General features: G+C 42.5%; 3 protein-coding genes and 2 long non-coding RNA genes across 11 annotated transcripts; all 5 read left to right on the top strand.

The window, feature by feature from the left end:
* Positions 1–413: 413 nt before the first annotated feature.
* gpatch3 (G patch domain containing 3) lies at positions 414–10066 on the top strand. The gene is made up of 7 exons (XM_052036353.1): positions 414–744; positions 2119–2531; positions 2866–3037; positions 3160–3237; positions 4857–4978; positions 6087–6214; positions 7258–10066. Exons 1-7 carry the CDS (start codon positions 414–416, stop codon positions 7460–7462), a joined length of 1449 nt encoding a protein of 482 aa, XP_051892313.1. The 3' UTR covers positions 7463–10066.
* Positions 10067–16671: 6605 nt separating this feature from the next.
* Positions 16672–22729, top strand: gpn2 (GPN-loop GTPase 2). The gene is made up of 6 exons (XM_052036419.1): positions 16672–16914; positions 18517–18973; positions 20727–20883; positions 21161–21321; positions 22010–22140; positions 22373–22729. Exons 2-6 carry the CDS (start codon positions 18557–18559, stop codon positions 22470–22472), a joined length of 966 nt encoding a protein of 321 aa, XP_051892379.1. The 5' UTR covers positions 16672–16914; positions 18517–18556; the 3' UTR covers positions 22473–22729.
* A 4407-nt stretch (positions 22730–27136) lies between these two features.
* dhdds (dehydrodolichyl diphosphate synthase) lies at positions 27137–41077 on the top strand. Of its 7 annotated transcripts, none has more exons than XM_052036576.1 (9): positions 27137–27388; positions 29530–29637; positions 30850–30966; positions 31466–31608; positions 32310–32426; positions 32570–32671; positions 33089–33203; positions 35573–35680; positions 36208–41077. In XM_052036576.1, exons 2-9 carry the CDS (start codon positions 29575–29577, stop codon positions 36457–36459), a joined length of 1017 nt encoding a protein of 338 aa, XP_051892536.1. In that variant the 5' UTR covers positions 27137–27388; positions 29530–29574; the 3' UTR covers positions 36460–41077. The 7 variants fall into 7 exon arrangements, with proteins under 7 accessions (XP_051892536.1, XP_051892532.1, XP_051892535.1 ...); XM_052036572.1 differs by having other exon boundaries at positions 29523–29637; XM_052036575.1 differs by having other exon boundaries at positions 27137–27396; positions 29523–29637.
* A 3484-nt stretch (positions 41078–44561) lies between these two features.
* Positions 44562–50329, top strand: LOC127581703 (uncharacterized). Its single transcript, XR_007957996.1, has 6 exons — positions 44562–44702; positions 47212–47232; positions 47318–47344; positions 47682–47726; positions 48984–49088; positions 49818–50329. It is a non-coding gene; the product is annotated as an uncharacterized LOC127581703 (long non-coding RNA).
* Positions 50330–52446: 2117 nt separating this feature from the next.
* LOC127581816 (uncharacterized) lies at positions 52447–60429 on the top strand. The gene is made up of 3 exons (XR_007958020.1): positions 52447–52498; positions 54911–55016; positions 59431–60429. It is a non-coding gene; the product is annotated as an uncharacterized LOC127581816 (long non-coding RNA).
* The last annotated feature ends 519 nt before the right edge of the window (positions 60430–60948 follow it).

Below are 60948 nucleotides of genomic sequence, written 5' to 3'. Positions count from 1 at the left end.
TTATGCATTTCCCCTTAAGCCCTTTAGCTTATTGTTCAAATCCATAACTTCTTTTTATTTGCCAAACGAATCAGCTTCTTCCCACATGCTCTATCAAAGCTCATGTTAATTCTTTAAGACCTAATTTTATTTTGGCAACTCTTGTAGCCAGTTTCATCTCCTGTTTTGCCATGTCGCCTGGCGGAAGTCATGTGAAGCTCAAGCACCCGCACAGAGCAATTGTTTATATGCTGTAAACTTAAAGTAATATGTTTAAACGGAAACTTGCACAGACGAAAACAAAGATGCTGGAGCATTGAAATGTTGCTCAATCATTTCACCCAAGTGACTCACGCTGCCAATATCAAAGATGGCGAGCTCGGCCTTTCATTCTAATGGGCGCATGCGTGCGCTCTCGATTGCCCGTCTGTAAGATGGCAGCGGCGGCCTGTGTTTACACTGTGGTGAGGAACATTCCGCCGGGGCTCCGCGCCGCTGATCTCCGGCAATATTTCTCACAGTTCACCGAGAGCGGCGGCTTCAGCTGCTTTCACTACCGGCATCGGCCCGAGCGGCAGCACCACCGAGCCTCGGGTCAAGAAGGGCAGGACGGTGGCTTGACCTGCTGTTGTGTGGTGAGGCTGCCGGCCGACCGGGCCTCCCACTTCTTGCGGATGTACGACGGCAGCCAGTGGGTGGACAGGGCCGGGGACTCGCTGCAGAGACGCTGCTGCATCCGCATCGTCAGGGTCGGGGAGGCGGCAGGTGAGGCCCGCGGTCGGGCGGGGTGGCAGGGGAGGCCCACGGTCGGGGGAGGGGGGCGGCAGGTGAGGCCTGCGGTTCGGGGGTGGGGGGTGGGCGCGGCAGGTGAGGCCCGCGGTCGACGGGTGGCAGGGGAGGCCCGCGGTCGGGGGAGGGGGGTGGCAGGGAATCAGGACCACTGGGAGAGTCAAGGCTAGCTTATTGTCATGGGCACAAGTATGGTGAAGCACAATGAAAAACTTGCTTGCAGTAGCAGCATCACAGGCACATAGGTTTTATGTGTTGTCTGAATCTAAGTTATAAAAGACAGTGAAAAGACTGAAAAGCAAGACATTAGTGCAAAACAAATACCATCATAGTAGTGCAAGAGGTGGCCCGTACTGTTCGTTGCTGAGGTAGAATTAAGGTTGTGCAGGTTAGTTCAAAAAGTCCTGATGCGGGGTTTAGACCCAAATCGTCGACAGTTGTTTTCGTCCCACAGATGTTGCTCGACCCACTGGGTTCACCCAGCAGATTGTTTGCTGCTTCAGATTCCAGCATTTGCAGTTTCTTGTGTCTCGATTCAAGAACCTGACGGTCATGGGAAAGTAGCTGTTCCTGAGCCTGGTCTGAGACTTTGTGTTTTCTGTACCTCCAACCTGACGGTAGTAGCAAAAAGGGAACATGACCCAGGTGGTGGGGAACTGTGATGATAGATGCTGCCTCAAGAAGAGGCAGCATCTCCTGTAGATGCTGTCAGACATAAAGTGCTGGAAATACTCAGTGGGTCCGGAAGCCTCTGTGAGAGAGGAACATATTGAAGTATGGGCAAAAACAAAAGGGAATGTTTGTGAAAGAAAGGTGGTGAAGAATCATCAACTTGAAAAGTTATCTCAGCTTTCCTCTTCAGTGATGCTGCCGTAACTGCTCGGATCCACAGCATTTCTTTTCACATTTGTGAAAGAATGGAAGGCAGGAGTTATTGAAGGACATCAGCAGGGTTGATGGTGAAGAACAAAAGAGGAAGGTATTGGTAGAAGTAAAGAACCAGAAGGTGACAGGAATGTTGTTGGAGACTGAGGGCAAAAGTCATTGGGACAGAGATGAGGAATTAGACTGACAGGTGATGAAGGTCAAGATGGAATGGGAGGAGTTGGAGTGTGTGGCTGGGCATGTTTGCATGTGTGGGTTTTCATGCTATTCCATTTTTTTTGTGAAGGGCCATTGGTTACTGTTATGATCCCTGATGGGTTTCGACCCAAAACATCGACAATTCCTTTCCTTGCACAGGTGCTGCTTGATCCGCTGAGTTCCCCCAGCAGATTGTTTGTTGCTCCAGATTCCAACATCTACAGTCTCTTGTGTCTTCATTGGTTATTGTTTTTTTTGTTAAAACAGATTCTGACATTTCATACAGAACAAGAAAGGAACTGCGGAGTCGGAGAGCACTGAGTGAAACTTTCACAATTGAAGATCTGTCCAGATTGCCAGAATTAAACCCTCCAGCAGTAATGCCCAATGGGAATGTGGGAACTCCACTGAGGGTCTTCCTGGAATTGATCCAAGCATGTCGTTTGCCTCCCCGTATCATCACCAAGCTCTGTCTGAAATTCCCGAAGACCAGCTCTAATAGGCGTTATGGGAATGTTCCTTTTCTGTATCAGAATTCGACCACGGTGCGTGTGAAAGGAAGGACTGAGATAGAAGCAGCAGAAGAGAACACACAGCAAGATTCAACTGCTCACTTACTGGAGTTGCAAGAGGCAGGACATGAGAAATCTCCAGAGGAAGAGGAGTCCCATTCAGAGGATGTAAGCAACATTTTCATGTCATAAGTGAGTCAAGAACCCATGGTGAAGGAGGAGCTTTGCACCCTGAAAATCCTTGGGGAAGGTGGAGTTGGTCCCTTGCTCCCACTTAAGTTGAGGAACCTGTCACCACTCATTGCAGTGCAAGAATCTGAACAAAGCCTTCCACTTGGGATTAGGTTGTAACAGAGCACTGGTAGTTCATGATTGTGGGGCCCCAGCCTTTGCGGTGGGGATATCTCAACAATAATTGGCCTTCGGTAATGGGAAGGTTATGTTATTCCAGTGTTAAATGCAAGTTCTCATCTAACGGTAATATTACTTTGTTTATTGCCAGGATGATGATGAGTGTGAGGAATGGGAGAGACATGAGGCATTGTATGAGGATGTTACAGCCCAGGATCGGACAAAGGAGCGACTGTTTGAGGAAGAGATTGAGCTGAAGTGGGAGAAAGGAGGTTCTGGCCTTGTGTTTTACACAGATGCACAGTTTTGGCAAGAGAAAAGAGGTAGGACCTGGCACAGGGTTGTTATTTTTGTTCAGAGGACTTCAGTAGTTGAGACCAGGGCAGGTGTTGGTGGACTTGGGTGAGTTGGTTTGTTTAGGGTTGACTTTTGCTCAATCTTTCAGATTTTGATGAGGAGACCGCAGATGACTGGGATGTTGATATGAGTGTGTACTACAACAAAGGACAACCAGGAAGGAGAGGTAATTTATAAATTTCTCATCTGTTTGATGTGTAATTGGAATTTAGCATTTTATACTCCTGATTCCTTTTGCAGACCTTTAGAAATACAACAGAGTGAAGAAATATCTGATTTAATTGTTAAACATCACTAAACAACTGAGTTAATGAATAAACACTGAGTATAAATGCACAACATCCAGTAAATGATGTTAGAAATACAATATGTAAGAGATAAGGAACCTGAACTAATCAAAGGGACTGAAGAGGACGATATTGTGATAGAGTCAAGGGGCAGGCAGGAAGGCCTAAAATTCTTTCCCTGTATAGCCTTATTGAGCAGTACATCCTGCCAAGCGTTTAGTGGCAGATGCAGGCTGTATTGGCTGCATGTCCTTGAGTGTGTGGTTCTTTAGGGACTGCAAATATCCTCTGCAGTATGGTGCAGAATGCAAGGGCTGAATTTCCTGCAGTGTGAGATACATCACCGACCATGGTGGCTGATGGATTTGCCATTTGCAGTTTGCTTTAGGTTGAAAATCTATAGCCACTTTATTCTCTTCAGTGCGGCGGGGCCTGTGTGAACTACCAGAGGCAGCAAGACATGCTGTCAGGGCAGTGTGAACTGTGTGTACAGCACAATACAGACTAGTGGCTGCATCTCCTGCAATGTACAGCATGGTGCATACTTTAGGGGTCTTTTTCTTCTAGAGTGCACAATGCAGGTTATAATGGTTGGGTGAAAAACTGTGTAGCATGGATAAGGTTGATTGGTGTGATGAGTAGATTGTACAGCCTTAAGTGGGCTGGAGGCATTAGTCCTGTCTGGTGTGGCACACCATGGGCTGCAGGTCCTATCATGTGCAGAATGGCATTGGCTGGAGGTCCTGCTGCAGGTAGTGTGGCACGAGCTGTAGGGCTTGCGTGCCACTGGAACAGGACATAGTGTTAGTCTGCCCTTCTCTGCATGGAATGGCACTGCAGGGTCTGTGCTTCCTTCTGTATGCAACAGGGATTAGGACCTGCTTGTACTGCCCGATGCAGCAGGGTTAAAGACATGTATTCTTTCACGTGACATGGCACAGTCTTCAGGGATAGAATTCACACTGTGTGTCATGCTATGACAAGTTCCTGCTTCCACATGATATAATGGTGATTGTTCGTAAGGATCCCTCAGAGAAACATACATCATGAAAACAGGCCCTTTGGCCCACCAAGTCCACACTGACCACTAACCACCCATCTACACTAATCCTACATTAATCCCAATTTTTATTCTCCCCACATTCTCATCAACACCCCTCAGATTATTTCACTCTCCTACACACTAGGGTCAATATATAGTGGCCAATTAACTTACCAACCTGTAGATCTTTGGGATGTGGAAGGAAACCAGAGCACCTGGAGGAAACCCACGTGATCACAGGGAGAACATGTAAACTCCACACAGACAGCACCCAAGGTCTGGGTTGAACCCAGGTCTCTGGTGCTGTGAGGCAGCACCTCTACTGGCTGTGCCACTCTGCAAAGATTTCATGCTTCGTGAGAGTTTTGACTGTTCAAAAGTTTTGGTGTTGGTGGATTTCTGATTAAGTACTGCAAAAACAACTATAAGGTAAATTTCTTTTGAGTTTTTCCCCAGATGGAGGTGATAAGGATTCTCAGGATTATGTACAGATGAGGCTGGAACAGCGGCTGAGGGAGGGGCTTGAGAGTGTATCTGTGCAGTCCCCTCGTATTGGAGGCTTTGAGCGTTACACCAAGGTAAGCTTATCTCCTTCTACATTAGATGATTCAAAACAATACTTAATAATAAACAGATTCTCCTGTTTAAATGTGAGTTTTAAAATGGAGCTTTTATTCTCAATCTGTGTTAAAGTAAAAGTTAGTCCTTCTAGAGCATGCCTCTGTTCACATGAATCAGAATCAGGTTTATTATTGCTGGCATATATCATGAAATTTGTTGTTTTGTGGCAGCAGTACAATGCAAGACATAAAGACATAAAAATTACTGCAAATTACAAAAATGAATGGTGCCAAAGAGGAATACAAGGTAGTGTTCGAGGACTGTTCAGAAATCTGATGGCGGAGGGGAAGGAGCTGTTCCTGAAATGTTGAGTGTGGGTCTTCAGGCTCCTGTACCTCCTCCCTGATGGTGGTAATGTGAAGAGGGCAAGTCCCGGGTGATGGTTTTCAATGGTTGTTTGTGTGGTCAGTTCAAATATAATACAAACCAAATAGATTTGTTCAGAATCTTTGCTACTACAGTTATACAATAAATATTTCTCTTAATATGGTGTTTCTCACATCCACCATATGGAAAGGAAGAAGAGGCTGCCATGTAATCTCATAGCATGTATTGTATCTTTTGAAGTCATTATCAATTTTACACTCGGTTCCACAGCCAGGAAAAGAGATAAACGTCCCATTAGTTTGGTTTAAGAATGAATGTTCGTCAGGATATTTTGAAAGCTCCCTGCTAACTTTCAGAGTAGTTTTGGAATCTCTTGTGTCTTGCTAAACAGAAATGGAATGGCTTTGTCAGTCTTCCCATAACTGCAGTGCTCCATTAATTCTGCTGTGGAGTATTAACCTTGCTCTTGGGCTATGGCCCTTACATGCAGAAGGGCTGTTTTCAAGCTATTGAACCAAGATCCTTCAAAGCATTGTTTTAAGCCTGTCATGAGGTGATGCTGAGAGTGGTGTTGCTGCATCAGATCATTTATCTCCCTGTCACAAATTCCTGCCTAGTTTAGTGCTGCTTGTGCTTTGCCAGGGAAAATGTGGTTATTGAATCTGAGATTCTTTTGTCTCAGTCATTTCCATTCGTCGGTTTATGTGGATCAATGTGTTCCTTCTACTTCCTACTCAGGGAATAGGCAGGAAGGTGATGGAAAAGCAGGGATGGAAGGATGGTCAAGGCCTTGGCTGTAGCAGCTCTGGATTGGCTGATGCTCTGGACAACGATGGGCAGAATCCAAAGTGTAAGCGAGGATTCGGGTAGGTGATACTTGTGGCTCTTCGTATAGGTTTGGTAGTTTCTCTGAACGATTGGTTACAAAGAGTCTTAAAATGACAATGCCTCACTGTATAGAAATCCTAGTCAATAAAGAACTATTGTTTCAGTATATTTAATAAACTGACACTGTACATGCAGTCAGTAAAGAACTAGGACTGTTTTCCTATATATGGTCAGTAAAGACCTGTTGCTTTGTATTCCAAAGCAAATTTATGCAGATGCTGGCAGTCTGAAATAAAAATGGAGAATACTGGAAATACTCAGCAGGTCAGGCAACTTCTGTGGGGAGAGAAACAAGAGTCAAGGTTTCTAGTTAATGACCTTACGATTATAATTCTGATGTAACATTAACTCTGTTTCTTTCTCCACCAATGCTGCTGAGTATTTCAAGCATTTTCTGTTTTTTTGCTATGTGTTTGTATGTGCAATGGACTTAGCTATTGTAAGTGTATTCAGTAATGGGTCCAGTCCTGAATATATGGGGGAAGCAGTACCAAGAATTTTCTTTGAATCTTCTTGCTGAATGATGCGGCTGTGAAATGTGAGCCTGGGGATCATAGCCTGAATTTTCAAACTAGTGCATTAACATCAAAGTGTTTTTTAATTCACCAGTAAATTTCTGCAGTGTTGCACTTTTTACTTTTCTTGCAAGAACCCTTCACTCAGTGAAATAGTAAGCCTAGTATCATTCCAGCCTCAAGAGGGGTTGTGGAAAAGAAATAACTTGTGTCTTTCACATGCTTAATGCAGCACTGGAGTATTGAGACTGGATTTTCTTTGCTCTAATTTCTAGAGTGGGACTGTTGTCCCTTTCAGTTTCTGACTTGGCAAGGGTGCTATCCACTGTATCTACTGACCCAGGCAGACACCCAATGTGTTGTGACAGAAATTTAATCTACAGCAGAGATGCTGCTCTGGTATCACCTGAAATTCATGTTTCTGAACAGAAACATGAGCTTTGTGATACCTGTGATTAATTTGAATTTTTTCACTGACATTCCTTTGCTGCTTTGACTCTGTGCAGGTATCATGGAGAAAGAATCCAGAATTTTCAGCCAGTGAAGAAACCATATCGACAGACCAGGCACCTGATTTCAACAGTATATGATGAGCCCGAGGAGATAGACCAAGGTGACACCTTGCTCCGGAGACAGCCAGTGACCAGCATGAAGTACAGAGAGGACATAAAGTTTGTTAAAGCAAAAGAGCCTGGACACCACACACAATAACTTGGCAGTGGCTTTCTACACCTGCTGGTGCATCCTAGGTGGAATCTAGTTTTGTGGATAATGATGCTAGATTCAATTTTTTGACAGTTTGACGATGTAGCAAGGAGCTAGTAGAGTCACTGCCTTCCTGACCTCAGATGCTGTCTGTGTGGAGTCTGCACATTGTTCCTGTTACTGTGTGGGTTTCCTCAAGGTGCTCCAGTTTCCTCCAACAACCCAAAGATGTGCAGGTTAAATGGTCATTGTAAGTTGCCCCTAGTGTAGGTAAGTGGTAGAATCTGGAGGGAGTTAAAGAGATGTGGGGAGAATAAAATATTAATGCAGGATTTGTGTAAAATGGGCAATTGATGGTCAGTGTGGACTCGAAGGGCCTATTTTCATGCAGTATCTGTCAAGATCAGGAAGCGTAGTTAGCGAAAGGAAATGAATTTCCTTGTTTCAGGGTGCCCTGTATCCCATTTGGGGGTTGAGCACAACACCAGAATAAGGACAGGCAAGAAGAGTTCTCGTACAAAAATATTTTATTGAACTGCTGGTAGTTCAGGCCAAGCCTTTAACTTCATCACTTGTGCAACTACACACCCTGTAATGCATCCCTTCGCATAATAAGAATTATCAGACGAATTTCCCCAGTTGAACTTTGGGGCCCCAACCCTGATCTGGTTTTATTATTTATCAACAGAATTTCTATGTCCTTAGTCTCCTTCCCAGATTCTCTCCAAGATCTTCTCCCCAACCTCCCTCATTTTTCTTGGAGGAACCAGCAGATCAGTTTTTACATATTTTCACTTTTGTTTTACCTCACATTGGTGAACTATATTTTACCTGAATAACTTGCCTCTCAAAGAACCTGAGTGGACCAAAGAGTAATTTGCAGAGTTTTCTCTCAAGGACTGGAGTAATTGAACTGTTATAACTTTTATTATAATCAGGCCAAAATGACATCAGCTGAATAGCTGTTGGCAATTGCCCTCAAGGATACTATGATCACACATATCCAGAGAAGCGGCATCCTCCTTCCCATTTGGTGTCTTTGACTGCAGGTGATGAAGACAAAACAGAATGTCAATTCCAATTGCGTGCCTTCCACTCAGCTATATAATCTTGCTTGCAACATTTCTTTGTGGGGTGGAAACAGCTTTCTCTGCCAAAGATTTGATGATATGATTACAGGAGGGATTCTGCTGGCTGAACTACGCCACCTGGTGTGGACTAATTTTCAGGCTGCTGATTGTGGTATGGGTCTGCACAATAGTGGTTGCTTGGGTAATGTGGCTATTGGTGCTTTTTAACATCCCATAAAAAGGGATAAAAGTTTTGGATCAAATTCCTGATGGTTCCTTTGGGCTTTCTTTGTCCCCAGTCTGAACAATTTGATTTGATTAATTTGTTACCAATTTCTTGGATAATTAGACTGCATATACCATGGGACTGGCCAACTCCACAATATTATATATACCCTTGTATAAGGGTTTGAATACTGTACTAGTGCATAATTTCATACAAGTGCCTGATCTCCAGTGTCCCACCACTGGGGCTTGTGGAGAAATAATTATTTCAATATTTCTGTTTCATCTCATGGGCCTTTATAGGGTTTCTCACAGATCTTAATAGTCAATAGTAATGGGGATGAAATACCTGGTGTCATTTTGTGATTGTTATTTTGTCTTCTTTCTTGGGCTAATTTCAGAATTCAGTTCCTCTTTTTCACCTTGCTGGAGGACTGAGGATTCAGAGTAGCATGCATGGCCTGGCCCATAAAGTGGCTCCCTTGATTCAGTCCTACCACCCTCTTGAGAATACAGGTTGTCACATCGTGTCTGCAGTTCCTAGATCACAGATGCTGTGGATGAAGCTCTCCATTTTGCAGGCAAGATTAGCACAAAATGGTCTTTGCAGGGCTTGCATCTTCCCCAAAACAAACCAGTCAATGTGGTCACTATTAGGAAAGCTCCTGGAGTCACAGAGCATGGTTTGAGCTACAATCTAGCTATACTTTTCTCCCATCCTTTCTTCCCTAACTGCCCAACCAACTCTCCTGAGTCAGTATGAAGTATCTAATATGAATCAGAATAAGGTTATTTTCAGATTTCTAACCTTAATCAGGGATTGTGCATGTGAGCTCATCCTCCAACCCTGGGTTAGGCATATTGTTAAATATCTCAGAGACACGTGAGACTACAGATGCTGGAATCTGGTGTGACAAACAATCTGCTGGAAGAACTCAGCAGGTTGTGAGGGGGTGGGGTGAAGGAATTGTCAACATTTCAGGTTGAAACCCTGCATCAGCATGGTCCTGATGCAGGGTTTCTACCCGAAATCTTGACAATTCTTTCTCCCCCACAGATGCTGCTTGACCCACTGAGTTCCTCCAGCAGATTGCTAGTGACTAAATACTTACTTCAAATGGATCCTGCATATTGTTCTACATCATGGGGAGAGATCTTAGAACCATATGCACATTCTTACTGTGAGGACAGTATTGTAATTAGAACCTTTTTAATGTAAATAAGAACTTTGTATATTGTTTAATTGTAGAAAAGAATATTTTGTACATAAATTTTTTCACATTGTTTTATTTAAATAAATATTTAATTAACCTTACTAGAAGCAATGGAATCTTTGCTGTCAAATATTCAACACAAGGTCGAAGTCTGCATTTCAAAATATCTTACATTACTGATTATTAGCATCTTAGTCCTTGCATTTCTTTATGGATATTGATTATAATGTAAGTATCATCCCCAATTACTGCATGGAAAGAGCCTTAAACATGTAAGCAAATGAAAACTGGTGTTCATCCGGAGGCCATAAGTTCACACAGCAATGAGTGGTCACTATTCTACAGCCCACATACTTGGAAAGTCTTACATACTTGCTCAAAAAATGTAAATAAACCACCACTTCAGATGTGCAATTCTATAAATGGAGTAATAACAAAGTTTTAATAGTCTGAGTTAATATATTCCCACTGGAACTGACCTCATTCTCAAAAGAACAACTTTAATCTTAAAATACATAGCTTTCAAGCAAAATAAAAGCAATGCTTGTCTAGAAATATATTTAGAAAAATAAAAACTGCATTTTATCAGTTTACTATAATTTGTCACCTAAGTTACAATAATATGCCTAATAAAAATAGAAAAGGCTGGGAATAATCAGTACATTAGAAAGCCTGTGGAGAGAAGAATAGTTAACTTTTCAGGTCAATGATATTTCATCAAACCTCTTGTCTAATTTGTGCTGTCAGAAACCAGTCTACTTGGTAACCTCTTCCCAGGACGGGGCTTGGAATAGAGTGTCTATTTCAGGAGTTTGGCATTGGGCATATTTATCTTCAAACCAATGTCTTATAGTCACTGTTGTAATAAAAGAACAAAAGCCAATTTGCACAAAGCAAGAACCCACAAACAGTAATGTAATAATGACCAAATAAACTTTTAATAATGCTGAGTGAGGGATAAATCCCTTTTAACACCCACTTCAGAGGACGGACCCCCTGCTTTCCACCCCTCGGTGTAATTGCAACATATGGTCTAGACCACATTCAGCAAGATCTTTCTGACCTGATCATGATGTGGCAATGTGGACCGGGGCAGATGGGTCCTACTGGTCAAGTTCATTTTCTTCCATGTGAAACTAAACCTCTAAATTTCAAACCTAACTGTTTTCAGTAATTTCAATCTATTTAAGAAATTTTGCTTTCATGCCATTGAGTCTATGGGGTGAACATGCCCCAGATTTTGGCATAATGAACAGGAAGCTACTCTCCTCACTTAGGTATACAGTGCAAAAAATGTCCATATTGCATTTTGCCTAGTCTTTCTGATTTACTAAACTTTGTGTAAAACATTTTCCAGGACTGAATCCCTTTTGGAAGTTGAAGAATTAGTAAATACTGCAACTGCTCTTTTTTTTGGAATATGACAATGATCTATGGTATAAACACAGAGTACATTCTTGTAAGTAACTAAACCTGCCAACAGTCTGCAAATGGTGCATTTACTCCATTCCAGACTATTCAGCTTTGCGTCTTTCAATGATCTTGACGCAAGCAGCTTGTTTCTTGTCTCTAAATAAATATGTGAAATCAGTAGCAATAGGTGAATACGTCAAGGACTCCCACAATTGTGTTGTGTGGCAGAACAATCATGCTAAATGGTATAACTCCAAAATGACCATCTGTGAGACGTAGCAGACTGTCAGCAGCAGCAAAAATGTACACGCTGGAACCAGTAACTATATGGCTCAGCATATTCTTCCCTTTACAATTGCAATCAAGCCAGGGGATCAATGAGGATGGTACAAATGCATTACAGGAAAAGCACTGTGTACCTAAAAATGAGGTAACAGCTTGGTGAAGCTGCAACACAGATTCACACCGGTACTAAACAGCAAACAAAAACACACAATGTGCAATGAAATAACCATTGCGTACTTAGATTTTCAGAAGACCATTGATGAAGTCCCACTAAAAAGGTTAGTGTGCAAAGTTAAAGCATATGGGATTGGGGAGAATATACTTCATTGAAAATCGGCTGACAGACAGGAAACAGAGAGTGGGAATAAAGGGAATTTCTTGGAGTGGTGGGCGATGACTGGTCAAGTACTGCAGGGAACAGTGCTTGGGCCCCGGGTATTCAGCATATATATCAAATATTTAGGTAAGGGAACCAAATGTAATATTTATAAGTTTGCTTACAACATGAAACTGAGTGGGACCGTGAATTGTGTAAGAAGTATCGAGGTCAGACAAGTTGAGTGCGTGGGCAAATAAATGGCAGATGCTGCATAAAATGGATAAATGTACAGTTATCCCTTCAGTAGGAAAAACCAAAAGGCAAAATATTACCTAAATGGCTCTAACATTGGGAAATGTTGTCATACAAAGAGAACCAGGTGTCCTTGTATACCAATCATGAAAACAAACATGCAGTTGCAGCAAGCGGTTAAGAAAGCAAATGATGCTGGCCTTCATTTAAGAAGTATTGAGTACAGGAGCAAGGATCTTTTGCTACAATTGTACAAGGTCTTGTTGAGACCATATCTGGAGTATTCTGCTTACTTACAAAAGAATATGAAAATCAAAAAACTGAAGATACTGGAAATCTGAAATAAAACCTGCTGGAAACACTTAGGCAGCATCTATGGGAAGAGAAACAGGGTTGGCATTCTAGGTTGAGAACCTTCATCAGCACTGAGAAAGTCAGAAAACAGATTTGTTTTTAGTTTCGGAAGGGAGGGGATGGATAGGACAAAGGGAACATCACTGATAGGATGAGGTCAGGATAACTGAGGTGATCCCAATGGTTACAGAGCCAACTGGCTGACAGGTTAATGAGGGAAGTTAGAGACAGAGAACAAAGCGTTGTATTAAAAGTGTGAAATGCAGGTCAGAGCTGTTAATGAACCTATAAGCAAAAGGAGGAAAATTGGAAATGCTTTGCATTATCAAGCGGAGTCTGCGAAGAGAGAAAAAAAATTAACATAACAGATGGATGATCTTACAGCAGAACTAGCAAAGTTCTGACACAATCAGAAAAAATTGAATTATCTGAAATTGATGAATTTGATATTGAGCCATGAAGGCTGCAATGTGTCCAGATGGAAATTGAGGTGCTGTTCCTCAAGCTTTAGATGGGTGTCATTGGAATAGTGCAGGAAGGTCAAAGTGGGAGTAGAATGGAGAATTAAAATGACTGGCACTGGAAGCCCATGGTCACCACTGCACACTGAACAGAAGTGCTAACCAAAGTGGTCAAATAATCTACATTTGGTTTCTCCATTGTGGAGGAAACCATGTCATGAGCTCCAAATGCAATATAGTAGTTTGGAAGAAGTGCAAGTGCAGTGGAAGATAAGAAGCAGGCGAACTCTATTCACACTCTGGCCAAGAGAAGAGGGGATGTGAGCAGAGGTGCTGGAAACAGATGGCTCTGTCAATTTCCTCCCATTCTCCTAGTTCCTGAGTCTGGTACATTTGTTCTAATGTAAAGTTGTTCCACACAGATACCTTTGAGATGTTTTCCTCTTTCCTTAACTATGGCGTCCCCTCTACCAGCAGCCCTAGAGTGCTCTTGACAGACTTATCAAGCAGCACTTACTCGTCAATAGTCTGCTAACCGATATCCATTTTGGGATAGAAAACATAGAAAAACATAGCAAAACCTACAGCACAATTCAGGTCCTTTGGCCCACAAAGATGTGCCAAACATGTCCCTACCTTAGAAATTACTAGGCTTACCCATAGCCTGCTATTTTTCTCAGCTCCATGTACCTATCCAAAAGTCTCTTAAAAGACCCTATCGTATCCGCCTCCACCACTGTTGCCGGCAGCCCATTCCACGCACTCACCACTCTCTGAGTAAAAAACTTACCCCTGACATCTCCCCAGCACCTTAAACCTATGTCCTCTTGTGGCTACCATTTCAGCCCTGGGGAAAAGCCTCTATCTACCCGATCAATGCCTCTCATTATCTTATATACCTCTATCAGGTCCTCCCCTCATCCTCCATCGCTCCAAGGAGAAAAGGCCAAGTTCCCTCAACCTGCTTTCATAAGGCATGCTCCGCATTCCAGGCAGCATCCTCGTAAATCTCCTCTGCATCCTTTCTATGGCTTCCACATCCTTCCTGTAGTGAGCCGACCAGAACTGAGCACAGTACTCCATGTGGGGTCTGACCAGGGTCCTATATAGCTGCAACAATACCTCCCGACTCCTAAATTCAATTCCACAATTGATGAAGGACAACACACCATATGCCTTCTTAACCACAGAGTCAACCTGTGCAGCTGCTTTGAGCGTCCTATGGACTCGGACCCCAAGATCCCTCTGATCCTCCACACTGCCAAGAGTCCTACCATAAACACTATATTCTGCCAACATATTTGACCTACCAAAATGAACCACTTCACACTTATCTGGGTTGAACTGCATCTGCCACTTCTCAGCCCAGCTTTGCATCCTATCTATGTCCCGCTGTAACCTCTGACAGCCCTCCATACTATCCACAACACCTCCAACCTTTGTGTCATCCGCAAACTTACTAACCCATCCCTCCACTTCCTCAGCCAGGTCATTTATAAAAATCACAAAGAGTAAGGGTCCCAGAACAGATCCCTGAGGTACACCACTGGTCACTGACCTCCATGCAGAATACGACCCTTCAACAACTATTCTTTGCCTTCTGTGGGCCAGCCAGTTCTGGATCCACATTGCAATGTCCCCTTGGATCCCATGCCTCCTTACTTTCTCAATAAGCCTTGCATGGGGTACCTTATCAAATGCCTTGCTGAAATCCATATACACTACATCTACTGCTCTCCCTTCATCGATGTGTTTAGTCCCTGTTACTATTGGGTGGCCTATAAAAAAACACCCAGTAAAGTTATTGACCGCTTCCTGTTCCTAACCTCCACCTACAGAAACTCTGTAGACAGTCCCTCCATGACGCCCACCTTTTCTGCAGCTGTAACACTATCTCTGATCAACAGTGCCACTCCCCCACCTCTTTTGCCTCCCTCTCTGTCCTTTCTGAAACATCTAAAACCCAGCACTTGAAGTAACCATTCCAGTCCCTGAGCCATCCAAGTCTCTGTAATGGCCACCACATCGTAGCCCCAAGTATTTATCCAAGCTCTAAGCTCATCCGCCTTGTTCACAATACTCCTTGCGTTAAAACAGACACATCTCAAACCGGTCTGAGCACATCCCTTCTCTATCACCTGCCTATCCTCCCTCTTGTACCTACTACTAGCTTTCTCTATTTGAGAGCCAAATACCTCTTCCCCAGTCTCTCCAGTTTGGATCCCACCCTCCAACAATTTAGTTTAAACTCCCCCCAGTAGCCTTAGCAAACCTCCCTGCTAGGATATTGGTCCCCCTGGAATTCAAGTGCAACCCGTTCTCTTTGTACAGGTCATACCTGCCCCAAAAGAGGCCCCAATTATCCAGAAATCTGAATCCCTGCCCCTTACTCCAATCCCTCAGCCACACATTTAACCTCCATCTCATTCTATTCCTATACTCACTGTCATGTGGCACAGGCAGTAATCCTGAAATTACTACCTTTGAGGTCCTGCTTCTCAAATTCCTTCCTAACTCCCTATAGTCTTTTTTCAGGACCTCATCCCTTTTCCTATGTCGTTGGTACCAATATGTACAATGACCTCTGGATTTGCCATGACAATTCTGCTGCAGACCCCTCCACCCCACAACATTAGGCCAAAGCATGGATCAAAGAGCTGAATTTCGTTGGTGAAATAAGAGTGACTGTCCTTGAATTCCATGCAGTATTCAAATGAATGTGCCGTTGATGAATCCTGATAAAACTAGTCAATGGGTATTAAGGGGGGAAATGTCCAATTATTAGAATCATATCTTGCAAAATGAAAGATAGCTATGGATGTTGAAGATCAATTTTAGACATTGTCCAAGGCCCAACTATCTACAGTACTTCATAAATATCTTTTCCATCATAAAGTGGGTATCCTGCAGTGAGTGACTCTCAACTGACACCCAAAACCTCTTTTTTTCACCTACAAGGCACAAGTCAGAAGTATGCACCATCTACAAAATGTACTGTAAACCTAAATGAGTAACTCTCAAACCAGTGACTCTACAACCAAGGTCTGTGAGAAGATCAAATGACAAACCAACCTGATCTGCGAATGTATCAACTTTACTTCAATGGTTCTGGATCTAAGTCCTGGGGCGCTCTATTAGAAGGCCAGCAGTGATTCAACAATGTGATTCCTACTCCATTCTCAAGAACAATTAGGGATGGGTGATAAATGGTGATCATGCATCATTCTGCCGCGTATCTGTTGGTCTGTCAGTCTAGATGTTTGTACTCAACTATTGAATCCACAATGTTCTGATACAGAGGCAAGTGAACCACATCAGTCACTTGCTGTACCATATATATACTGCTGTCTGAAAAGGTCTCGCATCCTCTTGAATTGATTTGGTGCTGACAAGGTCACTGCGAATTAAAAAACAGAAATGCTGGTATTATTTTGTACCAGAAACAGAACTAATATTCACTCTCTGCGAAGAGATGAAAAGAGTTCAGGTCGCGAACTTTTCATTAGAGCAGGAATCACCGAAAGAAAAGGTGCTCCAACAGATGCTGCAAACATAGTCCGATCTCAGATTTTTTTCTCTCTCAAACACACTGTATTTATAACCGCTTGGCCCTACCGGGTGAGCACAGCCGCGCCTCCCGCCACCCCATTGACAGCAATGCAGCGCCTGCACCGGGGGCTGGGCCGCGGGTCAAACGGCGCATGCTCGGGAGTGGGCCCAGGCCACCGCCTCGGTGCTGGCGTTGCTGTGTGTCCGCGGGTGCGGGAGAGGAGAGCCTCTCGGCAGGACAAGTGTGGTCTGCAAAGTAGAAGAGGCCGTCTGGGAGAAGCGGGCAGCCATAAACCGACTTTGACGGGACTCTGAGGTAAAGCAGCTGCCGGGCAACCGGCATCTGTTGAGTGGCTGTGAGTCGGACCCTCGGTCCCGGCCTGGGCAGCGAGGAGCTTCTGGGGGTCTGCGCGGTCTTCAGTCACTGCACTGCTCTTCTACGTTAAACCAGAAAATATCGGAAATACTCAGCACAACGAGCAGCATTAAGGGGGAGAGAAGCGGGGTGAACTTAACAGGTTCATAAGAAACAGGAGCAGGACTAATCGGCCCCTGGAGCTTGCTCTACCGCTCAAGAAGATCATAGCTCATCCAGTCAACCTCAGGATTACGTTCCGGCTCTCCTCCCCCATGTCCCTTGATTCCCCTGTACGTAGTTCAAATGTCTGTTGATCTGCCTCGGGTGTAAATTGGTAAATTGGTTTATTATTGCCACATGTACTGAGATGCACTGAAAAACTTTGTTTCCTATGCCATCCATTCGGATCATATCACATCAGTGCATTTGAGGTAGTACAGGGGAGAAACAACAGAATGCAGAATAAAGTGTTACAGTTACAGAGAAAGTGCAGTACAGGCAGACAAGGTGTAAGGCCAGATGAGGTAGATTGTGAGGTCAAGAGTTGAACTTATTGTACTAAGGGACTATTCAATAGTCTTAAAACAGTAGGATAGAAGCTGTCCTTGAGCCTGGTGGTAGGTGCTTTCAGGCTTTTGTATCTTCTGCCTGATGGGAGGGGGGAGAAGAGAGAGTGTCTGGAGTGGGTGGGGTCTTTGATTATGTTGGCTGCTTTGCCCAGGCTGCTTTACCCAGGCAGCGAGAAGTGTAGACAGTCCATGGAGAGGAGGCTGGTTTCCATGATGTGCTGAGCTGTATGCAACTCTCTACAGATTCTTGCAGTCTTGGGTAGAGCAGTTACCATACCAAGCCATGGTGCATCCATAAAAAATTGGTGAGGGTCAAAGGGGATATGCCAAATTTCTTTAGCCTCCTGAGGAAGTAGAGGCCCTGCCTCCACAGCTGTCTGGGAAAGAGAATTCCAAAGAGTCATGACCCTCCTGATAAAAGAAATTTCTTTTTACTCTGTCTTAAATGGCAATCCTTATTGATGACCTGAAAAGTTAATTGTTTCCCTGTGTCTTATTTGCTGAATACTTCTGATGTTTTCTGTTTTTATTTCAGATTTATAGTATCTGCAGTTTTTTGCTTTACAATACTATTGCTTTGCAGTTTTGTGGATAAAACTTTTGGTCTTGTTGGGGAAAAGCTGTAACACAGAGCTTTGGAATATCAGGGCACAAATTGAGGCCATTTTTCCATTGTGTCTGTGCCAGCTTTGTGCAAGACCCTCCACAGTTAGCCCCTGCTTCCCAGATTCCAGCAAAATACTTAAAGAGAAATTTATCCAATTTCTAATCCAACTATTGAATCTGCTTCCATTGTTCTCTCAGTCAGTGCATTCCAGATCACATGAACTGTGACGATATACCTTCTGGTAAAAATGATAAAATCATCAGAGTAGAATTTGAATTTGTATTCACTGCATTCTTAGTCCAGTAACAACCACATCATCGTTTACCTCACTGTTAGCAAAGTACACTGGTTGGATGTCTTCTGAATAGCCTCTCTCTGTTCCAGACCTGTGGAGCTGTAATGAGTCCTTGGAGATCCAACTAGGATGGCAGAAGAGACCAGGCATGCAAGGGTGATTTTTGGCCAGGTGGTTATCGGGCCACCTGGCTCAGGGAAGACCACGTACTGTGCAGGGATGCAAGAGTTTCTTTCTAAGCTAGGTCGCAATGTTGCAGTGGTGAACCTTGACCCTGCTAATGACCTCATTCCTTACCAATGTTGTGTGGACATTGCGGAACTGGTGAAACTTGATGATGTTATGGATGGTCTTGGGCTGGGCCCCAATGGAGGACTTATTTACTGCATGGAATACTTGGAGACAAACCTGGATTGGCTGCAGGACAAGATGGAACAGTTCAAAGACTATTATTTCCTATTTGATTGTCCTGGTCAGGTGGAACTGTATACTCACAATTGTTCCATGAGAAACATCTTTACACAATTAACCAGATGGAATGTCAGGGTGAGTTCACATTTGTACACCAGACGTAATGTTGGAGAGGCTTAGTAGGTCATCCAGCATCTGTAGAGAAAACACCAATGCTTCAGAGGTGACCTGGAAAGCTATATCTGAAGTGTTACTGTTTTCCTGTTCATATACTATTGCCACTTCCATCCCTCACCTCAAGGTTTGTTAAATTGCAGCTGGCCTCCTGCAACACTGAGGCATAAAGGCTGGGGTCCTAGGTTCTGGTTCCTGGTTCAGTCAGGTTCAGTTTATAGGACCCATAGTCTGCAGTCAATTTCCTGTGTTCTTACGGGATCATGCAGCACAGGAACAGGTCCTAGAGCCCACCATGTCTATAGTGATATCAACTACCTATCCAAACTAATCCCATTTATGAGCACTTGGTCTGTGGCCTACCATGCCTTGGCAACTCAAGTGCTTATTGAGTTGCTTATGAAAAGTTGTGAGGGTACTTGCCACCACCTTCTTGGACAGTGTGATTGCAGCTACCTCCTGGGTGAAAAAAAAATCTTCCTCATCCTCAAATCTCTTACTCCTCAGCTAACCCATGTTCTCTGGTCTTAGATGCCTCTACCATGGGGACAGGTTTCTTATTAACTATCATATCTATGTCACTCATAGTTTGTATACCCATATCAGCCCCACCCTGCCACTCCCGGCTTCCTCTGGTCCTAGGAAAACAAATTCACCCTATCCAGTCCTGATGAATCTCCTCTGCACCCTCTCCAGAGCAATCATGTCTTTTCTATAGTGTGGTGACCAGAATTGCACACAATATTCCAGATTGGCCTAACGAATGTTTCACAAAGTTGTACCAGGACTTCCCTTCAGATAAATATTCTGTACCCTGACTAATGAAGCCAACCATCCCATATGCCTCTTCACCAACAGGTTTAGAGGCTAGAGGAAAGGTTAGGGATAAATTTAACGGACTGTTTTTTTAAAAACACATTTCAAAGGAGCTATGGAGTTTAGATCATTGATAATTTATCATCGTATCTGTGTTACTGCATCGTCTGAGGTCATAGGTCATGCACTAACAGCACAATTCCAAACATCCTTTCAAATAATACAAATTCAGAATAAGTTGGCCTGCATGTGAGAGGATGTGTATTTGTGGTGAATTAGTCCAGACTGGAACGCTTTATACTAAGTCCTCATTATTCGCAAGGGATAGGTGCACAGATCTGAGGGGATAACAAAAAGTGCTGATACCATTGAATCTACTGGCAATGACACAAAGGCGGCAATGACATATCACAGACTACAACCCCTCCATGTAAGTTTCAGCTTATAAATTGAGAACAAGGTGAAACATAGAAGCTGTTGGGACTCTGAATCTGGCACAAACCTACCCACGTTCCTGACCCCTAGTGTTCCCAAACCTGACCCCAGCTGCACACTGACTATGGTCATTTCATTACTTGTCAGCACAAGACATCAAATGCAATCCATTTCATGGCAAACGGGATTCACCGGACACCAACAGGTGAGGTAGTCTTGGTAATACACAGCCAATTTCACAAACAAGTGGGTCTGCAGATAGTAAGTCAGCGGATAACAATGGCTTGGTGTATTTTTTAAACTGTAGATCAGATACACTAACCATAAGGTCCCACAAAACAGGAACACACAGCCAGCCCTGAGAAATGTACTTTGAGGCCCATAAGATAAACAATGCACACTGAGCCCAATAAGGAAACTGTGTATTGACCTTGTGTAAATCTGGTGCATGTTTGTCTTATAGTTAACAGCTGTTCACTTGGTGGATTCTCATTACTGCACTGATCCAGCAAAGTTCATCTCTGTTCTCTGCACATCCTTGTCCACAATGCTGCATGTGGAGCTGCCTCATGTTAATGTCCTCTCCAAAATGGATCTTATTGAAAAGTTTGGGAAACTAGGTAAGGCTATTTGACCTCTGGATCTGCAGGGAAGGACTGGGAGTCTGGAGTTAATATTAAACCATAAATTGCTCCTCAATTTTAACCTTAGGTCCAAAGTTCAGTCTTTAATTTCTGAAATTGATAATTGACAAATATTTTGGTTTCTGTTAATTCAATAATTATATTGATATGATTCAAGACAAATGCAATCAATGTTTGATAGACAAGATGAGTTCACAGGAGCAATAGGTTATAAGATTAGTGGGTATTCACTTTAGCTGTGTTTATTTTAAAGCATTTAATCTGGAATATTACACTGAGGTACTCGATTTGTCTTACCTGCTGGATCACTTGGCCAAAGACCCATTCTTCAAAAACTTTCGACGATTAAACAAGAAGCTTATAGAAGTCATTCAAGATTACAGTCTGGTCTCCTTTATCCCTCTTAATGTGCAGGTGAGTGCCTATTCTTTAACAGCTTTCCAGCAGCATCGAAAGGTTGATTATTATTTGAGAACTTTGCGGATCATTGAGGAAACAGTGAGCTACTGGGATTATTGAGCACATATCAAGTGAGGAAAGTGTCACAGTTTATAGAGTGATGATGTGGGATATGTACTGTGGAAAAGGACATGTTGGTATGATTGTGAGAGGTTAGGTCATGGGTTTGAGTGTATGTGAATATATTAAGAAGTAAGGAACGTGGAAAGTAAATATGTGAAATGTGATGGGAATATCTTGCATGGGGTAATTAAAACTGAATTGCTGGAAACATTCAGCATATCAGGTAGTATCTGTACATTGAGAAATACTTAATTTTTCATGTCGACGACCTTTCATCAGAATCCTCTTTACTCAAATATTGCCTGACCTACTGTTAAATATTGTTCCCAATCCCTCTAGTTTTATTTTGGATTTAATCCACAGATTTATGCTTGTGCAGTTGTACGGGTGTAATGAGAAGCACAGAGTGGTGAAGAGGGTATTAAATGACATTGAGAAAGTATAACACTGAGGTGAATGAATTTTTGGGGCTATGGAGAGTGTATTTCTGCATGGGGATGTATTAAAGATTTCTTTAAATTCATTAGTTGTCCATTGATGTTTGAAAGATTTTGAAAAACATGCCTGACCCCTCTCATAGGATAAAGAAACAATGAAGCACGTAATGAAGGCTGTTGACAAAGCGAATGGATATTGTTTTGGGAACTCAGAGCAGAGAACTTTGGAGGCCATGATGTCTGCAGCAGTGGGAGCAGATTTCTATTTCACCAAGTATCCTTTACAAAGACAATTTACTCAGCACTGTTGTGTGTCAGGCCAGTGACTTACTGACCTACAGCAGGGCAACCTGGTACCCTCTCCCTCCCTGCCCTTTCTCACTTCTACTTCCTGTCCCTTGCCCTCCATAATACTCCTGTTAACTTATTATTTTTGTTAATTATAATGTTATTTATTAATGTATATTTGGTGAACCTCCGAAGTCTTTTTCCTTAGCTATAAATAGGTCCATGGATGCCCAGGAGAAATACACAAGATCAGTTGAAGAGGATGTGGAGGAGGAGGTGAGGCAGCTTTCCGTCCATATGCAAAATTCCACACAATGAGTGCAGTGGAGGCTACACCTGCTGTAATGAGAGACTGGCTGAGATGATATCTCACAGCATACTTGCTGCTTCCAGGTGTGGCAGTTGTTCTTGTTTTCAGCTTTGCTATAATTGGGCCTTGGGATCACCTGCCAATCCAATTTTAGCCAATCCTGCACCAGACAGCATGTTTTTTTTAAAAGATCTTTTTGTGAATTTGATCCTTTTATTGTCCCTTTTTCTTCCAATGTATCTAATAAAGATATTTAGTTTCAGTATGTTCTGCTCCTCCAGATCAGTAACATAGCATCTTTTTAGCGATTCATTAGAGCTACAGAATCATTCATGTCAGGTTTACTGTTGTTGATTGCGAGGTTACTTTGCACCCTCCAGCTTCAATACCTTCGAGGAATCCAAAAGCAAACCATTCGGTCAGGCTTCTGCTGCCATAGTACCAGACTCCATATCACCATATCCAATTACTAATGACTATCACACTTCCAACTCCCTGTAGAGTGAACGGCAATGGAACCCAATGGAACCCGATGGAAGCAAGCATAGAGACGCGATGTCAGCTCTTTCATTTGTAGGAACTGGGGACCCTGACAAAAAGAGACATGCTACCAGAGTATTCTTCATTTATGGAAATTTTATATTCCAAGTGGCTGGGTTAGTAATGAAGCTCACTGACCTGTAGAAACGTAAATGTAGAAGATTTTGACTTATTTCAAAGCATTGTGGAGACTGGCAACTGCAGGAATATCTGTTGGTCTTCCATGGTGTTTAATGTGGGTGGCACAGTTAGTAGAGCTGCTGCCTCAGCTCTAGTGACCTTGATTCAACCTTCTCCTCCAACACTGTTTGTGTGGAGTGTACACATTTTCATTGTAACCACATGGTTTCCTCCCACATCCTAAAGATGTGTGGCTTGGTAGAATCAATTGGCCACTGTCAATTGCCACTAGTGTGTAAATGAGTGCTAGAATCTGGCAAGGGGAGGGCGTATGATAGGAATGCAGGGAGAATTGGTTACAGGGAAAATTAGTGGAGGAATGAGATTGCTGTGTGAGCCAGCATAAACTTGATTGACCAAATGGTCTCCTATGTTGTAAGGAGATATGGAAGGCAGTTAATGTAATCTGGAGCTGCTGAGTGGAAAGTGTATAGTAGAAGTCTGCTGCCACGTAAAATGAAAATTTGACCCAAGTACTTAAAATTCTTTCCATACCTTACCTACCTGGAGCCATGTGCAGATGAGGGGGAAGAAAAGACTTATTTGTGCAGCATAAAATTTGATCAAGAAGAGAAGACACATGGCAATACTGTCTTGTGCTTATGCTGTTGAAGTAAAGTTGAGAAGCTGGATAAACAAAGTTTTAAATATGAGAATCAAACCAGAATTCAAGTGAAATTTTTAAATATCTGTAATGAATCCCAAAAATGACCATGTCTTCTCTATGGGCAACATTCCTTTAACCAGTTATTTCTGGCTTTAATTCCATTTGCAATTTTTAATTCTCTTCACAGCTTCCCAGAAAATGAAGCCCAACAAGACTGAGAAAGTATTCAGGCATTGGTTAATAAGGTGCAACTTACAGTTGTGCCACAAAAGTATCAGGCAATGTTAATCTCAAACAATATACAGTCTAACACCTGTCACTGAGTTCTAACATCCAAGGAGCACTGTTGACCTGAAACTTAACAAGAGTCATCCAGCTTCCCAAAGCTTCTTCATCTTCATCACGTGTTAGTGTATTAGATGCTGCACATTTCACCAGACGATTACAGTTCCAACAATTTTCAAGAATTCAACAACACCCAGAACAAAGCCAACTGCTTAATTGGTATTCCATTCATCTCCCTAAACAGTCACTCCCTCCAACATCGGTGCACTGTGATTGCCGTGCGGCACTACATAAAATGTACTGTATTTGAGTTTAAGGTTTTTCCAACAGCAACCTGTATTATCAAGAAGGACAAAGACAGCAGACATACAAGAACACCACTGCCTGTAGTTTTGATTGCAAGTTGTACACCATCGTGACTTGAGACTACATTACCAGTTCTTCTACAGCACTGGATCTAAAATCAGGAATTTGCTCCCTATAATACTGGCAATACTTTAACCAGAAGGACTGCAGCAATTTAGGATAGCTCGCCATTACTTCATAAGGGCAATTAGAGTCACATAGCATGGAAGCAGGCCCTTTGGTTCAACCGGTCCATGCCAACTGTGTTGCCCAGTGAGCTAGTCCCATCTGCCTGTGTTTGGCCCATAGTCCTCTAAACCTCTCCTATCCATGTGCTTATTTACATGTCTTTTAAATGTTGCTAATGTGCCTGCCTCAATCACTATTTCTGGCAGCTCATTCCAAATATGCATCACCCTTTGTGTGAAGAAGTTGCCCCGATGTCCCTTTTAAATTTCTCGCCTCTGATTTTAAATCTATACCCTCTTATTTTTAGTACTCCCTCCCTGGGAAAAGAACCATGTGCTTTCACCCTGTCTATGGCCCTCATGATCTTATATACCTCTAACAGGTCACCCTTCAATCTCCTACATTCCAGGGAATAAAGTCCTAATCTACCCAACCTCTCCTTGTCCAGGCAACATCGTGATAAACCTTTTCTGCACTCTTTCTAGTTTAGTAACATCTTTCCTATAACAGGGTGACCAAAACTGTACACAATACTCCAAGTGTGGCCTCACCAATGTCTTAGATAACTGCAACATAACTTCCCAACTCTTATACTCGATGCACTGAGTGATGAAGGCCAACATGCCATATGTCTTATCTACCTGTGGTGCCACTTTCAGCGAACTATGCTCTTGCACTCCTAGGTCCCTCTGTTCCATAACACTGCCCAGGGTCCTACCATTCACTGTATAAGTCCTATTCTGGGTTGATCTCCCAAAATGCAACACCTCTCATTTATCTGGATTGAAAGCCATTTGCCAATTGTCAGCCCACATATCCAGCTGATCAAGATCCCACTGTAATTTTTCATAACCTTCTACACTACACCACCTATTTTAGTATCATCCACAAACTCACCATGCCTTATACATTAACATCCAAATCATTAATGTAAATTACAGACAGTAAAGGTCCTAGCACTGATCTCTGTGGCACACCACTAGGCACAGGCTTCCAATCCAAGAAACAACCCTCAATCATCACCCTCTGCTTCCTACCACTGAGCCAATTATGAATCCAATCCACCATCTCCCCCTGGATCCCATATGACCTAACCTTCCTAAAATTGGTGATGCTGGCCCATATCTCAAATGAATTTAAAAAATCCTGGAAAACAATGGCTGATAAACTCAGGGAATACTCATATCCTATAATAGCTTTGGATAAAAAAATTCTATCAATCTCAGATTAAAAATGTACAATTCACCATCATTACTTCTTATGGAAAAGTGTTCCAAATTGGTATCATCCTGCCTGCCTGAAAATGATTCCTAATTTACTTTTGAAAGGCCTGTCTCTAATTTTTAAAGTATATTCCCTACTTCTAGGATTGTCAACTGGTAGAAATGCAATCTTTTTCTTAGGCATGTGGAACCTCAAGATTGACCTGCTTCGACTCTGCTTTTGTGGGTTCTCAGATGACTGATGAGGCCAATGTAGGAACCACAAACTCTTCCATAGATGGGGCAGAATGTGCCTGACGAGGTGAGCATGTGGGTAGTTTGTGAGGGGGAGCATTCCTTCCCCTGGGCTTCTGTATATCCTGATGTATGCACTCAAGGTTCTCAATGCCATCCCAAATACCCCTCCTCCACCATGAGTGTTCTTGGACCCCAGGACTCCCAAGAATTAGTTGGGTTGTTACATTTTTTTCAAGAAGGCTTTAACCATGTCCTTGAATACTTTTCTGTCTGTCAATCACTCTGCATGACAGAGTTTGGAATAAAAAGGGGGAGGTTTCAAGTGGATAACAGATATGTATAGCCTTTGGGTGAGGGATACCAAAATAGGGAGGGGGTTGGAGAGAGTGATGGAAGAGGCTGAGAAAGAGGGCATGCTTCTCTGTGTGCTTTGCCTGTGTGCAGGTGCATTAAATCTATGGAGCAGAACCAAATCATCTCGGACTCTCTTGTGTTTGGACCAAAATCTCATTTTATCAGACTCCAGTCGTTGCTGGTGCGTAAAAGCCATTCCACGTTAAAAAAATTCCACTCACGGATATCTCCTGAAAATAAATCACCTTTGCTCCTGAGGGACTACCTAAGACAACATTATGCCATCTATGCCTACAGCAATGACTAATGTTGTATTGGTAAACTTGGAATAGATGCCTATTTATACAATCCTCTAAATCATTAAAGAAAAGTTGGACCCGTTATGAGATGGGACGTGTCCCAATTACGTGTCTGCTTCTACTGCTGACTTCCAGCCAATTTCTCAACGTTGGTTTACATCTTACAGGCTGTATCAAGCTCCCACAGCAAATAGACCCACAATAAATGTCAAAAAACCTCAATGTGATGTAAATCGTTAACTGGGGAAGAAGTTTGGTCTTTCGATCTCTGACCTGATTCAAGAACTGATTATTTAAATACCGTGTGTGTGATGATAATAAAAAATAACAAATGTAGGATGCGGAGTGATATCGCGAGGAAGTTGGCGAAACGGTTGGACGCAAGCGTAACGGATTACGTAATCACGCACGTAGCTTTCAGAGCGTGGGCACCGGCAAGTCTGTAAGTTGTGGCCGGGTCTCAGGGACGGAAGGTCGGGAAGCATTTTCTTAAACCCGAGACCGAGGAAACAGAACCCAGCAGGGAGACAGGAGGCAGCGGAGTCGAGCTTCGGCAGCCTCGTACCTCAGCGGCGGGTGTCTCCTGCCGCTCAGCTGTTTTGGCGGCTTGAGCGGGCTGGTGGACGTTGCAATTCCCTATTGGATTCCACAGCTGTCAATCGAAAGTAGGAAGGTCAATACGTGATTGGTTCCTCGCTTGGTATGTGGGCGGGGTTAGATGGTCGCAAGGAAGAGGAAGGGTATAAGGAACGGTAGGTTGTGTGCCTCCTGAAGTCTGCTATGCTGTTGTATAGGGTAACGGTTGAATATGTGTCTCGTTCAGTTTTCTCATCCTTTCATTCTCTTCAATAATTCTCAGCCTTGAATGTATAATATATTGGAATCCACAGACCTTTGGGGTCGCAATCATAAATGGGTTACCTCTCACCCTAAGACTCTTTCCTTGTTTGAGACCAGAAGGCTGCAGAAACTCCAAAACATTTTTTTCTGTGCCCTATCCAAAAGAAACTTTTCTTAGATCCATCTCTCATTCTCTTCTAATTGTGAGTATTATATCAAAATATTTTTTATATAATTGTCTCCTTTTAACTTTACTGACCTCCAACCCTCCATCCCAGTGCTCCCTAGTTTGGAAACAGGATAAAACAGTTTTTCAGCAATGAGATTACCTCTCACTCTTCCAAACTTCAGTGCATGTTACCCAATCGTACACAATTTCTCTTCATTGGGCAGCACCCCTCCTCTCTGGAATTAATCTAGAGAAGGCTGAGGAGAAACCTAATAGAGATCCTTACTATTTAAGAGAAAGAAAAAAAACTGCTATATATATAGTGCCCTTCAAGATATCACAAAGTTCTTCACAGACAACTATGTACTATTAGTGTTTTTATGTAGGAACTGTGACACCCAAATTGTGCACAGCAAGCTCCTCCAAAACAGCAAAATGATAACAACCAGATGATCAGTTTTTAGAAATGTTATCTGTGTATTAGTTAGGTATAGAAATGATACTGTTTGTGGGAAAGAACAAAACTGCAAACTTCGAGTACAGTATTGTTAACAACTACTTAAAGAGCGATTGGAATATGGAGTATGCAACTTCAAATGTTGGTTGAAACACAGTGTTAATGTGTTTAAAGAAAACCAAATAGATGCATGAATAGAAAAGGAACAGAATGTTATAATGAAAGGATGAAATGAAGGAGGAGGCACACATAAACATCAGTGTAGACCTTTTGACATGAATGCTCTTTTTCAGTGCTGGTCATGTTAGAATCATATGAAAAAAAGAGACTTGCAATTATATGCAATGATGGCCTCAGGATCTGCTGAGGCTTTATACAATCAGTGAAGTACTTTTGAAATATGGCCATTGTTGTAATAGGAAGAGTGGCAGCCAATTTGTGCACAAGTAACCACAAATAACCACAAATAATTTCCACAAATAACAGGAATAGTCCACTTTTAGTTTTAGTGGCCAGGATGCTGAGTATAACAACCCTGCTCTGGAGATAACACCGTGAGATCTTTTATGAGATTTAAAAAAGCAGATGTGATCTTGTTTTAAGCTCGCATTTGAAAGATGATGGTGCAACACTCCCTCATTACTGGATTGAAAGTGTGAGCTGAGCACTTTTGTGTTCAAGTGTTTGGGACTTGACCTCCAAATCTTCTGATTCAGAGGTGAGATTGTTGCAAAAGAGTGCTATCAACTTATTGTGCTTATGCTGTCCTTTGGAAGAGCTGTCCAGTTAAATTTTCAGGACAAGTCTACAAATGAATCATTCTCAAATACATTTCAAATTACCCCTTGAACGTTCCTAAGAAATCTGCTTTTACATCATTCCAGGCTGTGCTTCCAGATCATCATCAATGTCCAAGTGGGGGGAGGGGGAGAAATCCCCACTTCACATTGATCTCAAGATATTGCTCCATTGAAGGAGGAAACAGTTTCTTCCTATTTGCTCTTTGCAGAACCTTCAAGCTTTCAACACACAAATTAAAGCTTAATATTCTCTGCCCTCATTCCTTGTATGATTTTGGCAGAATTCTACTCTTACCAAGGCCTTGCTTCTTCATCAAAGTATAATACCCAGAATTGTATTTAACTTGCACACAATAATGTAATTCCTTGTGAAGACAAGGGGAGCTGAATTGACTTCCATTTTAATAATCATGGTACCTCTCGTCTTCCCTTCAGTGAAAAATTAGTTCCCCTCCTGCCTGACGACTAGCTCCATTGAGAAGAAGTGAACTATCTGATGCTTTGTGGTGTATCATAACCAACTCCTCTCCCAGTTTATAGAATATCACTGGTCCTGTGTCTGGAGTGAAAACCATTTAACACAGAATGGCTTGGATTCAGGAGGCAGAGCTGAACTTTGTGGAGAGGTTGTGTGCATCCATTTTAAAGGTAAATGTGTTATTTTCTTTTCAAGGAGAGGGAAAAACAAGGGATTCCACTAAGCTGGAAAGTTTTTAAAAATAACTTCATTGTTGTACATTTATTTGCCCTGTCAGTTCTATGCTTGAGTAGCTAGAGTTGATGATTCCTGAGGCATAGCTCCTCTGTTCATTTGGATTGGAGCATTGGATCCATTAAAGAGTGGATGCAGCAGAATTGCTCCCAGAAAGTATAGTCATTGCATGTGGTCTGTGTCACTGCTATTATGTATTATTACTGTGTACATAATTGAGTATAAATATGACCTATGGTAATAGTCATGTTACTGAATTGATATCCAAGAGACAAAAAGAGAAATGATGGAAGAACTCAGTCTGTAAAGCAGCATCAGTAGAGAGAGAAACCAGTTAATGTTTCAGGTTGAAGATCCTTCATCAGAACTGAGAAAGCAAGTTAGTCTGAGTAACAGAGGAGGTGGGGGAGGGTAATGGGTAGAACAAAAGGAATGTCAGTAATAAGGTGAAGTGATGGACAGCCATTGAATGGACAATTGAGCACCATTGTATGTGTAAGATGTTGACAATGTTGTGAAGTCTGGGTAAAGTATTATCTGGCCTATGGGATATGCTGAGTAAGCTGGAAAACACAAGTGAAGGAGAAAAAGGGGGAAACGAAGGCAAGAATAAATGGCCAGTCCTGATATAAACAGAAAGAAAGCAAGTTTTCTGAAATTGGAGAATTTGCTATTGAATCCTGCAGGCTGAACATACCCGGGTGAAAAGATGAGGTGTTGTTCCACAAGCTTACAGTGGGCCTCGTTGTTACAGTGCAGAAGGCCATAGACAGAGAGGTCGGAAACTTCAGATCTGGACTCAGAACTTCAACTTCTCGCCATGGATGCTGTCTGTCGTGCTGAGTATTTCCAGTACTTTCAACTTTCATTTCAGATTTCCAACATCCACAATGTTTAGCTTTTAATAATTTTTGAAGGATGCGGGAGATCTAATTTCTGTTTGCAGGTCATAGCCAAACTCAAATCCTGCAGGTCACTGAGGAGAAGATTATTCACTGCATATTGGGCAAATGCTCTAGCCATGTGTTCTGGAGTTCGGTGAATGGTTTCTTGCTGTGAGACACCACATCCTTTATTAAAAGTATGTGAATAAGTAGTTGTTTTACAGTAGTGATTTCAGGAAACAAACATTTTGTCCTGTTCTGTAGATTGGTCCCATGCCTAAACACGTGGCCTTCATCATGGATGGGAATAGACGTTATGCACAGAAATGTCGAGTAGAGAGAGAACAGGGCCACTCCCAGGGTTTTGAGAAACTGGCTGAGGTAATAAGCTACGTTCATGTGTCATTTTCTCATGTCAAATACTTTTTTTGGCATTAGTGCTTAAGAACACCTGTTCTTAATAATCAGGTGATGTGGAAACATCTAGAGAGCTTCTGATTTCCACAAACTTAAACTTCTGATTTTCAATTCTTCTCTTATGGAAGCAGCAAATTTCCCTTAGAATACTGTCTGGGCACGTGAAGTGCTTAAAAAAACAGAAGTGTTATTTTTCAAAAATTAAGCTTGGATTCAGCAAACAAAATATCAGGAACTCAGTGCTCCCAGAAAACCATTAACTTCATGCCTGATAAATATCATATGCTTTTGACTGATTACCCGGATCTGACAGATTGAACAAAGACTCCAGATAATACAGATATGAGATCTAATAAAATCTTCAGTAAGAAGTGTAGGCAAGACTGGGTGTTTTTGTTTTTTGACAGGGATTGAAATTATAGGTGTTACACTGAAATTATACCAGGTTGGTGTTCTTTCGTAGACTCTTCGGTGGTGTTTGAACCTGAATATACGAGAGGTGACTGTTTACGCTTTCAGTATTGAGAATTTCAAGCGCTCCAAAGAGGAAGTGGATGGGCTAATGGAACTTGCACGACAGAAATTCACAAGACTCCTTGAGGAACAGTAGGTTTTCAGGAAATTACCACATTGAATAACTACACAAATCCAAAAATGGGTTGCTGCTGTGGCATCCATCACACAACCAGAGCATTTTAAAATTTTTTTTTTTGCTGCTTTTTTCAGTAGTATTTTGGTAGTGGTCCTGTTCCTGAACGTTAGCCATTGTACCTGTCATTGGGGCCCATACACCCTGTCCTGTTCATCTTCCAAAATTTACTGCTGGTTCCATGCTGAGGAGTGGCAAAGCATCCAGCAGCAATGATCCTGGTGACTCAGTGGTACATAACTCCTGTTCATGAAGGAGGACTCCAGCTCATAGTCTGATCATATCTCTGGGTTACAGAGAAAATTATCAGCTACAGTTCTTGCTCCTAATCATTATTGAGCCATCTCTGGACTTTCTCCTTGAAGCTAGAATCCACTGGTATCTATGTGTGCATTAACACTGCTGAAAGTACCAGTGAATGAGGAGATTCTCCTTTTAACAGGGGAAGAGTAGAACATTGTTAAATTTTCACTTTTAATTTTGATTAGTTAGAAAGTACTGTCACATTTTTGGTACATAGAAGCTGGGATAGAAAATCTCTTGCAGTAATAGAATCTGCATTATCTCATTGAATTCTCTTTAATTTTAGATATGGAGTATATATGTTCCTGCGGTATTTATTAGCAATGAATAAGTTGCTTTAATTTTTGTCCACAAGGGAGAATTTGAAGAAATATGGTGTTCATATCAGAGTCCTAGGAAACCTGACCTTGTTGCCTGTTGATATTCAGGAGCTGATTGCACAGGCAGTGCTGGCAACACAGAGTTATAACAAGTAAGAATGTTTACTGTGCGTGGTGTGTGGCTATTTGTGTGTGTGTGTGTGTGTGTGTGTGTGTGTGTGTGTGTGTCTCCGTCCCTATCTAGCCCTCCAGCAGGAATGGATCTGGTTCCATTAACTGTTTGGCTCTATTTCAGATGTTTCCTGAATGTGTGCTTTGCGTACACCTCTCGGCACGAGGTCACCAGTGCAGTCCGTGAAATGGCGTTGGGAGTTGAGGAAGGGTTACTGAGGCCCAGGTAATAATCCTTCACTATAGGCACGCAGAGGCAGAGAGAGGTTAACTCTCCCCATTCTGTGGGAGGTGGTGTCTACAGTTGAGCTGAGGAAGGTTGGAAAGATGTTGGATAGTACCAAAGGGAGGTGGTGAGGATAAGAATGAACCATGAGGATTTTGGTGGGAGTGAAAGCCGGACAATGTTGAGACTGGTGGAAGAGGGAAGGGTGCTCTGCAGTGTTGGGGATAGTGTTATGGGAAAGTGGTAGTTGTGATGTCTGTGCAAGGGAAGGGATGGTTGGGTTAAGGATTGGGGATGGAGGGGCTGGTTAATTTTGAGTCTGTGGTGCAGTTGTCAGTGATGGTGCACTTCAAAGGTGTTGCAATGGTATTTACTGCCCTATTTCATGGCATTAATCTTGGCTCTTTTGTGTTTCAGTGACCTCTCTGAAGCTCTGCTGGGCAAGTGTCTGTACTCCAGCAGTTCCCCAGACCCAGACCTACTGATCCGGACATCTGGAGAGGTTCGTCTCAGTGACTTCCTGTTGTGGCAGGTAAGGATCTGACATGGGAACATTGCTTTATTCATTTATTATAAAGTTCAATTGTACCATTCCATGAATTTCTGCTGTAAATGCATTCTGTGTTTAGGAATCATGCATTTTGACCCTCTATTACAAGATTTTTTATAAGTAAATCAACAGGACATTCAGTACTCAGGATCCCAAGGAATGAAAATTCTCATTTTCCAGATGTTTGTGAAACATGCAAAAATTAATCCATTTTGGGCTAAACTCCAATCATCTGAAACAGAAAGCATTGCTATTAGAACATGTTAAAGCACAATCCAGCTTTGTATTCTGTGGTGAAGAATGCATTAAACACCAGCTCTTTAATTTTGTTGATAACTTGCTTTTTGTTTGCTCTTTTAAACATAATTGTGGAATTGGTTTCATTGTGGATACTAAAAGAAAACATGAACAGGAAGTGGGTCAATTAGTCCCTCAAGCAAAAACAGAGAATGCTGGAAATACTCAGCTGGTCAGGCTGCATCTGTGGGAGGAGAAAATGAGTCAACATTTCAGGTTGGAGATCCTTCATCTGACAGTGTGGCCTGACCTGCTGAGTTTTTCCAGTATTTTCTGGTTTTGTTTTAGATTTCCAGCATCAGCAGTTTTTTAAAAAATTTAATTAACCCCTTAAGCTTGCTGTTTCATTCAGTGAAATCATTGCAGCTATTACCTAACTACATATCCCTTAATATCTTAGGTTAATTAAAGATGTATCATTCTCAGTTTTAAAATTAAATATTGAGCTAGCTTCAAATGGCACTTACAGATGAGGGTTCCATAGCTTTACCACACATTGGAAGTACAGGTTGAAACTCTCTAGTCTGGCACCCTTGGGATCTGACCAGTGCCAGTCCAGAGAAATTGCCCCTGATCATCTTCTGAGCAGAAATGTTTTTAAGTATAGCCGCTCCCTGGGTTACGCAAGGGTTCTGAGAACTGACTGTAATCTGAAATTTCCGTAAGTCAGAAATGTTGTTGGTTGAGATAACAAAAGTAGCACTGGTTGGTTAATTAGCTACAAATTAGTACAGATTATAGTTAATTTTGGATCTTAGTTAAATCTTAGTTAGAATCAGTTAATTTGTACTGATCTGTACTACAGACCATGGGAGTTGCAGGACCACAGAATGCTGGACCAGAGTTTCAAGCTGTATATTTTTTCTTAAGTTTAAACCTAATAGATCTGGCTCTAAATTTTAGCACACGTCCCCCAGTCACAGATTCTCCAACCAAACTTTTGTTACCAGAAACTTGGATAAGCAATTCACTGTCCTGTCACATGAGTCATTAATAATTTAGTGAAAAGGTGTGACAACAATACAGACACTGCTAGTCACTCCTATGATCCCAATTCTGCCTTCTGCTCAGCTAATTTGTGACTAAAGCAAAATACTTCATGGGTATGAAATAAAAACAGAAAATGCTGTAAATACCCAGCAGGTCAGGCAGCATCTGTGGAAGGAAAAACAGCTAGTGTTTCAGGTTGAATACCTTTCATCGGAACGAACCAGTTTCCTAACGAGTTCAATTAGTCTTCATTTCCACAAGTTTCACCTTTAGCTATTAATCTCTTACGAGGGACTTTATCAAGTGCCTTCTGGTTGCTCTTATGAATAATGTCTATGGTCTCATCTCTGCTGCTACTCAAAAAAAATACTTTGGATTCCCTTTTATGTTTGCTGCCAGTTTTTTTTTGTTCTTGTGCTACCTCTTTGCCTTTCATCTTTTTTACTTCTGCTATGCATTTCCTATCATTTTTCTAGTCATCCAGAGAGTCTGGCTTTAATTTAACCTTCCCCACAAGCCCCATCTGCCCCCACCCCCTCCCACCTTCTAATGGGAATGTCTCTATACTGCAACTAAAGCATCTCCACTGTAAAGGCCACCCATTGTTTTATTCCTGTTATTATTAATTGTTTATCTACTAAGCTTTGAGTCCAATTTATTCTGGACTGACCTGTCCTCGCCCCATTGAAATTGACCCTTGAATTTTTTTTTAACCTTTGAGTGGTCAAAGGAAAGCTTTCCAGATATCTGTAGTGATTCTTTGAAAGAGCAATCCAGTTGTTGCATTCACCAGATTTCTCCTTCAGCTATACTCTAACTCTTCCAAAGGCCACCGCAGAATCTCTATCCGTCACCCTTTCAGGCATTCCATTTTTGTTTTTCATTGTTTTAGTCATTATCTCCAAGCATTAGTTAAATGGTGATTGTTTGCCTTTACAGACTTCATTTGTGCTGCCTGGCCTGCTGAGTTCCTCCAGCATCATAGTGTTTTTCATCTAGATTCTGCCATCTGCAGTCCTTTGTTTCTCTTTCATTAGTTAAATAGTGATCGTTTGCCTTTACAGACTTCTCATTCGTGTTTGGTGTTCCAACCTGTGTTGTGGCCAGAATATTCTTTCTGGAATCTATGTCAGGCCATCCTGCAGTATCAAGTCAACTATCCTGCCCTTCAGGTGAGTGCTCTTCACTCCATGGAATGAATTGCTAGGATTTGTTAGAGGAAGGGTAGGGGGGCAGTGGAGAGGAGTGGGGAATGGGACTTGAGAAAGAGGAGCAATGAAAATAATGCAGTGCGGTTTCTTTGTTACCTCTGTCCTGCAAGATGCACTGAAACCAACCCAAAAAAGGTTCCTCGGTTGAGCAATCACTCTACATAGAGGATCTTAATAACGTTTTAAACAAATTCAGCATGGATCTAGGAACCTTCATCATCTGTAATTCAGTTGTCTGAAGAGGATGAATGGTAGCAGTCTTGCTCTGGGATGGAACTGTTTGAGCTGTGTAGAATTGGTCTATGCTGGATGACTTCCTCGTCTGGTTTTTGTAGGGTTTACCGTTGTTATTTACACATTACTGCCCACCAAATGGATACTGTAAGTTCGGCTTTAATTAACATTCACAGAATCATCCAATGTATAAATGTATTGACATCTATCAAATTTGTTTTGCATGTGAAACAAATTATCTTTTTATTTTGTAGAAAGCAAAAATGTTGCGGGATGCAGCATATCAGCAGCAGCAGTTGGATGTAGATCGCACCTGTGTACTGGAGCAGACACAGCCTTGCACAGTAGGGGAGATGGGAGGCACAGAGTGCAAACAGGAACTAATCCTAAAGTACACCAGAGAGCGGGAGGAAAGAGTCTCCAACTTTCTACTGGAGCTAGAGAACAAAAGGAAAAAATTCCTCACGGACCTTGTGCAGGGCTCTTCACCATTTCTACGTGTTTAGGCCTTACTAGCTCCACAGATAAGACAACAGAATGAATATCCATTATGTGAGTGAAAGCCTCCATCATGTATCTGTGGTGGTACTGATGTTGTTGGTCCAGATAGCTCCACTATCCATTAAGCACAGAGTTATGAATTCAGGATCTCCTCCCTCTCCATTCCTGTCTGGTAGGTTTCTCACTCTGACTTATGGGTGAGTGAAATGTGGCTGCCTCCACAAAGAAAAAAATTATGTCTTGGTACCTCTCAATGGAAATACAAACTGCATATATTTAAATCCTGCAGCTACATTATGTTGTTAAATTATGATGCTCTACTGATATGGAGGTTGCATAAATTGTTAATTTTCTAGTGTTTGGTGAAATGGAAACAGTGTAGGAGCCAGAGTCTTCTCTGAAAGCCTGGTGCTAAAGATAAAATGTTATGGTGCTCTTGCCCTATAAGTGGCACTCTGACTCCCTCCCAGACAGCAATACTTTAACTATGTTACAAACAAGGTCTGACCCATGCTGGCAATCTGCCATTGGCAATGTAGCCCATCAGTTGTTAGCAATGTAAACTACATTCCCAGCAGCGGTGATCTGTCCTATATCCTTCCCTCACAAATGATTTGGAACAATCTGGCAATAGCGCTGTTACCAACCTCTCTTCCCCCAATAGTGAAACTTGCCCCCCTGGCACCACCATCACCAAGCAGGTAGTGCTGGTAATCCAGTAGTAGTTTGAGCCACCAAGCAGCTGTTGTGCTCCCCCCTTCTCCCATGCAGCAGTCTTGTGATGTCCTGTGATCACAATTGCTGATTGATGTTCATGTGCGGATGATAGCAAGTTCTGTAGTCCACACATTGGAACTAGAACTTGAGTTGGAATCAGTGGCATTCACGTGTCATCCAAAACCTAAACAGGGAGTAACCTTGTGGTTCCCATTTGATTGATCTTTTTCAGATGCAAACATGAGCGAGTTTGAAAGAGCATCTCTGAGAAATGTGAGGGAAAAACATTTCTAGATTCCCTTACGTGGCTGTGAATTTTTATGAGAAGTGTTTCTCCTTTTCAGTGAATCAGTATCATTATATGGTCTGCTCCCAGCATTGTCTATTCCAGCCACAAAGAGGACTTTGCCCTCAGTTTCTGCTTATTCTGTCAATTCTGAGATTAAAAACCACACCAGAATAATATTAAATTCTGTTGTGTTTTAAGTATTTACATTTTCACCAGAGTTTAAATTTATTAGTGAGGGCTGGACAATTGAGTGTAGATCCTTAACTTGATTTCTCAGGAGTAGGGGGAAAAGATAAGTCCAGGCCCTGCTGCAATCCCAAAACTGCCTCAAAGAACATAAATGGAAACAAGAGTACAGGAGTAGGACATACAGCCCATTATGGCTGCCCCACCATTAAAAAAAGACAAGGGTTGATCTTTTACCTCAGTACCATTTTCCTGTACTATGGCCAGATCCATAAATACCTAAAACTCTTTAAATCTGTGTCTTGAATATTCTCAATGACTGAGCCTTCACAGCCACTTGTATAGAGAATTCCAAAGATGCACTGTTCTCTGGGTGAAGATATTGCTTCTCATCTTGGCCCTGAATACCCCAGCTGGGAGAAACATTTCACTGCATCTACTCTGTTGATCACTATAAGAACTTTGTTCATTTCAATGAGATCATGTTGCACTCTTCTAAACATAAGTTTAGCTTAATTTGCTTAAACTTTCCTCCATTGACAGACCTGCCATCCAAGGAATCAATCTGGTGAATCTTTACAGCTAACCCTAACTTGGATAGGAAGAAAAGTGATGTACACAATATGTAAGACGTGGTCTCACCAAGATCCTATGTTATTGGCGCAAGGCAGTACCAGTCTTGTAGTCAAATTTTCAAGCAGCAAAGATCAAAATACCATTTGCTTTCCAAGTCGCTTGTTGTACCTCCATGTTAAATTTTAGTGACTCATGTAAAAGGACAATCTAGGTCTCTCGGATCTCCAATATCTTTCAATCTCTTCCTAAAGATGTGATTTCACTGGAGAGGGTATGGAGGAGATTCACCAGGACATTGCCTGGGATGGAACATTTCTGTTATGAGGAGAATTGGTTAAGCTGTTTTTTTCCCCTTGGAGCAGACAAGACTGAGGGAGGACCTGATGGAGAGATGCAAAATTATGAGAGGCATGGATAGGATAGATAATATGAAATTATTCCCCATGGTAGAGACGTTTAAGACCAGAGGTCATAGGTTTAAGGTGAGGAGTAAGGGGTTTAGAGGAGATCTGAGGAAGAATTCTTTCACCCAGATGTGGTTGATGTCTGAAGCGCACTGCCTGAGGTGGTGGAGACAGATACTCCCACAACATTTAAGAATCACCTGGACGAGCACTTCAGTTGCCAAGCCACAGCAGGCTATGAACCAACTGCTGGTATATGGGATTAGTATAGATAGGTACCTGATGTTTGGCATACACGGTGGGCCAAAGGGCCTATTTCTATGCTGTATAACTTACAATTTAGAAAAAAAAAATTGCTATTTTTTTCTACTGAAGTGAATGATTTTGCATTTTTCTGTATAATATTACATCTGGCATGTCTTTGGCCATTCACTTACTCCATCTGTATCTACCTGAACCTCTCTGCATTCTTGTCACAACCCACATAGATTCCCTTCATCCTAATTATAGATTGTCAACAGCTGGGGGCCAGCAACAATCCTTCTGGTGCCCCACTAGTCACAGCCTCCAAACCTGGAAATATTCCAGTTGGTGCAGGAGCACTACACAAGGTTGAACTATTTGTACTGTATGTCTGCCATAGGTGCCAGTTCAGTTCACCATGTGATGCTGGGAAGCAACAGGTTCACTGAACATATTAAAAGCTACGGGCTCTGATGACATCTCACTTTCAATGCTGACTATAACCTGCTGGCCAATTCTCTATTGGGGTTGCCAGAATTGGGAGGGGTCTGCCAGAACTCCTCCTATTCAACTGTTATAACAACCTAAATTCAGACATGGTCACAAGATGTGAATTCTTAAGATAAGGAAAGAGTACATGCCTAGGTTAATAGCAAGAATGTTACAGGAACAGGAGTAGGCTACTCTGGCACTGACATATCATGGCTGATCTGATAGGAACATATCAGATTCTACCAGCAGTATTCTTCTAACAGCTTGCTTATCAAGTATCTACCTAGTTCTGTCTTAAAAATTTTCAAAGGTTCTGGAACTTTATTCCACAGAGGGTGGTGGGATCAAAGACTCACAACCTTAAGAAAAAAAATGCCTGATCTGTCTTAAATGGAAAACCCTTTGGTCTTTATACAGTTCTAGATTCCCCCACAAGAGGAAACATCCTCACTGCATCCACTCTGTCAAGACCTATCAGGATCATGTGTTTCAGTCAAATCCCCTCTCACTATTTTTAACTCCAGTAGATATGAGCCCAGCCTGCCTGACCTTTCCTGATAAGACAATGTACCCATTCCAGGTTTAAGTCTGGTAAACCTGTGAACTGCTTCCAAAGCATTAACATCCTTCTCTAAAAAGAAGATCAATAGTCCACACAGTACTCCTCTTGTAGTCTATGATGCTGGTGGAAAGCATGTGGTCAATGTTTCGGGTCAGGACCCTGAGTCCTGAAGAAGGGTCCTGACCTGAAACATTGACTGCCTGCTTTTCTCCATGGATGCTGCCTGGCCTGCTGAATTCCTCCAGCATCTTCGTGTTTTTCATCTAGATTCCAGCATCTGCAGTCCTTTGTTTCTCCTGCTGTAGTCTCAATAGTTTGCTATATAACTGAAACATCTCTCTACTTTTGCATTCCATTCCTCTTGAAGTAAAGGTAATTGAACTCGTATCCTCGTATCTTGACTCCATCACGTTCCCCCTTTGTTCAGTCCCTTCCCACCTACATCCGTGACACCTTGCATGCTATCCACCACTTCAGCAACTTTCAGTTCCCTAGCTCTGACTGCCTCATTTTCACCATGGATGACGAGTACCTGTACACTTTTATCCCCCATCAGGAAGGCCTCAGGGCTCTCTGTTTCTTTGTGGATAACAGACCCGACCAGTTCCCCTTCACCACCGCCCTCCTCCGTCTGACAGAACTGGTGCTTACCCTCTACAACTTCACTTTCGGCTCCCCCCACTTTCTCCAGACCCAAGATGTAGCCACGGGCCCTCACATGGGCCCCAGTTATGCCTGCCTTTTCATTGGCTACGTGGAGCAACCCATGTTCCAAACCTACACCGGCAATGCTCCCCAACTCTTCCTCCGCTACATTGACAACTGCATTGGTGCCGCTTCCTGCACCCATGTGGAGCTCGTCAATTTCATCAACTTCACGATCAACTTCCACCCTCCTACCCTCACAAATTCACTTGGTCCATCTCCGACACCTCTCTCCCTTTTCATGATCTCTTTCTCCATCTCGGGAGACAGATTATCCACTGGCATCTTCTACAAATCCACTGACTCCCACGGTTACCTCGACTACACCTCTTCCCACCCTGTTGCCTGCAAGGATGCCATTCCCTTCTCTCAATTCCTCCACCCCTGCCCTCATGATGAGGCCTTCCACTCCAGGACACCCGAAATGTCCTCCTCTTTCAGAAAACAGGACCACCGGCCCCCCCCCCCCCCCCCCCCCCCCCCACGAAGCAGCTCTCACCCACACCTCTTCTATTTCCCGCACGTCTACTCTCGCCCCATCCCCCTCAGACACAACAGGGATAGAGTTCCTCTAGTGCTCATCTACCGCCCCACAAGCCTACGCATCCAACATATTCTCTGTAACTCCTGCCATCTCCAACAGGATCCCACCACCAGGCAGATTTTCCCTTCCCCACCCCTCTCTGCTTTCTGCAGGGATCGCTCTCACCATGACTCCCTTGTCTGCTTGTCCCTCCCCACTGATCCCCCTCCAGGCATTTATCCCTGCAATACTGCGCTAAGTGTTACACTGCCCCTACACCTCCTCCCTCACCACCATTCAGGGCCCTAAACGGTCCTTCCAGGTGAGGCAATTTCTTCACATGACTCCATCCATGTCATTTATTGCATCCAGTGCTCCTGAATACGGCCTCCTGTAACATCAGTGAGGACCCGACACAGGTTGGGGGATCACTTCGTCGAGCACCTTTGCTCTGTCCGCTGTACCAGCTGGGATCTCCCGGTGGCCGGCCATTTTAATCCCCCTTCCCATTCCCACACTGACATGTCTGTCCACAGCCTCCTTACTGCTAAGTTGAGGCTAGGCATGGATTAGAGGAACAGCACCTCGTATTCCTCATTGGTAGTCTCCAACCTGACGGCATGAACATCGATTTCTCTAACCCCCGGTAACCACTCCCCTTCCCCCCCCCCCCCCTTTCAATCTGCCCATCACCCACACATTCCTCCCACTGGTTACCCCCTTCACCTCTTTATTCCGTGCTACACTGTCCTCTCCAATCAGATTCCACCTTCTTCAGCCCTTTGTCACTTCCACCTATCACCTCCCAGCTTCTTGCATCACTCCCACTCTCCCCTCCCCCACCCTATCTCCCCTCCTCACCTGGATTCACCGCCCCACCTTTTTATACTGGCTATGTCCTCTTTCATTCCAGTCTGATGAAGGGTCTCGACCCAAACATCGACTGTCCATTTCCCTCCATAGATGCTGCCTGACCCTGCTGAGTTCCTCCAGCTCTTTTTGTGTGTTGCTCCAGATTTCCAGCATCTGCATTCTCGTCTCCAAAGGCAACATTCTGTTAGCTTTCACAAATTACTTGCTCAACCTGCATACTAGCCCTTACAGTAGTACACCCAGATTCCTCAGCATTTCAGGGCTGTGTATTTTCTCACTATAGGGATAACATGCTTTTTAAAAAATAATTCCTGCCAATATGGACAATTTCACATTTTCCCACGTTATTTTCTATCTGCCAGATCTTTGCTTACTTGTCTGTAATCACTTTATAGCTTCTTTATGTCCTCTTCACAACTTAATTTCTTAGCTTTGTGTCATCAGCAAATTTAGGAACCATGCTCCTTTGGTGCCTTCATCCAACTCCATCCTCTACACTATGAGCTTTTATTTTCTGCAATAACGTTATGGAACCAAAGCAAATCCTTTCTGATAAACTCGGTTCTTCTCATCCAAAGCACGTTACTTCTTCAAAGAACTCCAGTAAATTGATTAAACTTGATTTCCCTTTCACAAAACCCTATTGACTTTGCTTGATTCCCCTGATTTTTTTTTCTAAGCACGCCGCTATGTCTTCGGTAATAGCTTCTAACATTTTCCCAATGACAAATGTTAAGCTAACTGTCCTGTAATTTCCTGCTTTCTGCCTTTTTTTTTGAATAAAGGAGTTATATTTGCTATTTTCCAAATATTTATGACAAAGTTCACATGTCAGTCTTCAGCTCCAACAATTTGTTCAGTATCATTGCCTTGGTGATTTTAATTTTCCTGGATTTCTCCTCTGTGACTCCCAATTCATGATTTACAACTACTTCTGCAATGTTGCTTCCATCCTCTAATTGTGAAGGCAAATGCAAAATGCTTGTTTAATTAATTTGCCCTCTCCTTGTTTTCCATAATTAATTCCCCAGACTCACTTTCTATAGGAAAGTTTCTCCCTTTTGTTCATTCCCTTTTTCAAATATCTCTGGAATCTTTTACTATCTGTTTTTATAATTTTGGCTAGCTTTGTCTCATATTCTAATTTCACCTTCCATCTTAATTTTTTAGGCATTTGTGGCTTTTAGTTTAATATTCTGAACAATCTTTTGACCTTCACCCATATGCTTTTTTTTAAAGATTGTTACTATCTTTAATCGTAATGGGTCCTGCTCCTTGAAATTTTTTTCTCTTGTTTAAAAATTCTGTGTATACTGGTATGCTGGGTAACCTGTGAAAATATCCCATCAGCACAATATAACTAACTGCTTCTCTAAGCAAGATACTCCAGTACATTTAGAATCCTGGCATGTAGGTGATAATATGAAAAAATGCCCAAGTATGTCCTGTCTATTTAAAAAAAATAAATCCAATCCAGATAATTATTGCCCAATCAGCCTCCTCTCAAAGTAAAGTGATGAATGGTGTCGGCGACAGTGTTGTCAAATGGCAATTATTTAACAACTTGATTACTGATGTTCTCGTTGCATTTGGACAGTGCAACTCAACTACAGATCTCATTACATTCCATGATTCAAACACAGACAAAGCATCTGAATTCCAGGGCTGAGGTGAGAGTGACTGCTTCTGGTATCAAGGAGTCCTGATGAATAAGCATTAAGCAGGATACTTCACTGGTTGGAGTTATGCATCACACCAAGGAAGAATGTTGTGGTCTGGAGCATTTGCTGCAATTCCTTAGGACACTTGTGTTGTATACAACCCTCTTCAGCTGCTTCATCATTGATCTTCTTTCCATCATAAATCAAAACTCCTCAGAAAATGAAGCAGTCCATTACTGCATGCAGCTAGACAGACATATTTGGGCATTGGCTTGTAAGTAGACAGTAAAATATGCACAAGAAAGATGCAACAAGAGAGGAAATAAACATTTACGCTGGATAGTCAACAGCACTGTCGGTGTCAAGGCCCCCTCCATCAGCATTGACCAGAAATTCAACTGGACGTGACATATTAACGAAGTGACTGCCTGACCGGACCGGACGTCCCTACCATTCACATCCACTTTGGCATCTTTCGCCCCTCATCCCTTTGCCCAACATCCACCAATCCCCGCAAGCCTACCCTCCATTCACTAATTCCCCCCCCCCACCCAGTGGTTCTTCCCCCTCCCCACCGGTTCAATTCCCCAACACCGATTCATTTCCCCCCTTCCCCCACTCACTGGTTCATTTACCCCTCCCCACTGGTTTATTTCCTCCCATCTCCACTGGATCATCTCTCCCCCTCCCCCCCCCCGTTCATTTCCCCTCCCCCCATTCATTCGCCCCACTCATTCCCCCCTCCCTCGGGCCACCCGCCACCATTCACCGTTCCCAATCTCTCTCTCCCCCCCCCCTCCTTTTGCCGCCTATCACCTCCCGCCGCAGCCTCCCGTGCCCACGTGACTGCTCTGACCAATGAGATCCGTGTTCGGGCATCTGGTTGGAACCGGTTCCCGCCCTGTGGCCAGTCGGTGAGGTAGCGGTGCTCGGCGACGGGTGGCAAGTGACCGGTTCCCAGAGCTTTCGGCAGCGCGCACACCCGTCCAACCAGCGGCAAAAATGCCCCGCAGGGCGGTGAGTGTGGCTGGCGCGGTCAGCGCTCGCCGACCGATGCGCCGGGGCCGGTGTTTGCGCGGGATGGCGGGGCATCCTGTCCCGCAGGTTGGTTCGGTGCGGCCGAGGTGGGCCGGGGGGGGGGATGTGGTGGTGTCGGCGCTGCCGCCCTCGCCCACCTCTCCCGGCGGCGACGTCGCCCCTGCAGCCTGCAGAGGCTTTTCTTTCTCCAGCTGCGTGCACCGCCTCTGACCTTAATTCCCCGTCATGGCTGTGGACCGGGACCCCGCCCCCCCCGGCGGCTCTGCTCCCGGGGCCCCGGGTAACTGCGACAGCAGCGGCGTTGGCAACATCCCTCCATCCCGGGGAAGAGGGCCAGAAGCTTGTCCATCGAGGTGCAATTAAAGCGGCACCTTAAAGGATGCCATGAATGTAGAAAACTGGATGCATTTCCAGACATTTGGGTTTTGCGACCAAAAGTGCTGTTCAACGTTTGGCAATGATCAAGAGGCTAGAATTTGAAATGGAGATCGATATGTGTGTAGCATTCCGGGACTAGAAGGGGCTGTAGGAAGTTCTGAGATCTCTAGGTGGCACTGAATAGGGGGAGGTGGGAGGAAGTATTCGCTGGTTCTTCCCGCCTGCCTCTTGATCTTCATGTTTCCTTTCCCCTCTACTATTTTACAGGTTGGGAAGAATTATCCGATTTTTTTCTTTAAATCCTAAAGCTTTATCTTTTAAATTTTCAATGGGGGTGCATTAATTTGGTTTTTCGCTTGTTGGAAACTTATGCTCGAGCATCAATGATATGTTTTTGGTTCCCAAAATGTAAACTGTCAATGGTTGTGTTTGAGTCTTTAACCTGACTCTCTTCTGTAGGATTAAATGTCCAATGGATGAATAAATTGATTAAAAATGGATCTGTCACTGTAATTTTGATTAAGACAATTATAACCTACATTATGCTCAAATACAAGTCAATTTTTACAGTGTTGGGAATAATTAAACAGCTATTTAGAAGTGATTTAGTTTTTGATCCTTGATTACCATTTCAACCATTTTCTTTTTATTATTTTGATTGTGCTCCACCCACTTATTAATCTCAAACTGAAACAATATACTTTCAAATTTGCTTAACTTGTTTGCTCCTCTCTGTGTGGTTCACAATTTGCTGCTGTTGCTGTGCGTAACAACAGTGTTGTTCAATATGATGAATGGGGTTGGTACTGTTGTCGATGTTTCCTGTATCTCTGAAAGGCGTGGGGCTCTTGGTTTCATTAGTGTGATGGGTCATTCCATTTTCATTTCCAGAACGTGGTGTAACTATTTTTCAAGCCTTTATCTCCCAAAGATTACTCAGAAACAGGCATAAATCTAGGGGACTCTGAAGGTTCCTGAGTTGGCAATTAATGCAGATAAAGTAGTATGTTTATTCTTAGCTGTTAGCGTGGAAAGGGCTAACAGTGATAATTGATATTAAATTAACATGACATCTAGAATCTCATTGTGGCACCTAATCTGTCCACAGGTGAAAGTTGGATTTTCAGACTTTTCAGTCTTGTCTTGGTGTATTATAACAAGTTAAACAAGTTCTTCTTTTGGAGTAAGATTTTTCAAAAGTATTGTTGCTTAAAAACATTAAGGTACAATAACGTATACCATTATTCCAGATCAAGCTGTTGATTTAAACAGTGTCTATATTTTGAATCCTGAGCAGTTGTGAGAATTTCTCCCATGTCATCTAATACATGAAGGAGACAAACTTTTGCTATGTCCGCTGCATGATAAAATCTACTTAAGGCTTAACGCGAATTTTGTTTTTACAGAAATGCAAAATTGGAACTGTGTATAATTGTAATTGGGTGATAGATTCCACAAATGGGGTGTTTTGAATTTTGATTTGCATTGAATGGAAACTGCTATCACCCCAAATAAACTGCTTGCTGCTTTCAGAAAGTGAAACTCAGCTCATTATTTGCAACTTGTGAAATTACAGGAAGTGAGTAACCATTTTGTAGCAGCCCTTTCAACCAATATTTGTAATAACCTTCTGCAGACTCATTCTTTGGACTTGTTAATTAATCTAACATGATCAAAAGTCAGCAATTTAAAAGACTGGGGTGGATGGGTTTTGTATTGCATTTACAAATTGTTTAAAATTTAGGGCCTAGAAGAGGTGCTGTTAGTTTATCTTGGACAGTTACTTTCAATTTTTGTTTTTTTTTCTGATTGTTCACTAAATGTTACTTTTTTTAACAATATCAATCAATCTCTACCTCTGAATAGTACTTAAGAAAAACCTATCTGGCAGAACCTCTTCACTCATGTTTATCCCGGTCTGTTTTTATATAATTCATATTATCTGTTATGGCCCTGCTCAGTTTTCCTCCAGTTAGTGTTTATCTCCTATTACATTTTCCCAATAAAGTAATAATTCTCTATTTATAATCAGCCATTTAGCTGTTACTGCTGTAAAAATGTGTGCTTAACATTTGCAATAAAATACTAATACTTCTCTTTACTGTTCTAGGCTGGAACTCAAAAAACTGAAGTAAGTATCATTTTTATTATAGATTTCACAGTTATCTACGTTAAAAACTGATTTCCCATCTTTAAACTCTTGTTTTGTTTTGCAGGAACTGAGGAGGTCAGCACGAATACGGGTAGGTATTTGCAATACTGGTATCAGATCAGCTGACTTTTGAGTTTTCATGTCCATCATGACACTTGCAAAGAGTGAACTGAAGCTTCCTTGGAGGACTGGCTGCATGTCAATATGTTCAAGTTCACTGGGAGCTAAGATTCCCTCCTAGGACATTCAAAACAAAGATTTTTTTTAATTTAATAAGACTCTGGAGTTCTAGCACGTATGAATAATTAGCATCTTACTTTGTTTAAATTATGGAAGTAATGACTGGTCTCCTAGTTCTTGTGCTAACTTGTAGTTCATTATTGATTAGGAGATGTTTCTCACTCTCTTTTTCCACTGATTCACAACAGCGAACTGTCGTGTCAGCAGCTCCAGCCAAGAAGGCACCACTGAAGGTAAGTTCTTCACTACATCATAAAACACTATCAATAAATGCTCAACTTCAACCAACTCTGATCTGTTAAGTTTAGTCAGGCAACTATCCCATTACTGATGAGTGCAGATCAAAGTTGTTCCTAATTCAACCTTATACTCTTCAGTGCTATAGTTCAGGAGAGAGGGGACAATCAGTTATGGTTCCTGTTTCTGATTTCTAATTGAATGAATCCCACAGAAGATTGAGTGAGGCCAGAATCGATCCTTGGTGTTGGGTTAGCAAAGATTCATTCATTTGCTCGTAATGCTGCTTTTGCTGCTTTGAAGTGGTCATGAGTCTAAATGATGTCATGCTGTTAAGTATAGTAGTAAGTTACTCTGTCCACTGAAGAGTGTCCATTGGGTACGTTCTGTGGTTTATATTATACTTGAGCAGCTTTTCAGATCTTGGTGAGCCTTTAAGGGTTAGAAGGTGAGTTACATTTGTCAGAATTGTAGAATCACAGAAACAGGCCCTTTTGGCCCACCTCATGCATGCAGACCAACATGCCCAACTACACTGATACCATCTGCCTGCATTGAGGCCATATCCTTCTGTGCCTTTACTATCCAAGTACCTGTCCAAATGCCTTTTAAAAGTTGTCATTGTATCTGCCTCCACCGCCTCTCTGGCATCTCATTCCAGATACTCACCACCCTCTGTGTGGGGGGGGGGAATCTTACTCCTCAGATCTCCTTTAAATTTCTCCCCTCTCACACTAAACTCACAACAGTCTCTGACACCCTCTGAACGTCAGTTGGTTGCTGTTTGGTTGTCCTTGGTGTTTATTTATATTGGAAAGTTAGCATCATTTTTCTTTAACATTTATGTCTGGATCAAAACTTCCATAAAATCTGATACTAGTTAAAATGGAGCCCAAATTGAGTATGAGTGATTGGGTATCAAGCCCCCATTCATCAGTTGAGCACTAATTAGCCAACTTGGATTTGGCTGTATGAGTCATTGCTGCAGTGAAATAGTTTGGGAGTGATTATCACTGGTGCACTAGTCTTCAGTACTTAGCCAGAGTGAATGTGGAGCCTACAGACGTCATTTGTGCTGTTCCCTAATGGGGTTTAGGAACAGGAAGAGATTGTTCAACTCCATAAGTCAGTAGCACTATTTAGTTAGATCAAGGCAGGTCTGTATGTTTATATCAGTTACCCAACTTGTTTTCAAACTCTTAATCTACATGCTTTTTTTTTGGTTTTCTGACAGTAATGTTTTTGTTTTGCAGAAAGCTGCTGTGAAAGCTAAGAAACCAAAGGCCACCAAAGGCAAAGCAAGTGATTCGAACCAGGAACCCAGCACTGCTCCTGCCCAAAATGGAGAAAATAAGGAGGTAACATCATGCAGCCCCCTGGTACTGCCTTGGTCATTGGATCTGTGCCCTTGAGCCAAGATCTTGCCTGAATCTACATTTATAATTAGTTGGAATTCCTGTCTTTGGTCCTCTTATGCACTTTCAGCTATATTGACCAGTGAACAACCAGTTTCCTCATGGGTGTAGTGGTGCATCAGGGTTAATTTTGATCTGAGAGGTTAGGAAAGCTTGAACTGTGCAATCATGGCCTGTGATAATTTGAGTTTTGTGATTATAAGCCATCTGGACAACAGTGGTAGTCCCTGGTCACCTAAAAATTTGATCTTGTTACATTCTCTGAAGTTTCATCAAATTAATACATGTGATGTCTGGATTTCAACATGTCTGCTAGGTTAGGAGCAGGAAAATAACACTGGGGATTCTAAACTCTGGATATGGAATTGGAAATTAGCTCCTGGTTATTTTTGGGTGGCCCTTGTTGGGGAACATGTGTTGGAATTGAGGATTAAGCCAGATGCTAATGATGCTGTCTAAGAGTATAAGAGTGACCTGCCAGAGTAGTCAGTAGTCTTGTCGTTATGAGGCAGAATGCTCTGAGGGAGCTGTGGCTATTGGGTTGGTCCTGAGATAAATATTCATCCTCAATTGATCTCATCTTGTGTCCTTGCTTTTTAGATCATCAAGGAACCCTGTGCTTTCTAATTAAAGGCAATTGGAACTAACCTATGTTTTTTTTTCTCGTTGCAGGCTTGAGAAGCAAAGTGGCCGATAGGCAACAGTCTCAACAGCGTCTAGAAGGCTTATCAATCTCCTGCAACTTGTGCAGTTGAAAGGAATATTTTTATCAGTTTTTATAAAGGCAACATTTTTTTTTACTTTGAGTGGGCAAATGTTGTGGGTGCTTGCATTGTTTTATTTTGGAGACTTTGTATACGAATTGCATGTTGAATTGCTTGAAATTAAACTCCCTTTTGGTCCCTCCCATACCCTTTAATTTTGATCATTTTCTACCTGTTCCGTCAGATGAAGCTATGTTTGTAACGTCTGTTTCTGTTGACGGCAATTCCTGATCCCAATGTGAAATCATTCTTTTCAGATTTGGCAATTTAAAAATACAACTTTTTTTAAAGTTACTGTTTGAAAGTGGAAATATTCATTAGAATCTCTTCTGGTTCAAATGGAATTTTTAAAGTCAGTCCTATTTTGCTGAGTATTCCATGGACTTTTAAATTTGCTACTTAAATAAAGTTGGATATTGTTTTGCTTGTCATGTGTCTATTATATCCAAAGGGCAGGGCTTCCATTTATGATGGCTATTTTGGTTCCTTGGTCTATTCAGAATTTCAGTCAGATGATGAATGTAATCTAATCTTACCCATCTGCGCAATCCACAGTTCAGAGATGTTTTTGTATTTTAGAACATTTTAACTTCTACTTTGCTGCAGCTGGAGCTAAATGTGGGTATGATTGTAGCTCTTGCACTTACCTGACAAACACTTGCGTTTCTATAACATCCGCATGCCCGGTCAACCCAAAATATTTCTGTCAGAAATGTAGTGACCATTTTTTAGCATGCTCCTGCAAGTCGGTGCCCATAAGTTCTTATTTTCTTTTAGTGAGGGAGAAATGAAGACCAATTCCCATATTCTTCAGAGTTAGGCCTTGGGTACTTTTAACATCCATCTGAAGGAGCAGTTAGTGCCTTAGTTTAATGTTGTTTCCAATAGATGGCATCTTCATAAAGTTGCAGCATTATTTTGTGTGTTCTAGTTGCTGGAGTGGGACTTCAACCCACAACTTTCGAGTAGAAGCAGTGCTGCCAAACGCTCCACGGCACCCTGAAGGTGAGCCACAAAACTGTGGCATGCAGGGCAAGGGAGTGTTGATCTCTGTAACCTGTTAAATGCACATCTAGTTCTTGTCCTAATTTTCATTATTTGCATGGATTTGGAGAATTGCAGCTCGGTCGAAGAGAGTCTGCTCGAGTAAGACGCCAGAGGGCAGTAGAACTTTTTTTTTCTCCTTCTCACAATTGGAATTGTTCAAAGCAGCACAAGAACCAACTGTCAGCCACTGGCATTACACGACTGGTCAAGTGGTATGTGTGAGGAACGAGGGGGTCATGTCCCTTAACTCTTGATCAGAATAGAAAATTATTTACTGTTTTGCTTGGTTACTTGCCCCTTGTCCTGATTATGATATGTTTGGTTCAGCGTTTCCTAGATTTGGTTTACTGTCCCGTCCATCACTCCCTTAGAGCCTGCTTTACTAATGTTACTGTTAGGATATTGGAATTTGAGTCGAGTGCAAGATATTTTGATGCGAATGGCATCACGTTAATTGGGAAGCAGCTAAATATTGCCAGCGTTTAACACAAAACAAAATTTGTAGCCTTAATCAGGAAATTGTAATTGTTCATTCGATCGGCTTTTTGAGATTGGAATGGGGCCTGGTGCCTCATTTGTGAATCCAAGTCATGTCGAGTCAGGCGCAGGCGGTGGGGATTGATTTGGTGATTTTTTCTAGCTATTCCACAGCTGAATTTACAGTTCCAAGCGTTGGCATTATTGCAGCAATCTGGGTAGCGACCAATATGAAAGAACACTTGTTTGTACTTAAATAAACGCAGTATTAATTATACATGAGGAGCCGAACGCTGAAATGAGAAACAGCCGAGATGGCAGAACGTGGATTACAGTTGGCGACTATAAGGAATCAACAGGCCTGGGTTACCGTGACTGGGGTAAAACGTGGTTATGGAGTTACTGATCCCACACAGAGGCCCACCGAGTCCGCGCCGACCACCACCCATCTACACTAATATTAATCCCATTTTTTTTATTCTCCCCATATTCCACCATCCACCTACACATTAGGGGGCAATTTACAGTTGCCAATTAAGTCAGAAACCCGCACGTCTTTGCGATGTGGAAGGAAACCCACGTGGAGACAGCAGCCGGGGGGAGAATCGAACCCGTGCTGCAAGGCACCGGCGCTACGAGCTGCACTATTGTGCCGCCCAAATGATGACCACAGAAGGTAGAGAGGTGGGCTAATCCCCGATCCTGACACTTTATTCCCGACGACGGGTAGCCCCTCGGTCGTGGCAGACTGAGCCGCGAATGGTCTCTGCACGGGAATGGGGAGCCAATGGGCCCATTACAATCCCCCCGAGCAGCGATTGTGGCTCCCACTGCCTCCAGTATTTTGCGCGCGTTATCACTGCCAGCAGCCTCCCCAGGTACTGGGTTGGGACCGGTTCCAGGGGCAGATTTGCAGCCGCTCCCAGTGGGCAGGGATTGGAGGCGTTTCCCGTGGGTCTGGTTTGGGAGTGGGGCGGGACTGTTTTAGTTTGCCATTCTCCGTTCGCAGTAATGTAGTCCGGTTCGAGTCCCGGCCGTTCTTGTGGTCATTTACCACCTCGCACGGTAAGTTCTCGCATCTGTTTTTGCCGGCGTTTTGTATACTTTTACTTGCGTAAACTGGGTATGTACGAGCGGCTCCGCGGACCACCTTCCGCTCAACAACGCAAATCCCGGTGGGGAACCGAGACAGCACGAAGAAACTAACAGGAATTGAGGGTATTTCTGAACAATATAAAACTAAAACTCAAGAACGGACTTTCAGCCTGAAACGAACATCCTGTCTCGCTTACGTAACTTACGCAATGCAATATGCCCACTATAATTTCTATCCTGACCCACATTATAAAAAACACGTTATACAGAATATTACCGTTACCTTGGGGGGATCCATTCGAACCATCGAATCCATGTGGGGCATTCCTGTTAATCCGGTTTCTCTGCTCTTTCATCAAACCGTCAAAAAACAAGTGCTTGCCCAACTAACTTTCCAAAGCCCTGGCTGTCTGCTTCCACATTCCTTGCAGCCAGTGAGTATCAGAGCATTGCCACTACTAATCTGTGTAAAAATGTTCTTCTTCAATTACTTTCTGTATTTTTTCTCATCACTTCTATTCCTGGAACCTCGAACATTTGCTATTGGGAACAGTTTATCCCTACTTCACTGATTTGTGCACCCCTACTTGTCCATCACTCTCTTTGGTCCAAGAAAGTCAACCCCAGCCTCTCTTAGTCCAGTCCTACAGTTGTTAGAGTCAGAGGAACAGGAATTTGTGGCAGGTTCCAACATAAGGCTGCAATATTAAACTGGAAATTGGACCATGGCATGTAAAGGTAGTTACTGAAAGAAAGTTTAAATGCTAATAGTCTGTGTATGACATTTTTCTCAATTGGATAATATAGAAACTATGTCTGATTTCTCTCTTTGTTCCTTACATGATAAAACATCTGGTTGCACATCACGTACAATGATTTGTTTGAAATGGACTATCTTGTTTTGGTAGAAGCAACCATCACAAAACCATTAGCAAAATGACCTTCTCTGGTTTTGTGAAATTCTAATTCCGAAGTGCCTCACCTTCCCCTCGGGTGATATGATGGGACTGAGGCCAGCACCTTGCTTTCTGCCTGATTTGCAATTTGGAAAATTTTTTTGTGATAAGCCCAGTGTTAGATCACTGGATGAGCAGCCCAAAAAGCTTCTTGTTATTTTGTGAGTTCTCTGGCATTTAGCTTGATAGGATCCATTGACTGTGGGGTCTCTTGCTGTCCTCTTGAATGTGGGGCTGCTTCACACCTGCAGCTTCCCAAGTGCTGTGTTGCAGCTAGGAAGGGATCCGATGAGGGGGACAGGGAAGGAGTCTATCGGTGACAATGCATTATATCACACAAAGTTGAGAGGTGAAAATTCCATCCAGTTTGTGCTGAGTTAGCAGCCATTACTGGGCCTCAGCAGCTCAGGCTGAATTAAACAGAGTGCCAGGCGGCATCACATGAAGCACAAGCTTGTTTCATTGATGAATGTCCGGCATCACTCACTGACTCGCACCACGTCCAGGGATCGCATCCAAAGGTATGACTCTCAGGAAAATAGATGAAGCTTGAGTGGGAGCAATCCACGGTCTTAAGTGTGGGCTGCTAATGGGAGGGGGACCCATAGGAAAATTACTGTATGATTTTTGTTGATGCCACTGTCAGAGATGAAGGAAGGTTACCAAAGGAGCCGATAACTGGAGCTTCCTGTGGTCAGTGGTGCCAGAGACTGGGTCAGGGTTGCTTTGGCAAAGCTTCCCAGAGAATATTTTCTGTCCTAGCCTCGCAGTTAGTTCAGATGTGAGGAAGAATTTATTGCCCACAGAGTGACTTCCATGGCTCTCTGAAGACACACAGCTCTCAAGGGATCATCTTCATCTTAATCATGGCTTTCTGATATGATCCGCTTGTTGCTCTGGTTACACGGTGTTGGTACTGAGGGGAGTGAGGGTGGAGAGACGAGTGTTGATAATTGAGAGATGGGAATGAATGCTTCTAACTCAAGACCATGGAGTGGTAGGTGAGAGGAAGGAGAGGTGGAGGTGAGTGTGGGTATATCCAGTGAGAAGAAAGCTAAACAATAGGCCACCTCAAAATCTCCATTTGTGGAAGATAGTGGACATAATGGAGTCATGTTGTCTGATTAAGCCTGTGCCAGGACCCTTAGGTCCTGTCAGTACAGTGATCATAGAGAGAACTGATGTGTTTATGTCTGTTCCTCAGTGAAGCGACTGCCGTGATCCTGAATGCACAACACTGATGCTTTTTGACAGATGGTACAATAGCTCAGTGACATCACTAAGTGCAAAAAGCTCAGTATAAAAGGCTGTGTACAGCCAGACATCCAGCAGACCAGAGGTTGTGCTAAATCCACTTCATCAGGCAGGGCTGGTGATTTAACCAGGGTTGGACTGTTCTGCCAATAATGTGAAGTCTTCTTCTCAGGGGGAACATTTGGAATTACATGCTGCCCTCATCTGATTCTTTCTCCATGCTGGACATGATCATTCGGCTGAATAGATTAACTCCTAGTTACTTCCGACTATTACAGGTGAGTAGAACTTAAGTGCAGTTGGGAATGTGCAGTGGAGGGAGCAAGACAGCATTCAGTAAAATTTAGAGCAGCTGCAAAGACATTTTAATGGAGTAAACTTCAGTAATATTCATACTGTAACATGCAGTGCAGTAGCAGAGAGAGTCTATGAGGATATATGCATTTCAAAGGTCATTGAATGTGCTACTGCACTGTAGACTCGTGATTAAGTTAAGAACATATGAAGTTGAGACAAATAGCAAAATAAATATCAAACTGGCTATGAAATAGTGTAAGGTATTAAGTTAGCTGTCTAAACTGGTAAAACACTGGACAACTATACTACCATCTAACTCTGTTAACAGTTTCATAGCCAGCTTGCTATTTATTCTGCTGCCTTTCCATAAGGATTGCTGATGGGGTCATTGATGTTCCTAATTTACATAGATGATTTAGATTCTGATATTAGAAATATAATTTCAAAATTTACAGATGATACCAAAGTTGGGATGTAGTTAATAGTAAAGAAGACAGTACGTGTAAAAGGTTGGAATTAATAAATTTGTACCTTGAGCATGGGATTGGCATAGAATTTCAAAGAGTGAGGTGCATTTGGTAGGAAGAATGAAGGAGGCATGTAAATATGTTTCTTTGAAAATAAGTAAATAAAGGAATGAAGGAATCTATGGCTACAAATCTGCAAATCACTCTGCTTAGCAATTCAGTTTAATAAATAATTAATCACATAAAGCACTTGGTACATTTCTAGAAAAGGATTGAACTAAGCAGCAAAGTTATGTTAAAGATGTGTAGAATGCTGGTTAAATCTCATTGCATTGTTTTGGTGTCTACGTTTTAAAAGTATTTGGAGAAACTGGAGAAAATGCAAAAAGATTGACAAGGATGATACTAGAATTGAGAAGTTATAATGAACAGAGAAATCTGAAACATTTAAGTGGCTGGGGCTCCCTTTAGAGAAGAAAAAGCTAAAAGCTGACCTAAGAGGTAATTAATTTTATGAATTTTTTTTGGAGGGTGAGATATAGAAAAGATATTTCCATTTATTGGGGCAGCCAAACCGATGGGCTTCAAATTTATGGCAGTCATTAAAGAGTCCAATAAGGAATCCAGAAGAACTTTCTTTACTCAATGTGGAACTTGCTACCACAGGAGATGTTGAGGAGATTGGCATAAAATAAGTTGAGACAAATGCTTGAGGGAGAAAAGAATGTAAGAGTAAACTGATAATAAAAGTAGGGTGGGAGGAGGTCTAAACACCAGCTTAGACCAGTGGGGCTGAATCATCCATCAGTGTTGCAGACTGATTTGCCATTGGAGACAGTGATATAATGGTCATTATTCACAGAAACACTAACTGATGACATCTCCTGGGGACAAGAATTTCATTTTCTTTCCCTTTCAATCCTTAACTTGGGTGGAATTTCCTGAGACTAATTTGCATTCCTGATGAAGCTGGGTTGTAGTTTTATGACAGCACCATACAAATGCTCAACCTTCATGCAGGAACATCAACAGCGAGCAAGCCAATCCACTCACTGAAATAGCACAATGCATCTTGATCTTGTCCAGCAGAGAGTGACTGCATGCAGTCCCTCCTTTTGGGTACTGAGGCTAACTTCAACATCTGTTGCGATCTGCTGATTCATCCCAGACCAGGAATTGAGTCTGAAAAGACGCCATTTGGGCCACTGTGCTTACAACAAATTTTCTGAGAAGTGCTCCACTTATTCCCAGATAATAAACTTTCCTTATCTTTTTAAGGAACTGGAGCACCTTGACACATCATTTGCTTTTCAGGTTACAAAACAATTCATAGGAACACATTTGGATAAAGGGACCAGCACTTGCCGTTCCCACATGAAGAATGGCCCCTGAAATGACACTGCTGGGTTCCTGCCTCCCATGGTACGACCCCCAGCCCTGGTCCCAGTGGAGGAGGGGGAAGGGAGAGGAAATAAGAACCATCTTGAAATGCTAGTAAATCAGATCTGGAAGACGAAGGTGAAATAGCACGTTGGCAGGGTATGGGTGAGGGGATTGGAGACAACGTGCAGGGAACACCGACAGAAACAGTGAAGAGAAATTCATTTTTGAGATTCTTTGACCCACCCCGGAGTGATCACTGGTTATTTTTGTCCTTTCGTTTCACTGATTCCTCCTCTGAACAGATTAGAACCAACAGCTGTTATGTAAGAAACAGAATTAAATATTAAAACCAACATCCCAATGGCAAAAACTGCATCAGTGCTGCTGCTTCACATGTTTTGTTTTACTCTTTTGGTGCTATGCTCAATGTTTGATATCATTCCTACTGGGATTCCTGGGAAAATATAAGAAAACTCTACAATCCAGAATCTAATCTCTTGGCAATAAACTGGCCTTTTCCACAATCCCCATTCACTGTCAGCCCATGAGAATACCCTTCATGGGGTCAGATGCCCTAAAGCACTTAATGAAAGAACACTTAGTGTTATTGCTAAATGAAATATGACTGAAGTGACGGTACTGTTGTAATGAAGGAGAATGCTGGAATGCAATCCAGGTTGTATGGGATGCAGGCTTAGTCAGGAGCAGCACTAGGTGTATTTATCTTCCTGTAGCTGGGTGCAATAGTACACTACTAGGTACAGAGATAAATGGCCCCAGAATCAAATCAAGCCAGAGTTCTGTCATCACATCCAGTCGTGATTGATGCTCAGTAACCAGACAGCAATCAAATCGGTAACAATGCTGGGTCCCAATACGTGAGCACAAGAGACAAGGCCTCTTCCTAATGTTCCCATTATTTTAGGAACCAGTGTTCAGCCAATTCACACACTCCATGTCTCCGAGCCTGGGACAAAACTATGTGAGCAAATTGCTCCCTGAGCCAAGTGGGTCCAGGAGGGTTCCAGTGGTGGTTACCTACTCCACAGTGCCCTAATTACAAAAATCATGACAATTAGCTTAATTAAATAGCACCTTTACAGTTGTCTTAGAACCAGAGACATGATGGAAGGTGTTATCAGTAGAACAAATACTAGTACCGACAGAGTTCTGTGGGCATGAGAGAGGATATAGACCTGGAAAAAGGTGCAGGTGCATTGGGAAAAGACGGGAGGTATTTATTTGAAACAAGATTTGAAGGATAAATACAAAACTTTGACAAAGGCTAGATCTATTCATAAGTAGGAACAGACTTTCAAATAAAAGGCAAGTAGGCAAAACAAGAAATAAAACAGAAGAAAACATAGGAGGGAAGGGAAAAAGAGAGAGGATTGAAAAACTGGTAATCGGTGAAAAGGAAGATTAACAGAGAAGGCAAAAAGGATAAAGGAATTCATTTTGTACTTGAAGAGAAAGTGAAGACAGATGCCCGAGGACCTCCAGCAAAAACACATGCTGGAAGCACTCGGGCAGCAGCAGTGGGGAAAGAAACAGAGTCAATGTTTCTGGTCAAGGATACTTTGCTAAAGGATCTTTCCTCAGTATTATAAGGAGGACGAAAGGCCTGCCACATCTATGGTTAAGATGACAAATAAGGTATTTGCCTTTATTGGCTAAGGCATGGAATATATAAATAGAGAAGTCATACTAGCACTGCAGAAATCACCAGTCACACCATAACTAGAGTACTGTGCTGGTCACGACACTGCAGGAAGATGATAGCACTTGGGAATGCAATGTTTCTGGGTGGAGCATTTTAGTTATGAAGAGAGACTGACTAGACTAGGTTTGACTTTAAGACAAAAGAGGCTTTGAGGAGATTTAATAAGTTTATAAGATTATGAGTGGTCCAAATAGGGTAAACGAGAAAGACCCATTTTACTCACAGGATAAGTCAACAAAATAAGAGACACAGATTTAAGATAATTGGGAGGAAGTTCAGAGGGAGTTGAGGAAGATTACTTTCAGCCACGGTGCTAAGGGTCTGGAACTCACTGCCTCAAAGAGTGGTGCAAAAATCCTCATCATCACATTTGAAAGGTAATCTGATGACTGATGAATGTTTGAAGAGCCATAATTTAGAAGGCTATGGATCGCGAGTTGAAAAGTGAGATTAGCCCAAACAGTCCTGTTTTGGCCAGCGTGAACAAAGTGGGCCAAATGGACTCCTCCTGTACTCTAAGATTTTATGATTCTCTGACAAGAGGAGAGCCAGAGGTGGGAGTGAGGGGGCCACAATGGGGAGACAAATTTCATGGGAAACTCTTTATATAAAAATTAATGTGCTAATGGTGAAAAGTTTAGCAGACTGAAAAACTGAGAGAAGTTTGGGGCAGAGGAAAGATGGAGAGGTTCCAACCATAATTATCTAAAGATCTTTGGGGATTGGTGAGTAATGTACCTCCTTCCAAGTCAGGAAGGAGGTAAGGGATTAATAAGGAACAACAGACAATTGAATTCACTGGTGGTTTTTTGATTTGCACAGATGCAGCTTGCGGGTGAGGCCGTGGTCCACAGTACTGACCGACTCATTAACCTTTCTGCACTGCTCCTTGCTGTAATGGGTATTGGTGTGTCCTCCTATAGCGTCAGGAGGATGACTGAGAAAGGAGACTCTCCATCAAGCAGCTGAAGCCATGGCAAACTAAGAGACAGGGACATCAGAGGACAAGAACAAACTGCAACAAAATGAATAATGGCCAGAGATCCACATAACACAGTCCCCTCATGGCATTCCATTCAAATAGAAAAAACAAAAAGGGGAATAGTTGAGAAAATGAATGATTGGATGCAGCTGCTGCTCCCAACGTTCCTGAATGGTATCAATGGGACAGTGAGGATCTTCCATGTGGACTTAGGTGATAACTGATAAAATGTTGGTTGAGGTCCAGTACAAAGTGTCACTGCAATTGAATCACTTAAAGTTGTTGTATTAACAGCAAGTTGCAAACTCAAGGAATGTTTGGTGTCACTTGTAACAAGGCCTTTCTGACCTGCATGTCCTACCAATTGTAATTTAAGGGCATACCACTGGTGTAGCCCACCAGATTGTTGGGTTCGGGGCTTGGTTGTTGGGCCTGAGTATTTTAGCTTGGACTCCCCTCTGTACATGGTATCCTGGATTTGCATATTTGTAATACAGTGCTTGGGAATGGCTTAGAACACAAAGATCAGATTGTGGAGAATGAATCCAGTATCGCTGGGGCCAGCCTAATGAGTAGCGGGGTGCCCCTACTACCACTGGTACAATATTTGCTCATTTCTCTGGGTTAATGTCAATTGAAGTGCAGCTCTAAGTTGTGAGACAAAGGCCATTCGTATTCTACTGGCAGATTCAAACGTGCTTTTCATTGTGGTGCTCTCGCAGCTGAATAAAAATACCATCATTGCAGAGTTGAATTTAGCTGGTGATTTGAATACTTGCGTAAAAATAAGTTAATTCAGTCACTTCGCTGTCTCCTGACTCACCCTGACACTTGACTCCAATAATATCCAAGCTTATAAAAATGAACAAAAAAAATCAGACTTGTTGATGCCAGGATTTCAACAATTACATTAAAAAATAAATGTCACAAATAGCAACTCATTAAACTCATTGACTGTGGGATCAGGAGTGCTTGTACATTCTGCAATTACACACACCTCATCTTTCCATAGTCACAATCTTGTTCAGCAGTTTGGTTTGACAGGTTGCTTAGGCCCAATATCTACTAGAGCTTGTGGGTAGCCATCTGGACAGCTTCCAATGACACTAAAATGTGAGTTACATAAGGACTGACGTTACAAGCTTTTCCTTTATACAAGTACAGCCTCTGGCAAGAGCTGCCCTACGTACGCTTCAGAGAGCATCTTATTTCAAACCAGCTTCAACAGATGTGACAGTCAGAATGTGCCCATGGGAGGAAACGTATTAGATGCAGTGCAATGCACTTCAGTCTTGGACTGCAGCTCAGGCTTGTTCAATCAGGGCTTGCACGCAAACTTACACATTGAGAATCCTACT

This window comes from Pristis pectinata, chromosome 22, assembly GCF_009764475.1.
Source record: "Pristis pectinata isolate sPriPec2 chromosome 22, sPriPec2.1.pri, whole genome shotgun sequence".
Lineage (NCBI taxonomy): Eukaryota > Metazoa > Chordata > Chondrichthyes > Rhinopristiformes > Pristidae > Pristis > Pristis pectinata.
The sequence above is the reverse complement of the archived record's forward strand: the minus strand, read 5'-3'. Positions and strand labels throughout refer to the sequence as shown.

What these genes read in the sequence shown, in the direction of transcription:
- gpn2 (XM_052036419.1), top strand. Translation starts at nt 18,557, where the DNA reads ATGGCAGAAGAGACCAGGCATGCAAGGGTGATTTTTGGCCAGGTGGTT. An exon ending in TAACCAGATGGAATGTCAGG is followed by an intron (nt 18,974 to 20,726) that starts GTGAGTTCACAT and finishes TTTGTCTTATAG; the next exon opens with TTAACAGCTGTTCACTTGGT. An exon ending in TGAAAAGTTTGGGAAACTAG is followed by an intron (nt 20,884 to 21,160) that starts GTAAGGCTATTT and finishes TTTATTTTAAAG; the next exon opens with CATTTAATCTGGAATATTAC.
- dhdds (XM_052036576.1), top strand. Translation starts at nt 29,575, where the DNA reads ATGGCTTGGATTCAGGAGGCAGAGCTGAACTTTGTGGAGAGGTTGTGT. An exon ending in TGTGTGCATCCATTTTAAAG is followed by an intron (nt 29,638 to 30,849) that starts GTAAATGTGTTA and finishes CCTGTTCTGTAG; the next exon opens with ATTGGTCCCATGCCTAAACA. An exon ending in TCAACTATCCTGCCCTTCAG is followed by an intron (nt 35,681 to 36,207) that starts GTGAGTGCTCTT and finishes TTTATTTTGTAG; the next exon opens with AAAGCAAAAATGTTGCGGGA.
- gpatch3 (XM_052036353.1), top strand. Translation starts at nt 414, where the DNA reads ATGGCAGCGGCGGCCTGTGTTTACACTGTGGTGAGGAACATTCCGCCG. An exon ending in AGGAGTCCCATTCAGAGGAT is followed by an intron (nt 2,532 to 2,865) that starts GTAAGCAACATT and finishes GTTTATTGCCAG; the next exon opens with GATGATGATGAGTGTGAGGA. An exon ending in GCTTTGAGCGTTACACCAAG is followed by an intron (nt 4,979 to 6,086) that starts GTAAGCTTATCT and finishes CTTCCTACTCAG; the next exon opens with GGAATAGGCAGGAAGGTGAT.